Below are 65,990 nucleotides of genomic sequence, written 5' to 3' on the forward strand. Positions count from 1 at the left end.
AAGTTTTAAATTGGAAATTGTATCAGCTGAACTTTTTAACTCCCCCAATCATATATATTTAGATGCTCATTTTCTGCAAAATATTCAACTATTTCATATATTGGTTCTTATTTCCTACTTGCGCGCTAGGATTACACTACATCCGATAAAACGACTATTATTTTTTGTCTGCCGCAAATAAGAGATGAATTCACTTAACCCTTGTATCCTTCGAACAGCTTTTCAGCGTATTTATAAAGCTCAGTGGCAAACTTCCACCTAGTTACGTTGCGTTATATAAAATATAAAGAGAGTTCCATCACTTTATATGTCCATTTGTTTCAACGTTGACATGAATTTAGAAAAAAGTGAACAATGACAAAGAATGTTTGTAGGCATCTTAGAAAGATGGTGTGTTTGTAATGTTTTCATTAAAGAAACAATCAATGCACGAATTGATATGTTGTAGATTTAACGATGTGTAAAAACAACATGTCTGACGAACTACTGTATAATCTATACGTCATGTCGTGTTTAAATTGTCGTTAGGACGTTAACGAAAGCATCTTTTTAGCATTTCATGGTCGATCAACTCTGTTTATTGGTAATAAAAAAGCGAGTTATCATTGTTTTGTGTGATGCCCGTAAAGCCGTATATTTTGTATAATCTATGAAGTAATTATCACGCGAAATGAGAAGTCATTTTTTATTCATTTTGTCAAATGTGTTATTAGTGTGTTTTAATTGGCGTGATAATAGACATGAATGCTACGATGCGTTCATGCTTTCAGATGGGTCGTAAATTCAACGTGACCAAACATATACATTGTGTAATTCGTGAGCGGCATTATATTTCAGTGAAGCAAATTCGAAATCATGTTATTCTGTAAAGTTTAAACGCGTAAATATGCAATTTCTGCATGAGGGGGTGAGATCTGAAATCTAGACCTTCTGAAACGCTGTTTCCTGCATTTTGAGAGACACAATTTGCTGACACAAAAGGTTTCAGCTTGATTTTGGGGGGGTGCCGCAACTGTAATAAATATAGCATATACAATTTTATTTTAGGATTTGTGATTCTGAAACTGTGTATGATAACTTTCATATCGATTTCACATACAATGATTGTACATTTTGCAATATTATTATATGTTATTCTCGCTTGTTTTAGTAACTCACCCTGCACTTTAAACCCAAAGAATAAACCTGAGTAAACTAGGGCAGTTGTTTAGTAACTGTAGTTGTGCCTGATATATTACGATAATAGCAGAATTTGATATTATCGGAAAGTCGTACAATGCTGGACTCAGAAAAGGAGCCACATGAACATGTTTATAGGGAAGTGTGTGTGAAACTGAACTCTTCATCACATGGCTATCCCTGAGTAGCTGCTTCCCTGAATCAAAGAACAAATATTATTATTAGATTGAAAACAATGCCACACATGTGTCATATCACGTGCTCTATATATATCCGCCCCCATGACGTCATTTTTAGGCAATCACAGATTAATGTTTGAATATCCCAATTTGTTCTTACATCTTGACCAAATTTTACATACAGGAAATTTTGAGCAATCATGATAAGCTCACTCGTAAATGAGATGAACTCGCAAGTGTTTCAGAACGACGTGTTTAATTTATATGTTACCTATGTACCTCACGTAATTGGTCATCAAACAATATACTAAAGACCCGGCATAGGCTTTGATCTGCTTGTTTTTGTTGATAATCTCTTCACTTAATACAATTCGCAAATGAGGACACGAAATGCGCATTGTCTAATGTGTTCACAATTCACAGTTATAAACTAATGACCAGTTTATGTATGCCTGTTAAAACCAAAACGTTTAATGCAGGATGTCTACCAAAAAAAATACTACAGAATTTTCAATAAATAAATAAATAAAACAGTGGGTATATGCTTTTACATTTAACCCCTGACAATAAATAAATAAACTTCGACAGTATAGCTAACCGATTCTGAGAAATACAACAATAATTTTAATAATACATTTGTAAATAATGATTTGTCCATTTGAATAACACATAGGACAAGCCCATGGATTTGTGACAATTATTTGTATTTTAACGATAATAACACATCGTCAAAAAGAGGAGCACAATTTAGCATAAAATATGAATACCTTTGGGTAATGTATTTTTTGAGAATGATTTACATGTAGCACGTAATTGGGATGTAAACCTTGTTGGTTATGGAATGATATTGTATTCGTATGTACAATGTTACATTGACATTACCTCTAGTCCAATTACTCTCGTTATTGCCATTACAAAGCAAAACATAAATGCAGTGTTTATAACAGAATACACTGACATGGGTTATTACACGACTATTAGATTTCCACTCAGTCTATTCATTCTAATCTAATTAACTACAAGTATTCAACAGCATACGCATTTCCGATGTAAATTGAGACAATTAATATAAATTATAAATATAAATTAACAGTCCTTGAAGTTTTAACGTAAACGATTTTGATTCAGATTAACTGCCGGGTTTAGTAGCACGCGTGTACTTCCACACACATGTATCAGCGTATCACGCCACGCCTACAGAAACCGTCGTTTTGTTCTTGCGAATTATTTTGTCATTTGTGTTTGTTTTGTGTTTTTACACTTGTATATTTTTTAAATATATCTATATTTGAAAATGTTAATTTCACTCTACATTGTATGGTAGTTTTAAATTAATAAATCCTAATTATCAGTAGTGACAACACTGCCATACCTCAATTAAATATTACTCCCAATAATTACTTCTATGTGGTTCTTCATTCGTTTTGATCTAAATCATTAATTTATGGAAATATGTAATGTAAAGCATCATCAACGATCGATGCCTTAAAAGCAGATATGATCCAACTATATAGTGATATTATATCTACGAGTTTTTCTATTTTGACATTTACAAAACAGAAAAAGATAGGATATTGAATTTCGTGATATTTTATTGAATTTTTTGACATTTTATTGACATTTAAGATAACAGTTTTCATAAACATGTTTGTTGTTATTAAACCATCATCTATAACGTAACCAGGCCCAGTTATCGTAATAAATGCAAACTATCTCTGATAATGCGTGGGTAGTATATGAAAAATGAAATTGTTATCAGTCTACATTAGATTGGCCTGTGAGTAAATGCGCATGCGCTAAAATAACAGTTTTACGTGATGACGCCGTGGCTAGCAACTGCTAGTTTGTTTAAAATTTTTCGTGTGACATTATTAGCATGTCGTAGTTTACATAAGCTTGGCCACTTCAATTAAATTCAAGCGGCGAGATGCATATGCGGTATATAATTGATCTGAGTCAAGGATATAAAAAATATATTTATTTGTGAAGGTATATTTACTACAATGGCTTGATTGTTTGCAAAATTAACACTGTGTTGCCATTTTCGCCGGAGTGCACAATTTTACCGATTGTGAATAATTAAAATTACTACATCGCCCATCTACGTCGGAGGTGGCGAATTACAGCTCTAGCTATTTACCACACCTTGAGTACCCATGATACTTAGGAATGGGATAAAGTTGAACTTGATAACTGTATATCATCTAACTGAGGAAGAGTATAGGGAAAGGTTTTGTCAGGAGACGCCCACCAAGTATGGAACTGAAAAACAAAATGTAACTAGGTTAAATGGATAGTTGAATAGATCGATGGGGCTGTATGGCAGTGATAGAGGCAGTGATAGACCTGATGTTAAAGGAACAATAATTCAATATATGTCATCTCGATTTGGAAGCATTGAATCAGGGTTTCCATAAGTCAGTACTTGAGTTTCCAGAAACAAAACAAAACAAAACAAAACAAAACAAGAGAATAACAGATCAGGCAGTTAATGGGGCCCTTGTTGATGTGTACAAAAGGATTGGTGTACCTCAATTTATTCAGTTCGCATGTGACGCTATGGCTAAGATGAATGAACTGTTCTCCATGAAATAGCACACAAGTTCTTTTCACCCCAGGTAAATGGTCCAGTCAAGAAATTTGATGGGATTTAGAAGATTAAGTTCAAACACAAATACCCAAACACTAGAATCGATATATGGCAACTGTACTATTAGCATATCAGGATCCTCTTATCCCTCTAAGCTAATTTAGTTTGCTTGCCATTCCAACTGATATGAGGTTGGATGGTCAGAAGACTGATAACAATTTTGAGAAAATTATAGACCTCGGAAATCTCACACCCAGAAATTTGAGACAGCATTTAGAGAAAGCACGTGATATAATGCAGAAACAAATAGCCATACCAGAAGCATCTTGATAAGAACACCTAGAACACTCAGGTACCAGGTACTATTATTACTCTCTACACCTAGTAATATGCAGTATATAGTATCAGAAAAGTGGAAGATTAAAGTTATAATACCAAGTTAAGGAATTAGAAAGAAAGTGTGGAAAGGGTCTGTGGTTTGGCAATCAATAGGAGTCATAAGATAGGGGATAAGTATATGAGTCAAAGTACCGACTAAATTTGTAAATAACTGTTGGGGTAGAATTTTCTTCACCCCAAGGTACCATATCATTTTAGCAATATGCGAAAATGTAATGTAATAATATAATCACTAGTATAATGGGATCCATCGTAGTAGGGGATTAAGAAGTGTTTTATTATATATAATGAAGACTGTACGATGTGCTGTAATGGGTACTTATTGGGAAGTCATTTTATTAATCAAAACTATACCTGAAAATTTGGAATTACTAAGCAAACAGACAAAAAAAAAAACATTCATTATCAAACCCATTACGTCTAGTTGATGCTATCAGCCTCCCAGTGTGTATTGTAGCATAGGGACTTGTTACTATATCAACTGTATTGTTACAAGTGGCTGATTTTCAATTTTAACCAAATGTACATACATGTGCTTGGTGAAGTGTGTATTTGTGTCTTCATGCTACTGCCAAAGTATTGAGAAACTAACATTTTGAGTGTACTTATGGAAATCTTTATAACAAAAGCATGACCATGTATACCTTAGACAGAAATCATGGAAGTGAAGAACACCCAGCACCGTGACATTACAATAGTATACTGACATTGTGATTCTGAGATTCTGAACATAACATAACATAACATAACATAACATAACATAACATAACATAACATAACATAACATAACATAACATAACATAACATAACATAACATAACATAACATAACATAACATAACATAACATAACATAACATAACATAACATAACATGAAAGTGTTCTACCAAAATCTAAATATACTGTGGAAACCTATTGCCCACACTTTGAGATCAAATCTTTATATATAACAAGATTAGTGTCAGTTATCAAGTCGAAACGCATTATTGAATACAGGAAAAAGTGGATTAGTACCCGGTGTATTGTAAAATCGGATCGTCATATGGGATTACCTTAATCTGCTTAAACAATGTGCAAAGTAATGCATTGTCTGAGGCGCCTCGAATCAGTCAGCTTCAATTGATGTGTTACCAAGCCAGCAACACTTTGGACTTGACCGCTGGACTATAATGTCAAAAAAATTAAATTATACAATAAATGGTAGCCCCTTTTAGAATAACTGAAATATTAAACTAGTGTCATGAATTTGTTTTTGCGAATCTGTTAACCGACTCAATTAGCTGATTATTAGCGAATTGCTGTGTTATGTCTGTCATCGTTTAGGCCTATTTGAAGTTTTGGACGGAACTTGGCTCAGTGGTATCCGTAGTTATTAATGTAGTGAACGATTAATCAAAAGATATGACGTATTCAGTAATTAGTGTGATTGGCTTTATGATTGAAGGTTACGCCCTAGAGTCTTTTTACTGTATTGTAATTGGTTAGAGTTTTGAAAATGAATAAAGAGAGTTTGAGTTGGTCTTGGGGAGCACAGCACGATAGACGCAGTCGAGGGCAGTCCTGGAGAGACTTGGGGCGAGCCTTGACACAGTCTTGGGCGAGTCTTGGGTCAGCCTTGCGATAGTCTTGGGGATTTTTCCCCCAGGGCGCTGTGTCTTATAGAGTGCTCGATTGACCGACTAAGACGAGAGTTGAAACGTATTTCGTTGTGTGTGTCTTATTTGACTGCAAAGCTTAACAGGCTTTCCCGATCCCGTACCTCAAGGGGACGAGATATAGAGACGACTCGGAGACGAGATTCCCCCCTGACAAGTGTGGAGAACCCCGATGAGAAGAGATTTTCCCTCTGACACTAACATAAGCTTTCTTGGATACAAATTGAGTTAGGCACATTGACTGCATTAACTTAAAATGGAAATAGAAAGTAAAACGAACTATGTTTTATCTTTTTTTTTTTTGGTAAAAAGGAGAAAACTTGTTACGTTTATGTCAGTTGTGCGAGCCTTAGATTGGGAATGAACCCAGTGTGTTATCTTTTTTCGTAGTTGTGGAAAAAATCTCATTTCATTCTAAAAATTGTCAGAGCCAAGTTTGCACATTCGAAAAACATGAATCAATGCCAACATGATTTCTAACATTATTATCACACCTCAACCGAACTATATACGCGTTTTCTGTATAAGAGCTTTCTCTACTTATCAATATTTGCCCGGAAACATTTGTAACAATTTATTCTAGAATTCTAACATTGTCCATATTTGGACATAGCATTACGTCACTGTTGTGCTCTATTATACTATCGCGTTCAATCAAACCCGGATCTCCAAAATGTTTTTACGTTAAAGGGCGGTGGTCGTCGCGCCGCGTCCTGTTCGATATGGGACTCATAGTGACGTATACAACGCGTGTAAAATACATTGTTTATTTACATGAAATTCGAACACGCGCTGCGAGACGACAACCAGTTTTGTGATTGGTTGTTGACAAATGCTGAACAGGTCACGCCTCCAACGGCGTCGTGCGTTCGGACTAACCGTTAGGAATTCCTAAATGGAGTCAATTTGTGTAGTTTTCTTGATTTATTCTGCAGATATCGGTAAAATGTAGGTAAGGCTTTGGCGAAATTCGAAGGAGCAACTAATGTTCTTCAACCTGGTATTTTTTTTAGATTTTATTTTTCATTTGTTTCGTCTGTTTTTTCGAGTTTAAAAAATGTGAGCTGGCTGAAGCCTTCATCCCTTGTCTATTTCTTACACTAGATACCAGCCGATACCCCCCCCCCCCCCGCTCATAGAGACTGCGTATTACAGTTGATTATAGTTCCTGGGCTCCCTGTGAAACAACCTAAAGTCGGCACCGTTAATAAAAAAAATAGTCATTGATATAAAAATGAGACCCGTGTTGTTGACGCTGATATTCAAACCTGTGTTTTTCGTTAAAACACATTTTACCATCTACACACTTACTGTTCGCACTACGATTGAAAATTATATTAATTCCCGAACACAGGACCATGTTTTTGTTTTGCGAGTCCCAAACATTTTATTTTTAGATTGTTCACCTAAAATTTTGCCACCCCCATGATTTCAAGTGGTCGACCCTTTACTCGTTAATTACAAGAGAATACCAGATAAGATTTGAAACCCTAGTTATCGAACACAGGAACTGTGTTTAAAAATTCCACACGTGTTAGCAGTTAAACAGCGAGATACACCCGTTGCATCAAGGTAGAATTCATTTCAAATTTAATTCTTTCTTCAGTGATGCTTTATGGGCAGTCGAATGAGGATTGGGAAATAATAAATCAAAAGAAATCCGAAACTTTCTCACCCGCCTATGGAAATTCAGAAACAAGAAAATAATTTACATGTAATAATTCTTTTATTGTTATAAATGGTATTAGTAGGTTCCACTTTTTTAAGTGTTTTAGCATTTTGTTGTTTGTATTTGCAATAAAGTGTTCAATAAAGGTAGCAAACCATTAAAGTTGGGTTTCATGTCATTCATTCATTTTACAGTGATAGATATGTTTTCGTGTTAGCAAACCTATACAATGTACTATCAGTGATTCATCTACTTGGCTAATTCTTGTTGGCTTTCGCAATTACCAAAGCTTCAAAAAATAAATACTAGATCAAAATAAAATAAAATAAAATAAAATAAATATACAAAAACAAAAACAAAATTAGGATCTTATTTTAATCAGATTGGAATCAGTGGCTGATTTAGTGGGGCACAGAGGGCGCGCTTTTTCTAAATCCGCTGTTACTCATACGATACTCATACATATATCCCCCAAAATACAGGGCTAATCTGCACTGGCTCGGAAGGTTGTAAATGATTAGCTAGTTTGAATTTGCATAACAATACTGACAATGAACGTGCATTCAACGCCACAAGTTTTTTTGTTTTTTTAGCCAATCAGAATTCATCTTCCGAGCCAGTGCAGATCAGCCGAAAATACAACGTGACAATGACGTAATTGTAAAAGCTGCCTTCTAACAAAACATCCTGCACCGGTGGTAGTTGTCTGCACATAATGACATAACTGCTTCATTCCAACCCCCAGAAATTGAATGGTCTAACCCGACTCTGGTGACCTTTGAACTCATTTGAACCCTGCCAGCTGCAGAGTAGCGATTTAGATAAAAGCACGCGACTACAAATTGGTAATTGAAGGGTGAGTACAATTTTACACCGATATCTCTAGGTCGGGTGGTTAGTCACAGTCTCTGTGTATATGGACTGTTGTAACGAGTAAGGATCATATGCAGGCAATCACATGTATATGGTGCAACATACGATTCTAATACGATCACTGACTAGTTCAGTAATAGCCATTCTACAGTTCCCGTGGTTAGTATATTTTGTAACCTGGTTATGACTTGGTATAACGTGGATTGATTCAGATTTACCATATTTTAATAATCAAAATGAGCTACTAGTATATGTTGGAGTTTTCGGAGACAAATTTAATACACGTGAACATGTAAAATAGCAATATAACTCATTGTTTTACTGCCAAACTCGTGAATTGAAATCCAAGTGAGAAGGCTCAGACATCCAACTTGAAATTAAATGCCAGTGGTGAGAATCAGGATTCTGCATGCTCGCATTTCTTCAGATCAACCAAGGTGTATATCGTTAGCTTTGAGCAGGTGACCAGGAAGACGAAATAAACAAGTGTACTGTGATTACATGTATGTGTCAGATCACAGTCCCCAGTTGAGGAACTGTGGTCAGATGCACCATATACATGCAGGCATGTTTTTCTGATCTGATCGTCTACTCAAGAGGAGCTACATAACACACTAAGATGGAGTACTTGTGGGTAGTCACCAATGAATTTTGGAATCAACTATAAAAACTAGTATAACTCAACAATTTGTGGTATAACATTTATTTATAAAATGACATTTATGAATGTGATTCATTTTCATAAATCTCCTCATACTCGCATGTTTACCATCAGTGAATCTATGCATGTTTTTTTATGCAGGTTGTACATCACTACAGATGTATTCAATTTGTGTAATTGCTATAGATAACTGCTTTCATAACTTGAAAAGTGCACTGTATTAACTGTATCAGAGGTATATTACTTAGGGTTTGCAAGTAGCGTAACATGATACCAAGATCCTCTCGCATAAGGGATCCCAACACAGAACAATGTGACTGCGCATGCCTAAGGTACATGTAACTAGGATACTGGGAGGTCCAGGTGGATCAAAATAGCTGCTCACGATATGACTGATTACAAGAACTATATTTTCTGTAAATTTTCGATGTATTACATTTTTTCACTATGACATGTTTTATTGTGTTATTACAAACCTTGAACATTGTTATATGTCATGTCAGAAGGTCGTAGCCTCAGTCTCGCTATCTACGAGATGAGACTTGAATGGGATCTTGACATCATGTCACCATACAGAACTATGCATTTTGCAAACCACAAGTAATGTACCTCTGCTGTATACAGTACTGTCCAAGCATTACTTAACATTTAGTTAGCAGGCAATGTATTAATAACATATATTGAAGTGAAGACAGTGTCATTTTGTTTGAGACCAATTTAATATTTTCCAAAAAAAAAAAAAAAAAAAAACTTTTCTAAGAAGGTCCTCACGTCTCAGGTGGTAGCAGTGGATTATACTCTATTGATTTGATTTAGAGAAGTCCTTTGTTCTGTTTGCGGCATTTATTGTTTTTTTCATTTCGTTGGTAAAACTGTGAGCATTGCATTTTCACACACTCTTGAAAATGTAAAAGTTATTTTAGAATTTTAGTTTGTTTTTGAAGCAGAGGAATTGTCACCTGCACATGTGTCAGATGGCCATAGTGTGTCATTGTTTACAAACAAGCGTCTACCCATGAGCATTTGCATTTTGTTATCGACTAAATTCCGGGATGTGCACAGGTAACAACTCTCTCGCTTTAATTTCTTGTAGTGGTACTAGTAGGATTGTCTAGTAGTGTGTTGGCTTCTGTTGAGTGATGTGTCCTAATATGGACAATGATAAATACATGTATAATGAATTGTTACAGTAAACATAATTTGAAATGTTTGAATATTTTCCCTTTATTCTTTCTTGAATCGTTAGATAGTGTATTATAAAAGTATGTCAACACAGTAGTTAAACATGGCTGTTAGACTTGGTATTTGCCGACTGGGTTGCCGTGACCTATTTATGAGAAGACAAGTGTGCTCATGGAAAAGGTAACTTTCACATTTATTGTAATCAGTTACCATGGTTTCACAGTTAGGTTAAACTGGTTTCATATTAGTTTACAATAAGTTACTCTAGTAACTCTAGTAAATGTCTCTATAACCAGGTGGTCATTTTGTTTATATTCATGTCCATGCTGAATCCTTGCTCATATTTTGTCTGACATAGTTGACAGTTTACATACAAGTACTTTACTCTTAGTAAATATTGTAGGTTGTGTTATTTTGTACGGAACCAATTCTCAGAGATGAACAGGACAATATTATTAAAATCTCGTATCATGATCATGCATATTTAGTTACAGGTTCACATCATATATTTTTGAGATTTGAACAAAAGTGGCCGACTGGTGGCCATTTTGTTTATATTCATGTCCATGCCAATTTCTCATCAATATCATCTGATTCAGTTGAAAGTTTGTACACCTGAAATCACAGTATATAAACATATCTAGAACTGTTTCTCAGAGATGAACAAGATGAGTGAGTTACAGGTTCACGTCATATATTTTTGAGATTTTAACAAAAGTGGTCGGCTGGTGGTCATTTTGTTTGTATTCATGTCCATGCTGAATCCTTACTCATATTTTGTCTGACAAAGTTGACAGTTTGTATACAAGTACTTTACTCTTAGGTGGTATTGTAGGTTGTGTTATTTTGTGAGTCAATCAAATTTTTCAAATTGCTGGCTATTGTGTCTAAAATCCTGAAATCGCAGTTTTTTAACATGTCCAGAACTAATTCTCAGAGATGAACAGGCCAGTATTATTCAAAACTAGTATCATGATCATGCATATTGCATTACAGATTCACATCATTTCTTTTTTTAGATTCAAACAAAAATTGTTGACTGGTGGCCATTTTGTGTATATTTATGTCCTTGACGAATCCACACTCATATTGTGTACGACATACATATTACTGTACTTATAGGTACAATGTTTTACCATAAGTTGTGTTTTTTTGTGTGACTTAATCAAATTTGTTAAATTGATTGTGCATGATTTTGTTCAAACTGCAACCTACATGTACATACTGAAATTTGGGTTGCACATTCCATTTTTTAGTGATTCAACTAAATATGCTCTGCCCATCACAGTAAATTGTCAGCAACTACTGATTGCATCACAGCGCTATTCAGCTGAAAGTACACCCACACTCTGTGATCGATCCTTAGTGATTGATGTTGACATTATATACAGAATGGGGACTTCTGCATTGTGTATGCATGTTTTTTAGAACATGTTAAAACTACCGAAAATTTAATTTTTCTTTGGCAATGTAAAAAGTAACATGGGGTCAGCACTAACATCGATCTCAAATACAACATCGTTTGGCAAGTTTGAAGCTTATTGTTCTTCTCCTTTGAGTCCCCCAGAATATCTTTTCTTTCATAGTAGCCGTTGTCTCAGTCTACAATTAAAATCACTTGAAGACGACAGTTTTCCTAGCACAGACAAAGCCATCATGTTATTAATTAAAATATTAATAGATATGACATTATTACTTTAAAACCTTTAGCTGCTAGTCAGTTCTTTTAGTGCTAGTTATATAAATGTATGAATTCCATATCTTCTTACGTACATCATAGCCATGTTAACAGTACATATCTACATGATATCACTCTACAAGTGTTGTTTTCTTTTATTCCAGGCTCAATATCTATTTTATCATTTTGTCAATATTTCTGGTAATCCAAGTCGTTACAGCTAGCACATGCCCAGTGTACAATATATTGTATTATTTACCAATTGATAGATATTGTACAGCGTCACAAGAAAATAATCCTCTGCTGCAACAGGATGGTCTACCTAAGTTTACTCAGATATGTGCTGAGCAAGTCGTACCTGCCATTCAAAAACTAACTGCAGATTTTGATAGAAATCGTCAAGAAGTTGAGGAAAAGCTTCAAGGTGAATTATTAAGTTTTATAATTCTTTCTTAAAATGCTCTGCAGTGTTCTGAGTAAGACATTTTTCATTCAATTTAGTCGGGTGACTGTCCAATTGTTTTGTCGGTCTTCTCTGCAATAATCTAAATGTAAACATTAATAAATGTGAACTCATCCTGATGTCATGAGAAATAGGAAGATCACACTTGTCTCTCTGGCAACAATAAGTTGATACAGCATGTGTGGAGTAATTATAATAGTCATCTATATTTGTATGTCTTAACCAATCAGAACTGTGCATTATATTTTTCTGCTCCCTAAAATATTGTGCATTCATTCTATATTTGCAATTCACATAACCTAATATGCAGAGATGCTATGCAAAACCTCAAAATTACGGCACGTTGTAACTTGTACATGTAACAATACTTAGACAGATCGATGTATAATAATATGATTCATAATAACTATTTCAACTTTCATCAACTACAATTTGTGAATTGAAATTCATTATTAGTACACAGCAATGTTCGGTGACTTTAAAATACTGTTATTTATGTTTTACAGTGTTCGGAGCAGACGCAGAGATAACATGGGAGGATGTATTCAATCCACTTGAGATTGGCGGGTCTAAACTGTCCTATGCTTGGAGTGTTGTCAACCATCTTATGAGTGTAAAAAACAGTGATGAATTGAGGAGTGCTTACCAACAAATACAACCACTGGTTATAGAGACTTCAACTAAACTAGCACAAAGCAGAGTTATATACGATGCTATTAAGGTAGGTCAACACTACATTCATTTTAGATGATTCAGTATACAACAAATGTTATTTTCTGTTTATATGAACTTCTATTGGACATCCACTGTTAATAGAGCAAATACGCATTTGCTTGACTTTGAGTGTATCTCCGATAGAAGTACATGTGTAGCAATAGTTCCATTGTATTGTATGCCAAAAATGTAACTTATTTAAACCATAGACACAGCTTACATAAGCACAGAGGCTACTAATATGCTAAATGTAAAATAAGGCTCAGGAAAATGTACACAACTACTGATGGTTTTAGAGTTCATGTCAGAATTTTTTATTTTCATGATAAAACAAAATAAAAGCACAATTTTAAAGAACAAAACAATCAGAAATTGTTTCTCTTTTTCTAAGCATAACGCATATCATAGATTTAAGCAACAGATTAAATGAGACAAATTGTCCGTGCACATGGCAGTGACTCTTAGTTAGTGTGATTTTGTTCCAAACGAATCAAGTAATCCTGACATTTCTAACAGTGAAAACTAAACAGCCTTTTGTACTATTTATTTATCAATGTTGTGTATTCATGTTATAGCGATTAAACCAAAGTAAAAGAAAATTAGATGAAGCCCAGTATAGAATTATCAACTCAAGTTTATTAGCAGCTCAACTTGGTGGGGTGGAACTTACTGGAGAAAAGAAAGAACAATTTAACAACAACAGACTTCAAATGGCTAAGTTAAGCATGGACTTCAGGTAAGGAGCATACTATTTTGGGGGGGGGGTAAGACAGGTCACATGTTCATGAGATGGATGTACAGGGTACATAGAGTTGGGAAAATTCTTTGAAAGTCTTTGGATTTTTTCAAGTCTGGAAAGTCTTTGAGTTGTCTCTAAACTACAGGAAAAATTTTTGAAATGTCTTTAAATTTCTTCACAGTTATTAATTCATTTTTGAAAGGCCTGTTTTCTCCAGGAAACTACACTATCCTCAGAACTTTGATGAGCTTTGGTGATGATGTTGGTTTCAATTAAGGGTCAAAATGTCTTGGGAGAAATGCAAGAAAGTTTGGGAAAAGGTCTGGAAAAGTCTTGGAAATCATTTGACTCTTGGTGCTATGGACCCTGAATGTATTTTCCATCAGAGTCTGGTTCTCATATTTTCTTGTTGGGACAATTCCGCTGGTTATTTATTATAGTTGTATTGTCGGCAAAATTTTGTTTCAGTCCTTTGACATGTTAGAGTGAAGTGATTTTCACCTGCGCACACAGAAATTGAGTCTGAGCGGCAATAACAACACATGTTAAAACTGCAAAGGCTCATGGGTAGATGCTTCTTGTAAACAATAACATCCTATGGACATCTGCAACATGCACAGGTGACGATTAATTGATTCCACTGCTTTAATTGTTATGTGTACTGTAATAAATACACAGCTACGATATCTGCCTTGACAACAGCTGAACATTACCAAGCCCTTTCTATAGCTATGGTTGTAATTAAGTTTTCAGTATTTAAGGATGTCATTTAGTTATAGAATTGCATGTAGGGCAATTAACTATGATCAAGATGGTCTACATTACAAAATCAATATTTGATGTGAAGCACTTTCTTCCAAGTCTGAATTATACATGTACATCAGACTATTGAGTTGTTTCCTGGATGAGCAATTAGAACCCTCCTATTGGATTTATATGATGACTCTTATGTTACTACTGTGCCTATGTGAACATTATGTGCTGCCTAGATTAGTTATGTTTAGTTCCCACAAAAAGTTGAATTTGTGCAGCATTGCATGACGAGATTTATTGTAGTGAAGACATTTACATAACTCAGTCGATACAGCATAATGCATCAGGTTTCAACCAGTATAATTGCAGTGCAATGCAGTGACCTTAAGATTTGATTTTGGGTACACTTTAACCAATACTCAAATAACAATACAACTTTAACGCAGTGTTTTGATTTGTTTTTCAGTAACAATTTACTTGATTCTATCAAATCTTTCAATATTATACTAACTGATAAGAAGGATGTTGATGGGTTGCCATCATCACTACTACAGTTAATGGCATTAAATGCACAGCAAGATAAAACTAAGTAAGTGGAAAGTGATATTTTTAAATGCAGAAAATATTTTTTTTGTTAATTTAAAATAATCTCTATAATTTTATTCTATAATTTTGTTCATGTATCAACTCTTAGCGTATGCGCAATATTTTGCCAATGTTTTAAGGTTATATTACATATTAATCGAAAAAAATGTAATTTAGCAAAAATCAAATAAAAAATCATCAATATCAGTATGTAGTTATTTGTTATAGTTAAGGTGTCTACTTTAAGAAATAGAAAACATAATTCATCTACCGTATTTGTTCTATTAGTAGCACGTGCACTTAAGTGTGTATTTATGGGCAAAATAACTAATATTTTAATGATATCATACAACACATGTAATGCTAATATTAAATCAGTATTTATAACAGTAACATTTTATTTTTCCACTTTTATTACTGCCGTTTTATATAATTCTCCACAAACTAAGAACATTGTACTTTAAACTTCTTCCAAGTAATCATTCATTGAAACAATTAAAGTCCCTATTTAGCATATGCACGTATTCTTTCGCTATGTACAATAACAATCCTCGCACATGCATATTATGTTGTTTTTTCTTCATTGAATGAATACAGCAATAGCAAAATTTTAGTTCACAATAAATCATAATATAATTTGGTGCTCAACTAATTTTATTGAAATTATTTTTTTGTTTTTAATTAAATAAAAATTGTTTGATTTGATTTTATTTTGATCGATTATTTATTTATTGATAGTTTTTGAAGTTTTGGCGATTCCCAAAACAGCAAAAAAATACAAAATAATTATAAAAAAAATATTAAAAATAAAATAAAAGCATATAAAATAAAAACACACAACACACCTTGTAAAATAAAACAGATTGGTTCTCAAGATGCCACATTAAAAAACAATTATATAAAAAAAAATGTTTCTCTGTCTAGTGTCTTTACAGTTTTAATTTATGCTAAATTGATATGTACATAACATTCCTATGAAATTTATTGATATGTGTTCTAGTGTTAATGCTGATACTGGTCCATGGAAATTAACTCTAGATATACCTTGCTATGAACCATTTATGAAACACAGTAAACAACGAGAATTAAGACAACGATTGTACATGGCGTTTATCACTAAAGCTTCATATGGACAGTATGATAACAGTGATATGATTGAAAATATCAGAAATTTGAGGTCAGTATCTCTAAATATTTAATTTTCACTTTTACAAAAGTTACAAATATTTATTTTTAAATTTCAGGATTTTATGACGTTTATGAAGACTTGGGGTCTTCAGAGAAATTTTTCTTGCTACAATGAAATTTAATACGATTTCCACTGATTTGTGAAATTTATAAAAATTTACTCTTACTCTGTATCTTGTATGCGGTATACCTGTCAATTCATTTGATGTGATTTTTAGGGCAATGTATTACTAGTTTTGCTATGGTTGTTGGTTACTATTACAGGCAGGAGAATGCCAAGATTCTGGGATTTAAAAACTTTGCAGATAAATCACTGAAATCTAAAATGGCGCAAGATGTGACTGAAGTTATGACGTTAATCCGGAATTTGAAACTGAAAAGTAAAAGTGCTGCAACTCAGTAAGTCAAATCAATATTAATATCGTGACGAGGTCTGAAACTTGGGACTATGAGTTTGGGTTCCATCTCTCCATTCGTCCAGAGAAATTTCTTGATCACATTCAAACTCAAAGTTTTTGTCAACACTGTAGGTTTATGTATATTTTAGCTAGTCTGTAATTTCTCAAATTTAAAATGTAGCTAATTTAAAAGAAATTATCAAAATGTGATAGCTGGCACTATAGCTAAATTAAGATTCTATTAATTTATGCATTTAATCAAATTTGATAAAATGATGTGTATTTCAATGTGTTTTACAGTATATATACGCATTAGCTCACTGTGCTATCAAATATTATATATTAAATATAGTCCACATTCTATTTATATCTATTTTAGGGAACTCCATGATCTAAAAGAGTTTGCAAACAGTAATGGTTTCCATGGTGATTTATCTCATTGGGATTTACCATACTGGTCTGAGAGACGAAGAGAACAGTTATTCAAGTGAATATATCATGTTCACAGTGTCATTTGCGCATAATTAGTTCACAGTGTCATTTGTGCATAATTAGTTCACTGTGTCATTTGCGCATAATTAGTGACAACAATGAATAAACTCTGTACAGTCTGTTGTATGCCCGTCATCCAATCTTGTGTCCAGGCATTTCATAGCTCTCAATTTTCTTCTTCGGTGTTTTAAAAAACCGAAAGAGAAAAATTATTTTTGAAATATATCAGATTCTGTATTTTCTATTATTGAAATTTTCTGCAAATCTACAAGTTGATATTTATATTACAGTAACTTGGTGTTAATTGAACACATATATTGTCATTTGTTTGAATTCCCAGTGCCTATTTGTCTTGAAGCCTTAATAATGAAATATTTGCATAATATACATGATTAATACAATATTATGTGATTTAAAATAAACAAAATGTTTATTGCAGCTTTAGTGAGGAAGAATTAAGGCCATATTTTCCACTGGGTAGAGTTCTACAGGGATTGTTCAGCTTGACATCATTTTTGTTTGGTGTTAAAATTAAGGTAAGATTAAGTATCTTGACTTAGAATAATCCACACATATTAATCCGCTGATTTAGAGTGATCCCTTAATGTGTATTCATAACTGTTTTCTCAAAAGGATTAATATTTAGTAAACACATTCCAGACCTCATTAGTTTTGGCTCAGTCCTTCTATCATAGAGAGACTGTCATTTTAGATATAAATATATGCATATTAATAAGCTAAATTGCAAACTATTAATTAATTTTTTTTTTTTTGAGTCATGACTTCTTAACTATAAACTTACTGATTATGTGTACAGTGTAGTTGAATGTTTGATAATATTTTACAATCTGCATATTTTTAAATACCGTAGTATTTAAAAATACCATAGTATGTAATATTTAAAAAAAAGAATTGTATCATTTTAATAGCAAGTGTGTCTTAAAGGGCAGTACTAGTGAGTGTCCAAATGCTGCATTGTATATGAAATAAATTTCATTATTATACATCTGTCACCGTAACGCCATAGGTTACAGTAATTTTGCGGTATTTTACAGGGTATTTTCATCCTACTGTATTAGAAAACGCAAATTTCAAATATGGAATGATTACGCGCGTAAGTGTCCTCTAATAATAAAAACAAACATAGCTGCCACCAGGGTTTGACTGGACTTCACACAAAGAAGTTTGCTGATTCTGTTCTAAATTTTTTGGATTTCGGTATTCCCATGATGTATCCTTGAAAGGAAAAGACGTATATTAAGGTTATTACGAGTATACCTCAAAGTATGCACTCAGACAGTACGCCGTTGCATCGACCTCTGCTGCTCGTCGGTCGATACTGCCGCTGTACTGTCTTCGTGCATACTTTGAGGTATCTTCGTAATAATCTTATAGTATTTAAATGTATGACGCATGGCGACTTAAAGTTGATCAACACTTGTTTAAATTTTGCCTCATAAGTTTTTACAATTCTGTTTAATCTTGTTCCAATTTTTGTAAGTGAAATTTTAGCCTCCAATATTTAAAACAAAATTTAAATGTATTTCATGACAAAAATATGTAACTGTTTTTGGAATTAACTTGTTATCAATATTTTCGGTGTATACAAGAATGGATTCATAGTGAGCATGCAGCAGTGGAGACAACATGTGAACATATATGCCAATCTACTAAAACTGAAAAAGTTCAGAAATTTTGTTTTAGCTTATTTTGATTCCAATTTAAATGCAATACTAGAAACATAAAAAATTCAATATGAATGCAACTTATAAGACTAATTATGAAAAAGTTTAGTTAACATCTGAATTGCTGGAACTGAGGACACATATTTAGTAAGATCTTTTGTTGTACAGCCCAGATAATATGGTAGTTGGTTGGGCATACTAGAGTATGTCTGTTATAAAATATTCATCAACAACAGCAAATAGCCTTAGTATCTGTTTACATGCTCTTTCTCAATACACACAATATAGTTTCACGTTTCTCACAACAGTACTTTTGTGTCTTGTGTCTTCAGCCTGCTGATGGTAAAGTTGAGATTTGGCATGAAGATGTAAGATTCTTTGATATTTTAAATGAACAAGGTATGTATAAATATAGCAGTAACATACTTTAATGAACATCATATGGATGTGTCACAAATGTAGTTGCAAGTTGAACAATGTGTTTGATATCATATGGGATACAGTCATTCATAATGTATAAGACATGACATTGATGGTGAGGAGGCTTTCATAGGTGTTCGGGACTGTACTTTAAAGACATACAGTTTTACCCATGGAGGTTTTTTTTTATTTCAGGAGATCATATTGCCTCATTTTATTTGGACCCATTTACAAGACCTGCAGAGAAAAGAGGAGGTGCCTGGATGGATACACAATTAGGTATGCATGGAGTGCCTGGATGGGTTTACAGTTAGGTATACATGGGGTGCCTGGATGGGTTTACAGTTAGGTATACATGGGGTGCCTGGATGGGTTTTCAGTTAGGTATACATGGGGTGCCTGGATTATACAGAGTTAGGTATGCATGGAGTGCCTGGATGGGTTAACAGTTAGGTATACATGGGGCGCTTGGATGGGTTTACAGTTAGGTATGCATGGAGTGCTTGGATGGGTTTACAGTTAGGTATACATGGGGTGCCTGGATGGGTTTACCAGTTAGGTATGCATGGAGTGCCTAGATGGGTTTACAGTTAGGTATGCATGGAGTGCCTGGATGGGTTTACAGTTAGGTATGCATGAAGTGCCTGGATGGGTTTACAATTAGTTATGCATGGAGTGCCTGGATGAGTTTACAGTTAGGTATACATGGGGTGCCTGGATGAGTTTACAGTTAGGTATACATGGGGTGCCTGGATGGGTATGCATTGGGTGCCTGGATGGGTTAACAGTTAGGTATACATGGGGTGCCTGGATGGGTTTACAGTTAGGTATACATGGGGTGCCTGGATGGGTTTACAGTTAGGTATGCATAGAGGTGCCTGGATAAGTACACAGTTAGACATGAAGGGGTGCCTGGATAAGTACACAGTTGGGCATTCAGAGGGTGTCTGGATGAGTACATGGTTAGGTATGCAGAGGTGCCTGGATAAGTACACAGTTGGGCATTCAGAGGGTGTCTGGATGAGTACATGGTTAGGTATGCAGAGGTGCCTGGATAAGTACACAGTTAGGCATGCAGGGGGTGCCTGAGTGACATAACATAGTTAAGTATGGTATGCAGGGTTGTATATTGTTAAGATTTGTAGGGGATTGAAATTCAAATTAAACATACCCCTTCCATTCAAAAAGTGTCTGCTGTCCATTTTTAGATATATATACTCGTCTACACAAATAAGGAAATTACTGTAAAATACTTTATTTTAGCTGGAATAAATTTTCACTGAAAAGACTTTTTGAATGTTTTGTATGAAATTTATGTTCACTGATTTTTGACTGAATGTGAAATATAGGAACAAAAATATATTCGCTGGATTTTATTTTCACTGAATCATTATCTTACAGTATATCATTCTCAGTTCGTCATGTATAAATTACATTAGCAGGGGTTAAAAAAAAATGTTTACATCACTTGCACTCAGTATTTAATTTTTGATCATTCAACTCTTGCAGTATACTGTACGAGCTAAAATGTATTTATCGGTGACAGGTGGCAATATTTTTAAACTCTATTCAAAAAATATTTTGGACTAATGAATTTTAGTTCTGCAAGTGTGAGATTGCGGAGTACTAAAATTCTGATTTTATTAATATAAGTGAATCAATGATATCGTTTGGATTTCTCTACCTGAATACTTTACTTATATATATTCTATTTTTTACTCTATTATGAAAACTTTCAGCAGTGTGTACCGGTAGGGAGTGCTCCTATGATTTAACACATTTCCTACTAAGGAAAATAGGAAAAAGCAGGAGATTTTTATTATAATATGCAAGCTTTTGTGCATTCTGTTTTGTAGGAAAAAGTGAACTTTTAAAGACAAAACCAGTGGCCTATCTGGTGTGTAACCAGAGACCACCTATAGAGGGCGTACCATCTTTGATGACATTTAGAGAAGTAGAAACTCTGTTTCATGAGGTGAGAGCTTTCATTAGACTCTTGTTGTGCAATGTCTGAACTATGAACTAATGTTGTCAGGCTGCCTGTGTGTCTGTCTGTCTATGCACATATCTTGTTACATGGATAGCTTGCAAAATCTGATTGGGTTTTGGCACCAACACATGCATACTAATTAGCTCAATTTGCATATTTGTTCACACAATTCAGATGCAAGATGATTGCAAAGTTCTTAAGAAGTATGTTCCCATTTTTATGCTAACTTTCTGCAACGTAGGGACAGCTGATGCAAATATCTACAATACCCTTGCATTAATTGACTGCAGTCTGATGTTACACTTTTCAACTTTGCTGTGTAAGTGTGGTGAAACCTGTGGATAAACACGAGTAGCAAATTTACTTCACTTGCTGGTCAAATTTACAAATAAGAACGCATAATTTAATTGTTCACTTTGTTTAAGAATGTCTTGCTATGAAATAAACAAGATTTCGACAAGAATACTATTATTAGTAACATGCCCAGTGTTTGAAAATAATCTGACACGGTTTTTCATCCTCCTGCAAAGTATCTGCTACTTGACTTCCAGGTTACTGCATTGTATCATAAAGGCATGCTTTACATACACATATAGATAATACTGTTAAGGATACATTATTTATATAATATTACAAATGTACATGGACTTGTTTTGCAATCTGATTAAAGATGGACGTTTATTAGCTGTTTTAGTGTTCAAAATATGCTGATCAAAATCAAACATTTCTGCTCTTCCTAATCCGAATTCATATTGATAGATTCATTCAATCTTGATATATACATAGAACTTAAAATGAATGCACATTATTATATAAAATGAATTTGATTAAAAAGTGGCTGACACCAACGTGAAGCATTTCTACAATTTTGAAACTGGATCACAGACATGCTTGGCTGGTATATCCATGGTTGATTTGCTAGTCGTAATAACTTCCACATGTCTGGATGTGAATTACACTTATCATGTTCACACATACACAATTCTGTATTCTGTTAACCACTTAAGTTTTGCGATTTAATGACTAAAAGTCACTGACACTCAATGTCATGGGACAGCAGACAAATTTTCACCTTTACACAATTTCAAGATTTTTACTGACTTCTGAAATTCACTTTGTCTTTTTAAAGCAGTTTAAAGTTATAATTTTACAATGAAAATTCATTTAACCTGTATTTGTTATAAGGTTATTAAGAGGATACCTCAAAGTATGCATGAAGACAGTGCAGCAGAGGTCGATGTGACGGCGTACTGTCTGAGTGCATACTTTGAGGTATACTCGTAATAACCTTATTATTATACATATTTTCCTGCCAAGGATACATCATGGGAATGCCGAAATTCAAAAAGTTTAGAACAGAATCAGGGAACTTCTTTGTGTGGAGTCCGGTCAAACCCTGGTGGCAGCCATGTTTCTTAATCATTCCATATTTGGAAATCGCATTTCCTTATATGGTAGGATGAAAATACCTCGCAAAATACCACAAAACTACGGCATGCTGTAACTTATAGCGTTACAGTGACAGATGTATAATAATATGTTTTATTATGATATCATTTTTATTTTTTTGTCAGTTTGGTCATGGTTTACAGCATATGTTGACTACTATTTCATATGCTGATGCTGCTGGTATTAACAATATAGAATGGGATGCAGTAGAGTTGCCATCACAACTCATGGAAAACTGGGTTTATGATAAAAATACCATGGCAACCATAAGTGGCCACTATCAAACTGGTGAAACGTTACCTAAACATCTCTTTGATCAGTTAATTAAAGGTAGGGAAATAGCTTGGTATTAAATTACACTATTTTTTATGGAATAGTTCATTCGAATGAGTGAAGGATTTTTTTTTTTATTACTGTAAAATGACTAATTTTCGCTGGGTTTATGTTTCGCAGATTTACCATTTCAGGCATATTCAGAGGGTTTTGAATTCACAGTTTTATCATTTAGATAATGCTAATGCTAAATTTTAAATACTGGGTTTTAATTTAGTGAATTTTCCAGTCAGCAAAAAATGCAAAATTAAAACCCAGTGAATAATTAACTCCTTTACAGTAGTAATGATGTTTTGATGCTAAAATTAAGTTTAGTAAATGTATTATTCTGCTCAATGTCATTGTCACCTTCAACTCATACTAAATTCTACCTGCAGTTACTTATGATATTCTGGGTTATCTTTGTCTGTATGTAATTATGTAAGTAAGAGATGTATACCAGCCACCACTAACGGTTTACGTTTTGTGATTTACAATTTACGATTTTAAATTATATTGCAATCCTATATAGTAAATAATTTTTCAATTACACAATTTTGGTTCACAAATCACCAATTAGTGGCATCCCTGTATACCAGTCTATTAGGTATGAGACATGTCAAAGTCTTACACACATACTGCAACAATTACATGTCAAACCCTTCACGATTTGGTACAAATTCTAATGGTGTTGTGAAACATATACTGAACCATGTATTAATTTTATGTACTGTAAAGGGGGTAATTATTCACTGGGTTTTAATTTAGCTTATTTCGCTGACTGGAAAAACGCCCTAAATTAAAACACAGTGAATATGTAAAATTTAGCATAGAACACATTATCTAAATGACGAAACCGTAAATTTAAAACCCACTGAATATGCTCGAAATGGTAAATCAGTGAAATTTAAACCCAGTGAAAATTAGTCATTTTACAGTAACTAAAGTATTAATGATACAGTACATTTGTTTATAATTTCAGCTCGTAAATACAATGCTGGTCTAAGCATGTTGAGGCAGCTCTACTTCAGTGCTTTGGATATGGAACTACATACAAGGTATGTGACTATATATATATTCCATTTGCCTGCTGTGTATTAATGTGGGTGTCTGGCTATTCTTTTATTTTTCACATTTCTCAGTTTACGGGTGTGTAACAAACAACTGAATAAATGGGCCATTTTGGGAATATTTTCAAATGTTTTTTTCATTGCTTTTCATTTGCCCCGAAAAATATCCAAAATTCTTTATGAACAAACATCAACAAAAAGAAGTGTTAATTGACCATATTTGGAAAATAGTGGGTAGTTTCAATGTTTTCATGTGAGATACTAATGCTCCCACATGTGTTGCCTTAGAGGTTGTTGCACAATATTCTCCTTAACATCACATCATATTCACAAGTGACTTTGTTGATGAGTAATGAACCATCAAGTCAAAGTGGCATGTCATCGTAAGGTTGTCATGTAATAACCTCAGTTTCACTAATGTAGATGTGCTAGGAGATAATCAAGATAATTTCGCTTCAGATTTTGACATTTCCTTTGCAGCTAAATTTAACCGAAGGCATAAATAGTTACCTGTAAGAATATTCAGTAAAATTATTTTTTGTATTTGCATAGTTGTCAAATATGTACTGTAAAACAATACATGAATGCTCTATGTATAATAATTATTGATATGGAGCAACTATTTGAGTGTTATATATTTTATAAAGTTATAATGTAACCCATATCAAATCTAACAACTGTGATGATTTAATCATTCACCTTAACTTTTAAGTGGCATAATTCTGCTTGCTTTTATGTATTTAAAATAAATTTGTTTTTGATAATTTTGGAACAGACGAACATAATTTCCTATTGAATACAAGTCTTGATCCAAATTCTAGTGCTCACAGGATTGATCTTTACATCGTTAGATTTCTGTTCATCATTTCAGCACTGACCCATGGATGGATGTCATGAAGAGAGTATCAGAAGAATATACTATAATGAAACCACTGCCAGTAAGTCACTAAAATACAGTACATGTGGCACATTCCTATAACCAACACAACCCTCTCCTCTTTATTTCACCTGTAAAGTCACACCCATATCTTTACAAGCAACTGATTGCACACACAAAATAAATCTTATAATGTAAATTTATTGTATATTGTCTTTAAGAAATATACACATTGCTGTACATGTAATATAATTACTGACTTAGGTTAGAAAGGTGGGGAGTTTTTTAATAATGTGTTGCCAGATTCTGGAAGCAGATGATGATGATTTACCTGCCTGATTTTCCTGACACATGGTTGGGAGAATGTATTTGAGTAATTGTAGGTGGCAAAGTTTCAACTCCAGTGTGCATCATTACAATATAAACAATATTTTACATTTTAGGAAGACCGGTTTCCTTGTTCTTTTCAACATATATTTGCTGGTGGTTATTCAGCTGGTTATTATTCATATAAATGGGCTGAGGTGAGAATTCTATATACCCAGACACCCTTGAAAGATTCCATAGTCACATTTGTTCGTCGATGAGTTTGATTGCCATGACATACTCTCTCCACTTGTGATACTGTAAAACATGTTGAAAAGCATGACGTAATAGCGAAATGTTGATTTAGCGAATTTCTCTTGTCTTAGTTGATTTCTTGTTTTCACCTGCCAAAACAAATGCGCAGTTATCACCTCCATAAAAACAAAGAAAAACTGTTAAGTGTAATAAGGAAGCGCTCCAGATTATTACATTTTCTGTCTTGTTTACAAAGTGTTTGTGTGTGTGGAGAAAAAGACGTTGATTAGACGCCATTTTGAATTTATAAGTCATTAGCAACATTTCAAATTTGCGAATTAGTTCACCCGTTAAATTTGCTAAAAAGACATGTTTACAGTAGTTTAGCTATAGTACTGGCTATAAATAAAAGCTATGTTCATTGGCATGTAGCCAGGAAATAAGCAAACTATTTGATTTGCTGGGAAATGTTTGTTGTTAATTACAGTTTGAGGTGATCAAAACAATCTAGTCTGTGGTTATGTTATTATTTTTATTACAGGTAATGTCAGCTGACGCCTTTGAGGCATTCCAAGAAGTTGGTTTGACCAACAGGGACAAAGTTGCCATCGTTGGAAAAAGGTAATTTTCCTATTAGTTTATTTCAGACACTTCTGACCTTCTGATTTACATCTTTTTTGATTTTCTTCTCTTCATTCTTTTTTTTTATTTTCATCTCTTGATTCTCTGATTCTTTCTTCTGAAATTATTTCTCCTGATTTTCTTCCCTTCTTATTTTCTTCCTGTCTTTTCCATTTCTTTGTTTCTATTCTGGTTCTCTTCTGACTTTTATCTGCTCTGATTCACTTTTCTTCTTCTTCTTCTTCTGATGTACTTTTATGATTCTATTCTGATTTTCATCGCTTATGATTATCATCTCTTCCGATTGGCTTCTCTTGATTCTCATTTATGAATATCATCTTCTCTGATTCTCTTTTCTTCTGATTTTATTCTCTTCTGATTTTATTCTCTTCTGATTATATTCTCTTCTGATTCTCTTCACTTTTTTTCTGATTCTCATCACTTCTGATTCTTACCTCTTCTGATTCTCTTTTCTTCTGATTTTATTTCCTTCTGATTCTATCTCTTCTGATTCTCTCTCCTTGTGATTCTCCTTTCTTCTGATTTTATTCTCTTCTGATTCTCTTCTCTTCTGATTCTTGGCTATTTTCATTGTCTCTTCTGATTCTCTTCTGTTCTGATTATCTTCTCTTCTGATTCTCTTCTCTTCTGATTCTCTTCTCTTCTGATTCTCTTTTCTTCTGATTCTCTTTTCTTCTGATTCTCTTTTCTTCTGATTCTCTTCTCTTCTGATTCTCGTCTGTTTGATTCTCTTCTGATTCTCTTCTCTTTTGATTCTTTTCTGATTCTCTTCTGATTCTTACCTCTTCTGATTCTTGTCTCTTCTGATTCTCTTCTGATTTTACTCCCTTCTGATTCTTGTCTGTTTTTATTCTTGTCTCTTCTGCTTCTCTTTTCTTCTGACTTTATTCTCTTCAGATTCTCCTCCCTTCAGATTCTCTTCTCTTCTGATTCTCTTCTTTTCGAATTCTAATTCTCTTCCTATCAGATTCTCTTCTCTTCTGATTCTCTTTTCTAATTCTCTTCACTTCTGATTCTCTTCTCTTCTGATTCTCATCTCTTCTGATTCTTGTTTCTTTTGATTCTTGTCTGTTTTTATTCTTGTCACTTTCTTCAGATTCTCTTCTCTTCTCTTCACCTCTGTTCTTATGATTCTTACTTCTGATTCTCATCTTTTCAGATTCTCATCTTTTCAGATTCTCTTCTCTCCTGGTCCCTTCTCTTCTCTCCCGATTCTCTTCTTTTCTGATTCGTATCTCTTCTGATTCTTATCTCTTCTAATTCTTGTCACTTCTGATTCCCTTCTGATTCTCCTTTTTTCTGATTTTATTCTCTTCTGATTCTCGTTTCTTCTGATTTTATTCTCTTCTGATTCTCTTCTCTCGTGATTCTCTTTTCTTCTGATTCTCTTCTGATTCTCATCTCTTCTGATTCTCTTCTCTTCTGATTCTCATCTCTTCTGATTCTCATCTCTTCTGATTCTCATCTCTTCTGATGCTCTTCTCTTCTGATTCTCATCCTTTCTGATTCTCATCCTTTCTGATTCTCATCTCTTCTGATTCTCATCTCTTCCGATTCTCTTCTCTTCCAATTCTCTTCTCTTCTGATTCTCATCTCTTCTGATTCTCATCTCTTCTGATTCTCTTCTCTTCTGATTCTCTTCTCTTCTGATTCTCTTCTCTTCTGATTCTCTTCTCTTCTGATTCTCTTCTCTTCTGATTCTCGATTCTCATCCTTTCTGATTCTCATCTCTTCTGATTTTCATCTTTTCTGATTCTCTTCTCTTCTGAGCCTCTTCTCTTCTGAGCCTCTTGACTTTTCATTCTTGTCTCTGTGATTGATTTTCATCTCTTCATACTTTTTTCTGACTCTTCATTTGCAACCAATAATTGCAACCAATTGTGTTCAGTAATATCCTGGAAATAGGTTTGATTGAAATAAGTTTCTGTTTCCATTTTTGTAGATTCAAAGACACAGTATTGGCAATGGGTGGTGGGATGCATCCTAAAAAAGTTTTTCAAAATTTCCGTGGACGAGACCCTTCACCAGATGCTCTACTAAAATTGTATGGTCTTAGTTAGCACCACCACCATCAGTCTCCATCACTGTTGAACAGAATAAACTTACATATTTTATACTGCCTTGATTTGTCTCTAGATTTGTGAGTAATTGTTCAATTGAAAACTAAAATGTTATTAGGCTATATCACAGAATGCTTACAAACTTCATTAATCAAGAAATAATTGCCACCATCACATGTCGTATAAGCCCCTTATAAGCATTGACCAAAATATTGAGTGCCTGGTCCCAATAATTTGAAATAAATGTATATTTTCAACACAATAATTGAAGTGTATTAAATTATTTTTGAATAAAACAATGTACACATTGCTGTCGTATCAAATATGGCACAGTGTGATGACTGCAGTACTTTAAGGGAGTATGAAGTGATTATCATCAATCAAAACTTTATTTGTCTTCATTATTACATAATGTATTTTGTAAGTTCTTATTTAGTGCAGGTAATAGTAATAATCACCATACAACAGTATGTTTACATTCACAAGAAGGATTTGTGAAATAGTATCTTGGAATGTAACGTTTTCTGCACATTTTGGACAAATAATATCTTCTATTTTATGGGTGTTACAGTGGACACAATCTCTGTTCTGTCATTTCTAATTTGTCTATCAGATTCAATACGCAATGTATGTGCGGAAATTCTGAGCTTGTCTTAAATGTTATCTATCAATTAATTTGGTATAAGTTTCCAGTTTTAGAACATATTTAAATTTTGACATGTTATGATTCTAAATGATAGTTTAGCATTGTGGCAATCTAAATATTGATAAAGTTAGACGGAAAACAGTGACTGGAAAGTCAGCAATAATGTGCAATTATGATCCATCTTGTATACAAAATGGCTACATAACTGAATTACTCTAGTAAAGTGCATTTATCAAATCCACATGCTCAAATCAATAGTATCGACATTGAAAGCAGTTTCCTTTATATGAACCTTGTAATACAGTACATAGATTTACATTATTCTCTAGAGACGGAATGAATGAATTTGTTAATGGTCCAATAACCACATTGCTAAATTGATACAAAACTGAAACTGTCGAAATAAAGAACCACTCTGACAGGTGAAGAGTTGTGTAATGGTTATCTTGTGCTCCTTTTTTGTATAAATGATCGGATTAATAGTTTATTCTCATGAGTTATTTACAGTCGAACATCGCTCTATTGAATGAATGAACCCGTTATAAATAGAATGAAGAAATTCATTAATGGTTTGATGTCCCGATCAATAATTATCGAATACAAGCAACTCCTTTGCATCGGGATGATGATGGCCACTATTATATTATTTGTCATCAAGAGATGTAAATATTGATAAGATGGAATCGTCTGGTTTCAATGGTTCAAATATACATTGTTATTTTTGTTTCATTGAATTAACAAACGATTTGTCAAAAAATTGTAATGTTGTTATGTTGTAAGTGAAATCGTGACAGATTTTCAATTCAGTAAATTCAAGTGGCGTACAGAGAACCTGTGCTCACATTTCAGAATAATAATAATACGAGAAACAACTCTGTTCAGCTCGCGTGATGCACGGGTGAATGCAAGTTTTGTGGACACGAGCATTTTGGTCGGATCAAAATACAGAATATACAGTACGGTGCTACTTACATACTTGCATTTTGATGTATTGTGTTGTGGGTAAGTCACTCTGACTGCTTGCATTGGTAAATATCCAGTAATATTCACATGAAGGACGCTTTTGACGGCCGAATCTACAGCGCATTTGCTCTGCGTTGATGCTTCGAACGTATAGAACACTAGCGATTGTGGCGCCACCGACGCGGTACAATGGCCGTGACGCAGTGGCGTCGTCAAGCGATTGTCATCCGGCATTCGATGCGTTTGTTATCGCAAACGAGGGGTCGTAACGCCACTAAAATGGGTTCATTTAGATCCAAACTATGTATAAATATTTGAATAACTGTATTGTGTGATGACACCAGTACTCGTGTACCCAGGGCACACGGCCTGAGTGTCGTATTTGTTGGCTTTTGCCACCGAGTAGGAACTTGTGTAAAACCAAATATCTCAGATAAACGCCAGGGTTTGCAATATCGCGTTGGCAGCACAATTTGTAAACTGCCGCGCTAATTTGGATGGACGAATGAAGCGCACGATAAAGAGTCCAACAACCCAGACATTTAATGAAACACTTTTGTAATTAAATGACTACAAGTATTTTGAGCAATTCAACATCTCGGACATGGGTACAAAAGCGCCCTCAAACAACTATTTGCAGTCACACATCGTACCATTCACGAGTGAATTAAAAAGTGAGTGAAATAATGAATGAATGAATGAATGAATTCGTCAAACGTTTAATGACCACATGACCCATTAAAAGAAAGATAAAAGAAAGAAAGGAATTCACAGTCATTAATGGTTTGATGAAACTATCAATAAATTCAAATAATGTATTTACTGTAATTAATTGAAATCCACCACTTTATCGAATACAAGTAAATTCCTTGTATCGGGATGACGATGGCCGAATATTATTTGTCAACAACTGACGTAAATATTGAAAAAATGGAATTGCGTGGTTTGAAGAATTTTAAATTTACATTGTTATTTTGGATACATTGGTAATACCCAATGATTTGTCAAGAAATTGTCTTAACTAATAAACGAATTGTCAAGTAATTTTCTAAATGATAATAAAAATCACCGTTCTCATGGCGTTATGTTGTACGTGAAATCGTGACAGATTTTTAATTCAGTAAATTCAAGTGGCGTACGGAGAACCTGTGCTCACATTTCAGAATAATAATAATACGAGAAACAACTCTGTTCAGCTCGCGTGGTGCACGGGTGAATGCAAGTTTCGCCAACACTATCAATTTGGTCGGATCAAAATACAGAATATACAGTACGGTGCTACTTACATACTTGTCATTTTTGATGTATCGTGTCGTGGGTAAACCACTCTGACTGCTTGCATTGGTAAATATCCAATAATATTCACATGAAGAACGTTTTTTACGACCGAATCTACAGCGCATCCGCACTGTGTTGATGTTTCGAACACATAGAACATCATTGACTGTCTTAGTGACGCTAATCGCGGTACAATGGCTGTGACGCAGTGGCGTCGTCAAGCGAACGTCATCCGACATTCGATGCGTTTGTTATCGTAAACGAGGTACCGTAACGCCACTGAAATGGGGTCATTGAGATCCAAAACCATGTATAAATTGTTGAATAACTGTATTGTGTGATGACACCAGTACTCGTGTACCCAGGGCACACGGCCAGTGTCGTAATTGTTGGATTTTGCCACAGAGTACGTAAAACCAAATATCTCAGATAATAGCAAGGGCTGGCAATATCGGGTTGCCAGCACAAATTGTAAACTGCCGCGCTGATTTGGACGGGACGAATGAAGCGCGCGACAAAGAGTCCCACAAACCAGACACTTAATGAAATATTTTTGTAATTAAATGACTACAAGTATTTTGAGCAATTCAACATCTCGGACATGGGTACAAAAGCGCCCTCAAACTGTCGAGATAAAATATATTGCGATAGGAGAAGTGTTATATAACTTTGCCTTATAATAATCTTGTGTTTATTTTTGCCCAAATGATTGGATAAATTATTTATTCGCAGTCACGCATCGTACCATTCATGAATTAACTAATTTGTAAAGTAATAAATGAATTAATGAATTTATCATGTTTGAATGAATAAATCCGTCAAATGTTTAATAAAATAAGAAATAGAGAATTCACAGCCATTAATGGTTTGATGAAGCGATCAATGAATTAAAATAATGTATTTATTGTAATTAATTTAAATCCACCACTTTATCGAATACAAGTAAATTCATTGTATCGGGATGATGATGGCCGAATATTATTTGTAATCTACTAACGTAAATATTGATAAGATGGAATTGCTTGGTTTAAAGAATTTGAAATTTACATTGTTATTTTGGATACATTGATAATGCCAAACGATTTGTCAAGAAATTGTCTAACTAGTAAACGAATTTTCAAGTAATATTCTAAATGATAATACTATTCTGCGCAGTCATGATGATATTCCGTTCTTGACACCGAGGCTGCTATAAAATGCAGTGAATTCAAGTGGCGTACAGAGAACCTGTGCTCACATTTCAAAATAATAATACGAGAAACAAATCTGTTCAGCTCGCGTGGTGCACGGGTGAATGCAAGTTTTGCGAACTCGATCATTTTGATCGGATCAAAATACAGAATATATAGTACGGTGCTACTTACATACTTGTCATTTTGATGTATCGTGTTGTGGGTAAACCACTCTGAGTGCTTGCATTGGTAAATATCCAGTAATATTCACATAAAGAACAGATTTTTACGACCGAATCGACAATGCATTTGTACTGTGTTGATTCAGTTTCATTCAATATATTCATGCCACTCTTGATTCAAGATCAACACCTGGTCCCTTCAAGCAAATACGGGAATCCAGCTGGTGATTCTAATAATTACGCGACAGTGGAGGAATTTTGGGACCATGTTCTGAGAGCTTACTGCGAACTCCCCGGCGCTGCGTACGCATGGAGATACTTGAAATTAAACCAAGCCAACAGAACCGAATCCTTAAATTGTATTATAAAACAGGGATTGTGCAACGTAGAGAAGTATATGTGCTACCATTGGATCCTTCCTTTGTAGTTGGAAAAAAGAACTGTGACAAGCTTTGTTTACTGTGACTGTGGTAGTCATTATACTCTTGAACAAAGACAAAAGAAGTAATACAAACAAAGGAGAAACACTTATAATAATATCATGGCTGGAGTGACTAAACATAAAAGAGAGGTCAAAAGCTTATTTATGGCTGATGATAATGGAAAATTACAATATCAAAATGATGGTGACACAACAGCTGCAACAAATGATTCGGATATTGAAGTAGACTATTTAGATACAGATGTTGAAATGACTGATGAAAATGTTGCGAAATCATGAGTTGAAGCATTGGTTGAAAAACACTTTGATAAGGTAGTTACTGTCAACTGGGGTAGAAGCTTTAAATCTCCTGTAAGAATAAAATGTGATGGAAAAGTAAAAATATCAGCAGAGGCATTCAAAAAGTCGTGGATTAATGTATTATCAGCAATGGAAACTAAAACAATGGCTGGAAAGGACCATCAGCAATTTAAAATAACATCTGGAAAGAAACAGCTCAATGTTAATGTTTACCATAATGGTACTATCATGTTTCAAGGACACTGCATGGCCTGGCTTACAATAATCTTGACCAATTACTATCCACTGTTAAAACCAAATTGTGCTGTTGTAACACCAATGAGGACAAAATCGATGCAACACCATGAACCAATCAATCATAAAGAAGATAAAATTCAACCAACAGTTACACCCAGTAGATTTCAAAAAACTCATGTTAAACAACAAAAGAAACTGAATACAGTAAAAACTCCAACAAGAATACCACTACGTTTAAAGCAGAATACCCCTTCAAGCACACCGTCATCACTTTCATCACCATACAGTAAAAGTAATAAAGAATTAGCAACAACACTCACAAAGATGTTCACACCAATTCAACAAATTGAGCAGAAGTACTGTGACATTGTTAAGAATAATTATAATATTAAAGCAATAACAGAAAAGCTGGATCAGGTTGAGGCAAACCTTAATCAACAGAATCTTCAAATGCAGAAGTTATTGAAAATATCTGAAAGACGAGAAAAAAACATGGAGACCATAACAACATCACAGTCTACTAAAGAAATAAGTGAGAAATTAAAGAACATGGATACATCAATACACAAACTGCAGGACACAATAAAACAGAACCAAAATAAATTGGATAAAATCATAACATCAAATGAGAATTATGAAGGACAAATTCACACCCTACAAAATGACAAGAAAGTGTTACAACAAACACTGTCAGATAGAGAAACTAAGATAGAAGCACTAATCAAAGAGAATGACAAACTGGAAGAAAAATTGGTTGATGTGCAGCAATTGCAACAAAATACCAGTCTACAACAGAAAATGTCAACAAACCCATTTTCCACACTACTGAACAATACCAGTTCAAACTCCACCTCATCATTAGAGCATAGACAAGACCACCAATACCAGTGGGAATCACCAAGAAAGAAGAGTAAACCAACAACCACTCAAACTCTGATAGTAGGTGACTCTATATTGAAAGATATTGAACCATCCAAAGTATACAGAAACACTCAAGTAAGAACATTACGAGGTAGTAAAATAGTGGAAGTAGAACAATATTTATCTCATGTAAAGTATACAGATATAGAACATATCATAATTCATGTAGGCACAAATGATATTGATAGTGGCTCATCAGTTGACACATGTATGAATGCTTACCACTCTTTAATACAAAAGGCCAAAGAATGTTTTCCTAAATCCACAATATATATTTCATCTATTATACACAGACGCAATAATCAATATTTCTTGAAAGCTTCCAGACATGTTAACACTTTGTTGAAAGATCTATGTGAGAAGGAAGGCCTTATATTTCTACAGCATTATATGGTACCAGACAGGCACCTTTATGATAATGTTTATTTGAATAGACTAGGAACAGCTATGTTAGTTAGAAATATTAAAGATAAACTAGGACCAAAATTAGGGATTAATAGAAGGAAAGGAATGGGTCACAATTTAAGTAATAACAGATATCGAGGTAAACAAGGTGAAATGCATAATGATCAAAATTTACAAAATTATTATTCACCACATAACCCATTCATGTACTGGGAATCACAAGGCCATGGGTCCAAACCGAACAGTATTTAATGGTTTACAAAAAGAAACTAAAACAGAATACAATAAAAACAGCTATATACAGGGTTTAAACAAAGACAAAATACAGGATCAATCATCTTACAGACCATGATATCATTGGTTTAGAAGAAACATGGTTAACCAATGAAAATAAAAACGTTAACATTGACAAATACTGGGACCATTCAATAGTACGTAAAAAGCAAAAACGGGGCGGGCTGACAATTCTAATTCGTAATTCAATAAGGAGTGGTATACAAATAAATGATACTGAGCACGAAGATATGATTTGGTGTAAATTACAAAAACGTTTTTTCAATACGCCCACAGATATATACATATGTTTTGTATTCCAATACTAACTCAGACACATTTTTTGAACGGTTAGAAAAAATAATTAGTGAGATGGATTCAAAGTATTCTATTTTAATAATGGGAGATATAAATGCAAGAACTGGTTTACTCCATGATTTCATCCAAAGTGACAGTTCAAGACATGTACCACTACCTCAAAATTATATGATAGATACTAATTTGAACCGCTGTAACATAGATAAAAACAAAAACAGCTATGGAAAACTATTATGTGATCTTTGTAAATATTGTAACTTGAGAATTCTAAATGGTCGCATAGCAGGTGATATTTGTGGAAACTACACACGTTATCACTGGAATGGTAACAGCGTGGTAGACTATGGCTTAGCAACAACTGATCTTCTCAACAAATTTGAATATTTCAAAGTCCACAATTTTACATGTTATTCAGATCATTGCCAAATTTCAACATTATTTAATGTGCACACTACACAACACGTACATGAACACACTAAATTAGAGCCAATGCCTGGGAAGTGGAAATGGGATAAATTACCAGTTTTTAAATACCATAATAGATTGGCATCAAAAGATATACAGAATACAATTGAAGAGTTTAATAACACAATTTTAAGTCATAATGATGTAAATATAGCATCCCAGAAATTTAATCAGCTACTAGAAAGTTCAGCTTCAGGTATTTTTAATAAAAACAATCCCAATAAAAATATTCACAAAAACAAACAAAAAAAGAATCCCCGATGGTTTGATAAACAACGCAACCAGAGTAAACGTGATCTAATGGCTTGTGCAGAGTTGATAAATAAATTTCCATTTGATATGAAACTAAGACAAACATTTTATTCTAAAAAGAAAAGATTTACGAAACTTATAAAACAAAAGAAAAACAAAATCCAAGAAAATTATCTTAATAAACTCAGAACTCTTCAACAAGGAAATTCAAAAGAATTTTGGAAAATTATTAAACATATGAAAAATACAGATCAAAATAGTGATAATCCAATTTCAGCAACTAAATGGATGAAATATTATGCAACACTAAACAATAAAAAAGATGATAATAGTTTCCAGGAAAATATAATGAAAAAATTATGAGAGCATGAAGAGAAAATGATAGTAAATGAGCACTTAGATAAGGTTATTAGTGAAAAAGAAGTTAGTGGAGCACTGAAAATGATAAAATCCAAAAAAGCACCAGGCTTGGATGGTTTCTGTTTAGAACTATTAAAATATAGCTCAAACTATCTAATTATTCACTTACCAAATTGTTTAACTTAGTTTTGAGTAGTTTTCCCAGATATTTGAAATTTAAGTTGCATTACTCATCTTTATAAAAAAGGAGACAAATTAGACCCTCAAAATTACAGGGGAATATCAGTTTCAAGTTGTATTGGTAAAGTCTTCTGTTCCATCATAAATAAACGCATAAACTGTTTTATTGAAGAAAATAAAATACTCAAAAACAACCAGGCCGGCTTCAGAAAAAAACACAGAACAACTGATCAAATTTTTGTATTAAAAACTCTAATTAAAAAACACATTAAAAATAAACAAAAACTCTATGTTTGTTTTGTAGATTTTGCCAAAGCATTCAACACGGTATGGAGAGTAGGGCTATTCTATAAACTATTAAAAAATAACATTTATGGCAAGATTTACAAAATAATAAAAAACATGTATTCAAAAACAAAAGCTTGCATTAATATAAATAATTATATAACCAAATAATTCACTATTAATAGAGGAGTAAAACAGGGATGTATAATTAGCCCAACTCTTTTCAACATTTTTATTAATGATTTAAAGGATAGTTTGGATAATGCTAATACTGAACCACCACTCCTGAATAATAATACGGTTAACTCTATTTTATATGCAGATGATTTAGCCCTTATTTCCACTACCCAGGCTGGTCTACAGACATCATTAAATACACTAAATAAATATTGCAATAAGTGGAAATTGAGTGTGAACCTTTCAAAAACTCAAGTTGTTATCTTCGGTTCATCAACATTGAGAAAAAAATACCAATTCAATTTTGGAAATGATAACATTCAAATAACAAACAGTTATACATATCTAGGAATCACAATAAAATCAAATGGGAGTTTTGCTGATGCCTTGTCAAATTTAGCAGGTAAAGCTGGAAAATCAATTTACATCATGAACAAAGTGCTTTTAGGAAATCTAGACATAAAACTAAAAATGAAACTATTTAACATTTACATAAAACCAATTTTGCTTTATGGCTCAGAATTATGGGCCCTAGACTTACAGGACATTCAGGACAATGCTAAATGGGACAAAACATCAATTGAAAAAATCAATAATAAATTCACGACCGAATCTACAGCGCATCCGCACTGTGTTGATGTTTCGAACACATAGAATGTCTTAGTAACGCTACTGACGCAGTACAATGGATGTGAAGCAGTGGCGTCGTCAAGCGAACGTCATCCGACATTCGATGCGTTTGTTATCGCAAACGAGCGATTGTAACGCCACTGAAATAGGCTCATTTAAATCCAAAACTATGTATAAATTGTTGAATAACTGTATTGTGTGATGACACCAGTAATCGTGTACCCAGGGCACACGGCCAGTGTCGTAATTGTTGGATTTTGCCACCGAGTATGTAAAACCAAATATCTCAGATAAACGCCAGGGTTTGCAATATCGGGTTGGCAGCACAAATTGTAAACAGCCGCGCTGATTTGGACGGGACGAATGAAGAGCACGATAAAGAGTCACACAATCCAGACATTTAATGAAACACTTTTGTCATTAAATGACTACAAGTATTTCGAGCAATTCAACATCTCGGACATGGGTACAAAAGCGCCCTCAAACTGTCGAAATAAAATACATTGCGATAGTAGAAGTTCTATGCAGCTTAGCCTTATAATAATCATTTGTTTATTTTTGAAAAATGAATGGATTAATTGTTTTTCCTCATAAGTTATTTGCAGTCACACATCGTACCATTTACGAATGATTAAATCCGTTAAATGTTTAATAACCACATGGCTCATTGAATGAAAGAAAGACGAAAAAAGGAATTCACAGCCATTAATGGTTTGATTACTCTATCAATGAATTCAAATAATGTATTTATTGTAATTAACTGAAATCCACCACTTTATCGAATACAAGTAAATTCCTTGTATCGGGATGATGATGGCCGAATATTATTTGTCATCAACTGATGTAAATATTGATAAGATGGAATTGCGTGGTTTGAAGAATTTGAAATTTACATTGTTATTTTGAATACATTGATAATGCCAAACGACTTGTCAAGAAATTGTCTATCTAATAAACGAATTGTCAAGTAATTTTCTAAATGATAATAATATTCAGCAATATCGTGATGTTATTCTGTATTTGACACCGAGACTGCTATAAAATGTAGTGAATTCAAGAGGCGTATAGATAATATGTGCTCACATTTCAAAATAATAATGCGAGAAACAACTCTGTTCAGCTCGCGTGGTGCACGGATGAATGCAAGTTTTGCGGACACGATCATTTTGGTCGGATCAAAATACAGAATATACAGTACAGTGCTACTTACATACTTGTCATGTTGATGTATCGTGTTGTGGGTAAACCACTTTGACTGCTTGCATTGATAAATATCCAGTAATATTCACATGAAGGACGTTTTTTTACGACCGAATCGACAGCGCATCCGCACTGTGTTGATGTTTCGAACACATAGAACACCAGTGAATGTCTTAGTAACGCTACTGACGCAGTACAATGGCTGTGACGCAGTGGCGTCGTCAAGCGAAAGTAATCCGACATTCGATGCGTTTGTTATCGTAAACGAGGCATCGTAACGCCACTGAAATGGGTTCATTTAAATCCACAACTATGTATAAATTGTTGAATAACTGTATTGTGTGATGACACCAGTACTCGTGTACCCAGGGCACACGGCCAGTGTTGTAATTGTTGGATTTTGCCACAGAGTATGTAAAACCAAATATCTCAGATAAACGCCAGGGTTTGCAATATCGTGTTGGCAGCACAAATGGTAAACTGCCGCACTGATTTGGACGGGACGAATAAAGTGCACACTTTTGTAATTAAATGACTACAAGTATTTCGAGCAATTCAACATCTCGGACATGGGTACAAAAGCGCCCTCAAACTGTCTAAATACAATGCAATTTCGATAGGAGAAGTGCTATATAACTTTGCCTTATAAAAATCATGTATTTATTTTTGCACAAATGATTGGATTAATTGTTTATTCTCACAAGTTATTTGCAGTCACACATCGTACCATTCACGAGTGAATTAAAGAATGAATGAAATAATGTTTGAATGAATGAATGAAATAATGTTTGAATGAATGAATCCGTCAAACGTTTAATGACCACATGGCCCATTGAAAGAAATAAAAAAGAAATTAAGGAATTCACAGTTATTAATGGTTTGATGACTCTATCAATGAATTCAAATAATGTATTTATTGTAATTAATTGAAATCCACCACTTTATCGAATGCAAGTAACTCTCTTGCATCGGGATGATGGTGGCAGAATATTATTTGTCAACAATTGACGTAAATATTGATAAGATGGAATTGCCTGGTTTCAAGAATTTAAAATTTACATTGTTATTTTGGATACATTGATAATGCCCAACGATTTGTCAAGAAATTGTCTAACTAGTAAACGAATTTTCAAGTCATTTTCTAAATGATAATACTATTCTGAGAAGTCATGATGTTATTCTGTTCTTGACACCGAGGCTGCTATAAAATGCAGTCAATTCAAGTGGCGTACAGAGAACCTGTGCTCACATTTCAAAATAATAATACGAGAAACAACTCTGTTCAGATCGCGTGGTGCACGGGTGAATGCAAGTTTTGCAGACACGGTCACTTTGGTAGGATCAAATACAGAATATACAGTGCCGTGCTACTTACATGCTTGTCATTTTGATGTATCGTGTTGTGGGTAAACCACTCTGACTGCTTGCATTGATAAATATCCAGTAATATTCACATGAAGAACGTTTTTTACGACCGAATCCACAGCGCATCCGCACTGCGTTGATGCTTCGAACATATAGAACTCTAGCGATTGTGGCGCCACCGACGCGGTACAATGGCCGTGACGCTGTGGCGTCGTCAAGCGAACGTCATCCGACATTCGATGCGTTTGTTATCGCAAACGAGCGATTGTAACGCCACTGAAATGGGCTCATTTAAATCCACAACTATGTATAAATTGTTGAATAACTGTATTGTGTGTTGACACCAGTACTCGTGTACCCAGAGCACAAGGCCAGTGTCGTAATTGTTGGATTTTGCCACCGAGTATGTAAAACCAAATATCTCAGATAAACGCCAGGGTTTGCAATATCGGGTTGGCAGCACTAATTGTAAACTGCCGCGCTGATTTGGACGGGACGAATGAAGCGCACGATACAGAGTCCCACAACCCAGACATTTAATGAAACAGTTTTGTAATTAAATGACTACAAGTATTTCGAGCAATTCAACATCACAGACATGGGTACAACAGCGCCCTCAAACTGTCGAAATACAATACAGTTTCGATAGAAGTGTTCTATAACTTTGCCTTATAAAAATCATGTATTTATTTTGCACAAATGATTGGATTAATTGTTTATTCTCACAAGTTATTTGCAGTCACATATCGTACCATTTACGAGTGAATGAAATAATGAATGAATGAATGAATGAATGAATGCTAATTAGCTTCACACATCGCTGCACTGAGCTCCTCAAAATAGCTGAAAATTCACCTCTTTGAGAGTTAAGTTTACTTTTTTGCTTATCTACGTTGTTTCATTAATACTTTGTGCATACGGTCATTACTTTTCTATTCAGTTTAGGCATAAAACTGCCGTGTTTTTGGTTGATTTTATTTTTCGTTGTCTGGAGTCTTGCAGGCAATATCCTCTATTGTTGGGGCAAAGAGTATTGTAGCTGCCTCTCGTGTCAATCGTAGTGTTATTGTTTTTGTTGATTGTGTTACCTCAGTCGAGCTGGTTTGCGCTGAGGGTCTTTCTATTGGGTGTTCATTTATTTTTGTTGAACCTTTAGTTAAACCTTCTACGAAAGTTATACTTTCTGGTGTACCACCTTACGTTCCGAACTCTTTATTGGAAAGGGAACTATCTAATTATGGTCGAGTGGTTTCGAGTATTCGTTACGTTCCTTTGGGCTGCAGAAATCCTGAATTAAGGCATGTCAAATCGTTCCGTCGACAGGTGTACATGATATGTGATGAGAATTCGCTTGACGGGGTTATTAATATCACACACGATCAGCGCACCGTCCGAATTTACCTGTCGACGGACGAAATCGTGTGCCATAAATGTCATAAAAAGGGGCATATCCAGCGTAATTGCCGTGAAAACGTTGAAACGGTTCAAGCAGAGAACACACTTGACACATCTACACATACTCCTACAACTGACTTTATGACTAGCACTGCCGTTAATGACACAATAACTGAGACTACTGAAAATAATGAAAACGCAACTGAAAATGATGTTGAAACAGATAGTATTTTGATAACTGATAATGTTGATAAAAATAATATGGAAACTGATGTGACTGGCGTGTGTGATGACGACTCAACTTCGATTGAACCTAGCACAGATGCTATTCAACTTGATGCCACGCGTACAGGTCTTTGTAATGTTAATGAGATTGTCAGCACTGAAATAACTACAATAACAGGTCGTTCACCAAATAACGATGAGGAGATGGTACGAACCCATCCCTCAACAACTACGCTTCCCGGGGCATCCTCTTCTTCCGTCGATGCTTCGGTCATCGATCCGTTTGACTCAAAGCATCAACATCCTACTTTTCCATTTGATTATATGGAGGATCTCGAGTCAGTTGCACCGGACGTTTCGGATATGTCTAGCCTACTACAGGACGAAGATTCAAGCGAAACATCAAAGTCTCTTCTGGCGCATGATAAAATACAAAAATTCGTGGATGACTCTTATACTTCTAAACATCTGATCGCTCTAACCAATAGTTTTTGTCCGGACCTGCGCGTACTTGTACGCTCTCTAAGTCATTTCCGGAAAAATAATGACTTCCCTCCAAAGGAAAAAATTCGCATCAGGCGTTTGACTTGTAGAATCGCGTCAAGTATCGGCATCTCTAGAATGCCCAGAATTACGAACAAACGCAGCGATAAATTATTAGACGCAAAACGAGGTATTTGCACTACTGCTGGTAGTAAAATACCTAAGTTGAATTAAACTACTAACCACTAATAATGAATAAAGTTATTAATAAATCAAATAGTTGCGCCTATGTTTTTCTCTATGCACTTGTTCTGTTTCTTGTATCCTTACTCATGGCGAGCTTCTCAGGAATTACTTGGAATTTACATGGTTGTCGTGATTCTTTCAAGAGATATCAAGTGTTTGAATTTATTAAACAAAACCACTTCACTGATTTTTGTTTCCTCCAGTAAACGCATTCCGTACCTTCTGATGAAGTAAGGTGGCGAGTGGTATGGAAAGCACCTATGTATTTTTCACATGAAAGTTTACGTTCTGCTGGTGTTGCCATACTTTTTAAACCAAATAAAAATGTTAAAATTTTAAATCTAAATAATGTTGTTCCTGGGCGTTTTTTGCACATACATGCCATGGTTGATAGCGTTCCGGTGCATTTAATTAACAGTGTATGCTCCGACAAACGGGTTTGAACGTCTTGAATTCTTTAAAGCTTTAAAAACGTTTTTGAACAGCTTAAATAACGACCCACTTGTCATTGGGGGCGACTTCAATTGTACCCTATGCCCTGAGAATGATAGAGCTGAAAGCCCTGAACCACACTTTTTATCTGCAAACTTCCTCTCCAATATTTTACGTCGGTTTAAACTTGTTGATGCATGGCGTCAGTGCAACACATTAGCCAAACAGTTTACTTGGAGAAGAAATGAATGCAAATCCCGTATAGACACATTCTATGTATCCAAATCTATTGTGTCTAGAATTAAAAGTAGTTCTATCTGTCCACATTATAATTTCTCCGATCATTGCCTTGTTACACTTTGTCTTTCAATAAAGTCTATAAGAAATCATAACCCTGTATGGTGTTTTAATTCTAGTCTTCTTGACGATCAAGTTTTCTGTGAAACAATTAATGATTACTGGCTCACATGGCGTAAAAAGAAGTCGCATTTCAATAACATCCAGCTGTGGTGGGATATTGGAAAACTGAAGATTAAAGATCTCACTAAACAGTACACTTTCAAGTTAAGTAATAATTATAAACAAACTAAAAATGTATTACAACATGACATCAACAACATTGAACAGCAAATGCAATCCAATCCTGATCTCGTCAACCAGCTCAATGAAAAGAAAGCTCTACTTGAAAATTTAGTACAGTCCGAAACAAGGGGGGCAGCGATACGCTCCAGGCACAAAGTACTTAATGGAAATGATGCTCCAACTTCGCTCTTTTTTAACTTTGAAAAACAGAGGGGCAGTAAAAAAATCGATGTCGCAACTACAAAGGCATGATGGTACAATCGTTGATGCACCACATGAGATGCAACAACTAACTAGAGATTTTTACTCTCACTTGTTTTCACCGGACCCTGTGTCTATGGATTGTCAACACAAATTACTTTCTAATCTTCCTCAACTTGATGATGATTTAAAAGAGAAGTGCGACATGGATCTAAGTTTTGAAGAGCTTACTGCGTCTGTAAAATCAATTTCTTCAGGTACATCTCCAGGTATCGATGGCCTTCCTGGCGAATTTTACAAACATTTTTGGCCAACCTTGGGTTCTGACCTACATGAAGTCTTTCTAGCCTCGATCAAGGATGGAGAGCTCCGGCTTTCGTGCAGACGAGCTGTCATCACTCTGCTACCTAAAAATGGAAATAATAATTTGTTAAAGAATGTGCGTCCAGTCAGTCTATTATGCTCTGATTATAAGATATTGACCAAGGCTCTGTCCTTCAGACTCAAGGCAGTACTCAGTAACATAATTCACATTGATCAGAGTTACTGTATACCTGGTCGACAGATATTTGACAACATTAACTTGGTACGTGACGTCATCACGTATGCAAATGATAACAACACAGCTCTTGGTATCGTATCTTTAGATCTAGAAAAAGCGTTTGACAGTGTACACCACGATTATCTGATTAACACTCTCAAAGCATTTGGATTTGGTGATAATTTCACTAAATATATCAAACTTTTGTACTCAGGAACCCAATCTCTTGTTCGAGTGAACAGCAATCTTACTGCCCCTCTGCAATTCGCCCGCGGCATACGTCAAGGCTGTTCACTCTCTGGTCAGCTGTATTCTATTTGTATTGAGCCGTTGCTACACAAAGTACGAACTGAGAGTGGTATGCAGGGTATTCAAGTATGTGATTCAACGAGGAAGAAAACCCATCTCACTGCGTATGCTGATGACGTCAGTTTCTTTTTAACAAATAACACCGATTTCTATAGATTGCAAGAATGGTTGACCATATATGAACAAGCCAGCAATTCACGGATCAACTACGCAAAGTCCCAGGGATTATGGGTGGGACAATGGAAAACAAGAACTGATATGCCCTTGAATATCAACTGGAACAATGTGGGTCTTAAAGTTCTTGGCACATTTCTTGGGAATACACCTATGTGGCTTGATAAAAATTGGACTGATGTTAGTGACAAAATACAGTCCAAGCTTGAATCGTGGACTAGGTATGCGCCCTCTATTTCTTACAGAGGACGGACATTGGTTGTTAATCAGTTGATAGTGTCCAAATTGTTACATAGGCTAGTTTGTTTATGTCCTCCCAGTACTCTAATTAGTCATATCCAGAAACTCTTTGTTGATTTCTTTTGGCAGGGTCGCCATTGGCTCCCTGCAGAGTCTATTTATCTACCGCCTTCACAGGGTGGTCAAGGCTTAGTTCATTTACCATCAAGAATTGCCTCCTTTCGTTTGCAATACATTCAACGTTATTTTTACTCTAATTTGAAGCATCCTAGTTTTTATTTCACCAGTTACTTTCTTAAACGTTTTAATAATTTGAAATATGACAAACAGTTGTTTGTTACAAATGTACCACTTTCTTTTCATAATATTCCAGTTTACTATTGTGATCTTATGAAGGTTTGGTCCTCCATCTCAACTATTAGAAAAGGGCAACCGACCATCTATTACTCTGTTTGTCGGGAACCGCTCTTGTACAACAGTCGGATTCTGCACCCTTTGCATGGTGTGCCACTCACCCTCACACATTTTCGTGATGCGGGCATTACGACAATTGGAGATCTTGTCGCTGGGACTGCGTGGCTGGGACGTGACATCTTGTATAACAAAGTGCCGATATGTTCTAGAAGGCTTTTGAATGTTGCACTTGATGTGGTGCACAGAGCTATCCCACCCCAATTTAAAGAAATTATTGAAAATTGCAGTGACAACACTACACAAGTCACCAACTCGAATTATTCACTCGAATTATTGTACGAGGATGAAGACAATGACATACTTTTAAATTGTCCACTTTATAAGTTACAAAAAGGAGTTATCTATAAATTTCTTATTTCTAAACTTTATTTTTCAAAGCACACTACATATTTTTACAACGTATGGACAGATATTCTCTCGTTGGAAAAGGAACATCAGCCTTTTTTTCGCGACTGTTACTTGAAACCAATAACAAAAAAAGATGGCGACTTACAGTGGCGGTTACTACATGGCGCCTATCCCACTGGTAGCTTTTTGAAAAATGCCCGTATCCAAGAAACCAGCACTTGTCGTTTCTGTGAAGAAAAGGATGATTTGCTCCATATTTTTCTTGAATGTAGCCGACTAAATCGACTCTTGTCATTTTCAAATCTGTTATTTGTACATTACTCAATGTAGACAGTGTACCAATCTCTTATTACGTTCTGGGTCCGCCAAGACGTCAAGCAATAACACAAACGCACCGTATTCTGTGTTACCTTTGTGTCTCGGTGAAAACTGCAATTCACATTACAAGATACAAGAAAATTAACGATGATTCGGATGTCTGTGCAGCAAAATGTTTCACTACTCGCCTAAAACACAGAATTAAGAGAGAATACGATTACCACATGCTTACCAAGTCACTGGATGTCTTCGAATTTCAATGGTGCATGAATGGTGCTGTGGCAATACTGGATGGAGAGATACTACGCTTCCCAGATGTACTGGATACTGGCTGAGAAAACAAGAGAGACAATCTGCTGTTAATAATATCGTTACATCATACTCGTATTTAACGTTTTTATATTATTGTGATTTTACAAATAAGCTTTTTATTGTATATAATGTAACCAATAATTTTATAATTCGTCACGGTATGTATTATATCGTCACATGTATGCATTGACTTGCATTGTGACATACACTCATAATATTTTATAAGTGAACATTGATACATGATTGATACTGTAATCGGAATTTGAGATTTTGACATAATTAGTCAATGTTATATTTTTCTATACTCGAAGAATAAAAATCAGAAATGAATGAATGAATGAATGAATGTTTGAATGAATGAATCCGTCAAACGTTTAATGACCACATGGCCCATTGAAAGAAAGAAAAAGAAATAAAGGAATTCACAGTCATTAATGGTTTGATGACGCGATCAATGAATTCAAATAAATGTATTGTAATTAACTGAAATCCACCACTTTATCGAATACAAGTAAATTCCTTGTATCGGGATGATGATGGCCGTATAGAAAATATGTGCTCACATTTCAAAATAATAATACGAGAAACAACTCTGTTCAGCTCGCGTGGTGCACGGGTGAATGCAAGATTTGCGGACACGATCATTTTGGTTGGATCAAAATACAGAATATACAGTACGGTGCTACTTACATACTTGGCATTTTGATGTATCGTGTTGTGGGTAAACCACTCTGACTGCTTACATTGATAAATATCCAGTGATATTCACATGAAAAACGTTTTTTACGACCGAATCGACAATGTATTTGTACTGCGTTGATGCTTCGAACACATAGAACTCTAGCGATTAATATTGTGGCGCCACCGACGCGGTACAATGGCCGTGACGCAGTGGCGTCGTCAAGCGAACGTCATCCGACATTCGGTGCATTTGTTATCCTAAACGAGGTACCGTAACGCCACTGAAATGGGTTCATTGAGATCCAAAACTATGTATAAATTGTTGAATGACCGTATTCTTTTCTTTTATTTTACCACGCCTAATGGCGATATTATTCAGTGTCTGCTTAGCTATTTTCAAAAATTTCCTTTCTTTCGGCCTGTGTGTGATAAAAAGTTTTGAATATGATATCTTAGACCCAAATATATTTGTTGGCACGGATCGAATCCATCCAAATTTATTTATTAATGGTGCTGATCTTATAAAACACGGCATTAGCTAGTAAAAGTCAGCTAGTGGAATAAACATACTTTGTAATTATTGAAACTTGATTATCTCATAACTGAATGACGTCACTTATCGCTCGCGCAATAATGACTAACTAATAAAAAATAATGTTTCTCCAACAAATTCGAGTCTTTCTAATAAATAATTGAAGATTTGGATTTCTCCCCATTAAAGGTGAGAAATGAGCCCACTCGGAGAAAATCCAGTTCGCCGCTCTAAATTCTCACCAAAAGAAACATTTCTCGCACCACATGGCGAGAATAAAAAAATCTTACCGATACGGGTGTCATTTGTTCGTTCTAGTCTCGTATTTTTCACTAACTGAGATTGCTTGGTCGTCATATGTGGCCAGGGTGGAGTCCATATATGCAGATCAATTTTCCCTGACAACACAACTTTAACAACTTTCCAGGCTGTATTTACTTATTAATATACAACTCTTGGGGCAGCGTGATCGAGTTTTGAATGAGAAACATTTTTCGCCACTGCATGGCGAGAATAAAAAAAGAGTACTTGATTGCTTGAGCGTAATGTGTCCAGGGTGGAGTCCATAATATAATATTACCATGTGCTTAAAAATGTATTATCGGTGAGGGCCTGTCTGAGTTACGACCAGACATGTCACGATTACGGACCTGACTTATTTAATGTACCTATTGTGTTTTTTTAGTAACCATGACCTGAGTCACGGCTTCACGAGGACGCCACCAACGGCGAACTAAGTCGATGCTTTTATCTGTCGTTATTTCAACACTAGGGGCGCACATACACCATCTTTTCAAAATGGCGATGGCGTCAACTACTGGTACAAATCCCTCGCAGCTTTTACCGCTTGGTAAATATAGTTATAAGTCGTTAGTCGTCATTTTGTGTGTGTAACTTATCTGGCGTTACAATGTATGCATGAAATCTCTATAGTTCTGGGATGTAGTATTCGCATGTTACATGAGAGAGTGAAAAAGTCGTGCCGTGGCCGGGTGACTCGGTGTTTCAATGACTTTATTTGAAAAGTGATGAATAATCTTGCAAACAAGTAAGAACAAGGAATTTGCAATTAACTTATGCATCTATCAATATTTTATGTATATTCTCTTTGTTAATTACGAGGGAGGGGGGGGGGACAGGCTTTTAGCCAGCCACCAGTCTTGCCATTTTAGACAGACGGCACTGCACATTTTGGACAGATACAACATTTCATTTGACAAAATGATCTACAAATCTGTCCAATTTCGATAGAAAACTGCCAGGGAATTACAAAATAACCACAAATAAGCAACAAAAAATCAAATTTTGAACTGTTATTTCTATTTTGCTTTTAGACAGGTACTTTCTATTTTTTGGTTATAACGGGGGGGGGGGGCGACTGCAAAAAATATCTCCTCACTAGTAGTTTTGAATGCTATGGTGTTTCTAAAAAAGTATGTTGGGAATTCAACAGTACCCAAAAATAAATTGAAAGTATAGCATTTATTGAGGGAATTACAAACATTTGTAGTTACAGGGGTTTTTCTAGAAAAAAACTGCAAGACTGGAGGGAGCACTTCAATGGGGGAGATCGGGTTCTCCCTACCAGGGTGTGACGTTTCTGATAAGTCCAAGTTAAAATGGAGCATCCTATGACTTCCTTGGGGCCAAAATTACTATCAGACAAGTCACAGTTGATCCCTGGTCAATCAGAATTTTATGGTTGCCAGAGGATCTGCTCCCCAGGGTGCATGGCCATAGCATGAGGGCGCTGCACCCCTGTTCCCTTGTTTAAAAAAATCACTGAGCTCGTCACAGTATATAATGGGGTGGTTTGGGGTGTCTTTAACCATCTGTTGGCTCTATAAACATCATTGTAAATATATTTGTTGTCACTTTTAGAAAAAAATTTTTTTTACAAGTATATGTCTAAACTGTAAGTCCTAATGGTTTCTATATTTGTAACATGGGACTCACAATTGTTCATTTGCCATTGTCAAAAATTAATCTGAATCTTTTGTTCAATACAGTTTAGTCACAGATAATATTGTTCACTCAATGTTTTACAATCATCTGGTGTTAGAATACATTCATATTTTTCGTACTGAATATGTTGGTAGTTTTCACTGTGTTTTTACTTTCTGATTTGAATTACACAACAACTGTCTTTGATAACTCACACAGCGTGTGATAAATATATAATCCCACAATCTCAACATTGACAGGATCTATTGATTACAGCCATAGTAATCTCGTATGGCTCAAACTAATACAAAACTGATTGTAATCAATCATGTATACTAATATCAGAGAATAATATATACATTCAAGCCTGGTGATTTAACAATAATGAATCCCCCCAGCCCCATGTTTACCCTTCTCTAAAACCAATATATTTCCCTGTGGAGGATTCTTTATTGGTATTATAAATCACCACCATCAGAATTAAACAAATTTCGTTAAATTTGGAGACTATTTATTGAAATAAATATCTTCTTCTTAGAGGTCTACATTATTACGTGATAATGCAAAGCTATGACATCATAAATATTTCTAATTCTGATAATGGTGATTTATGAAATGCAATAATATTAGTGCGGGGTTCTTTATTTCAATTTTATTACCCTGGACTGAAAATTTTAATGTGCGTCCAGTGATCGCATTATTTTTTGTGTTACAGTGGCTTATTGTCACTGTAAAACTTGTCCTAATATTTTTCAAAAATCACTATCTTTCGAACAATTCCATAGAGTAGAAAAAAACTAGAATGTTAAAAAAAAATTACACTTTTTAGCGCAAATTTATTTATTGTGCCATCACACATTGTCTTGAATCACTGCCCTGTTATCCTCTGATAATTGGTCAACAGGTGGCACTGATTACATATGAAAATTTGTGCTTACAACTGGCTTTTAATCTGTGTCGAAAACGTGCACAGAATGGTCGTTTTGTGCACGTTTTCGACACGGCTTACCAGCCACCTCAAGTGCCAAATCCATGAAATAAACAACCAATGTCAATAGAGTAGCCTAGGTGTTAAAAATAGATTAAGTACTGGCAAACCAAGTTCTGCATAGGTATGTCTCTAAACGCATGCTTTTTGATTGATATAGTCATTATTTTTGAACTCAGAAGCCCTCAAAACCTAATATTACATGCGAGAACAAAACAAATCCACTGAGATTTCACGTTTTCCCCGTAAAAGGGATGCTGGCTGTTCCCTCTCATGACTCCCTCCCCGCGTATACTAGTACTGGTACTACCAACTCTAACCATGTCCTCATTTGGTGACGCATGTTAAGCTATAAATGGGCATCAATACTCATTTCGCCCAATATTTCGCTTTTATAACATTTTAATCAACAGCATATCGCTTAATTTCCGACCGGAAAAACAACCATGTTTTTATCCCTTTTTTTTCACTGACCGCTTGTTCAAACACTGAACACTGGCACATGAATTGTCGAAATGGTTGTTTTAGTTTTAGGATTCAATGAGTATTAACCATTATTTAATTTGGAATGACACTTCCAAACCATCATACTTTGTTTCGTTCGCGAACGCAACTTGAACTATGACCTCTTGTTATGTGAACGTTCCACAACAAGCTGATAGAGCGAGACTGTGTTCTGTTTGAATCCAGGGCTGCTACCTCATTTTAACAATATGATTATTGAGACATTTACGTGATACAGGCAATGCTAACTCCTTAGGACAGAGAGCAGAGACAAGAGGAACATATTGATGCCATGGCCATGTATTTAAAATGCGAGCGTGCAGATGGGCGATATTTCTGGGTTCGCGCGGTTGAAAAATTAAGTGGAAATTATTCAACATGCGGTTGCAAAAGCGTGTAAAAATAATGATCGAAAAGCAGAAGCGAACAGGAGGTTGGGTGAAATTAGTGCTGTACATTCAGGTCCTTTGGAAAAAATACGATCGGCCGAGATCTATATCATTCTGAAGCACGCCAGAGACAGACAAAATGCAGTTTTAAATATTTAAATATTTGTTCGATCGAAACAGACTCGTTTTACAAGTTTTAACGGCTACGTTCTGCTGAAGATATAAGACTTCACTTTCGGAGTTATTACCGAAGATAATGTACGACAGCAAAAAAACAACAACATTTGGTTATGTGAAATGGATTAGCATTCATGTAGGTCCAATCAGTACTGTTGTATCGTCTATTTCGTCAACCGAACGTTACTACCCGGACTTGCTTGTCGATTATTATTGCAAATGTCATTTCTTTCTCTCTGGTCAATGAATCCAGAATCAATTAGGTATAAGTACGTTATTTTAGAATGATTTTCATTTGATAGTTAATCTGATTTATCATATAGCATTATAAACAGGAAGTCCTCGGCATGGGTCAGAAAACTAGTATACCCCAGACCACTCGTTTTGATGAATAGTCTGGGTGTGGCTTGTGGGTAAGAATAGAAAATGGATTTCGGTGAGGTTGTGATTATTTGGATTTTTGACAACGAATTTTTACTATTGAAATGAAATTATCACGTCTAGGGGTGAATTGTTCATAGGTGAAGTGATGTTAAAAACATAAGTAGTTCATCGTCTTGCGTACACCGCAACAACAAAGGTTTATTTTTCAACACAGATCTCCAGTCAAGAGGGTGGCGTTTGGACGTAACCCCTGAGTTAAACCATAGACAATATAGTAGGAAGCAACTCCAGCGATTCTATTGTAGCAGGGTAGGCTGAAAAAAAGTTAAGCTGCTTTAAAATAACCATTAACATAAACTAAATGTTTATTTTGATTTTTCGTTTTCGCATGTTTTTAGGCGGCGAGAGTCGTGAACTCTTGCGAAATGCGTAATTTCGTTGACGAGAGTTGCCTACGGTATTCTAAATGGCCGTTGCTGATCACGAGTTCCCGTGTGTAGATGATTTGCTCGATGTTTTTTTTTTTTATTTTGATGACGGTGAAGAAGATCCAAACGCAGTAGACACAGCAATTCATGTTAACAACTCTGTGTGTGTGATTCAGAGCCCGGGCATCAACATCGAAAATAGTGAAGATTTGCGTTTTCTTGATCATCAAATGAAAGAAACCCTTTGAAACGCTATCAAAAAACCAAAAATAGTGAAAATAAAATAATAAAAAAAATCGTGCCTCATTTATACACAAGTATTTGAGTTATTGTGTTGAAATTTTTAATAAAAACAGGGTATAATGTAGGTAGACGTGCATTCAAGATGTAGTCAAGATGGCGACAGACGTGAAAATGGAAGACGGAATGAAAGTCTATTAAAAAAAAATGCGAGACAGAGAACAACAAAAAACAAGCGTAGTCGATGAAAATAACAAAATTTGAAAATTCATGCATCATGAAAACAATAATATTCGTGTATTTTGTCGAATACGAGGTACAAACTTACACAAGCATTCTGTTTGAAAGAGTGTGAATAGGTAGTCAAGATGATGACAGACATGAAAACGAGCGATTTCAAAGTCTGTTTGAAAAAAAAATGTGTGGCAGAGGACAATAAAAAACGAGCATAGTCGGTGAAAAATAACATAATAAGAAGATTCATGCATCATGAGAACAAAAATATTCAAATATTTTGTCGAAGACAGGGTACAAACTTAATATAGCATGTACGGAAACATTACTGCCGTCTGAAACTAACTTTTAATTTTATTCAATTAAACAGGAACATATATATTAAAAGTAATATTTACTAGAGAACCATGTTCACGAGAACATCTGATAACTATTGTGTGTTCGAAAGATGCGTATTGCGGAAAGAAAACGACTCGTTTGGGAAAAGATACTTGTAGTTCGATACAAAAGTAGTGACATCGCATCAAAGTAAATATGACGTCATTGTTTATTTGCTCGTTATAATATTCCAGCCCAGCTTGCGTTGGGCATACAACGTTTGACTTTGATGTTACTATACTACTATACTGTCTATGGTTAAACAGGGCCTAAATTGATAGGGAGTAAAACACGGAAGGGGAAGAGCTGTCCATGCATTGACCAATCACACAAGAGCTCACAAACACCAAAGAAATATTTGTTGTTGTACTTAACGAAGGGGTTTGGCACTAAAAATAATGGAACGTTTATAGGCTTAACGTTGGATTTAGATCGTGTTATAATCCAAATCCCCTAGAAAGAGTTGTAAGCACCAATTTTCATATGTAACCAATGATAACCAGCTGTTGCAATGTATGATATTAAAATAAAATGTATAGAACAAGTTTGCCCATTTGTATCCATGACTTTTTTGAAGGTTACTACAACATCTATATTATCTATAATTATTTGATAATTTCTTGTTCATTTTAGAATTAGTAGATAAATGTATCGGATCCAGGATTCACATTGTGATGAAGAGTGACAAAGAAATCGTTGGAACACTACTCGGTTTTGATGACTTCGTCAGTATCCTTTTGTTCAAATCAAAGTAAATCAATTTACCTATTTCCTGTGGTAGCACTGTCCATTCATTAATGAGCGGGCAAACATTTTTAATTGCCATTTTCTAAGTTTAGTAATTTTCATTTATGTCTTTGATACAATCAATCATCAATGGTTGATATAACTTTTGGTTGTTAATTAAATATCATAATATACATGTATATACATGTTGGTCTATACAGGTATATAGCCTGCCTGTATATCACCTACTTTGATATTTTAAATATGACTATATCACTCAAATGCAGTGTATGGCCGAAATTCACTTACACACTTGTTGTGAATGGTAGCTGTGGGATTTCATTTATTGCCCTTGTTATTATGTTGCTGTTACTTTAAGTGCTAAAAATCCTTTTAAAGGGTGTCAGTTACATGTATATTTTCGTGTCAAAATATTTTAATTTCTTAATTGTAACTTAGATATGGTCTTAGAAGATGTTGTTGAATTGTAAGTAAAACTTTTTTTAACTTTGTCGAGCGGAGCTCATTATATGAGTGATTGGTGTACTTCGCTTAGATTTGTCCATTTCATGATGATATTTTTAATTCTCTAACTGATAAATATTATTGTCATTTTGGTAAAAAGTGATATTTTTGACTTCTTGCTAAAAACCGCATGTTTGAATGCTTGTATATTATAAAAAAAGGTAATACAGACAGACCTCTCTAAGATTTGTTCATGTCATGATGATATCTTCAATTCTCATTTCTAGCACTTTATCGATAAGCAAAATTGCAAAAAATGGGGGGGGGGCAGGTTTTAAACTTATGTGCATCTTGTTGAGATGGTGGTGGACATTTTGTTTAATAAATGCGGTTTCCAAGCTGTGTCTCTTACATTCCTTGACCAGTCACAATCAAACTATATTTGTGCATCATGCATCTTGATGTGGATATGCATATTAATTGTGCGACCATCATATTCAAATTCATTAAAATCAAGCAGTCTTGTAGTTTTGTTTGGGAGGGGGAGAGGGGGTAAAGTTTGTGCTGTACATGCTTGTCTTCTAGCTTGTCCTGTTATTTTGAACATTTAAATAATATCTGGTCAAGTCTTGCAAAAGTACAAGATCAGGGTAGATACTTATACATACACCATGGGAATCATTATTGGTCATTCAATAGGTGTATACAGATACTATGAAATACTTTGAAATATTGCTAAATACCATTTCAGTGAACTCATTGAATTAATTATCAACCAGGGAAATTTTCAAAGTAGACAGCTAGATTCTGAAAGTAGGAGGCCAAGATATGACACTGTCCCATAGGATGAAAGTTTTAAAAACATTTAGTAGCTGGTTTATCAAACCCAGTAGTCTGATATTCAGCTGACCCAAACCTTCTAATGAACTACATTTGCTACATTGTGAATTTGCAAAATTACAGATTAGTTAAAATATTGTGCTTTACAGTAATGTACCCTTTATTTTTGTTAGTGAAAACACACCAGAAGGGAGACGAGTGACAAAGCTAGAACAAATTTTGCTGAATGGTAACAATATTACTATGGTAAGAAACCATGTAACACTAATTTTGATTATATTAAAACTCTCTGGTGGCTTGTGAGAATGCCTTACCAGAAAATATAGCTAAATTTACACATGTCTTTACTACATGTATCAACACAACAAACCCATTACTTTTATTTTTATAAATTTCAGTGGCAATTGAAGTCAATCAACGAGTGCAGTACACACACACACACAATTGTATCATTTTAAAATGTTACGTTATTCCATTGATCTTGTTTCAATTTGAATTGTGAAATTTATAAATATTTATAAAAATGAAAGGAATGGGTTTGTTGTGTCAGAAGTAATGATAAGTTTACTGTATTCTCGGGGGCAGACATTCAGGCATTTTTAGACTCCCCAGTTGTTCAGACTCCCGTGAATAGTGTAAAAAAGATAACCCCTGCATGTGTAACATACATAAATTTAGTTGTTCAGGATTACTTCAAAGTTGAGTTTGTGTTGTTTTCTCGAATTTTCACCGGCTCGACCGGCGTTCCACAGCAGCGCGCACAGAGCCCATAGAAATACATGGTACAGTGGTGCGCGTCTTAGCAACGTAGAATGTCTTGTGACGTAGCTCTGCCCCCAAGAATTTCAAATATTCTCTCATAAAATAAGCCTAAATTTGTTTTCTACACCCCAGTTTCTCTAACGCTACCAATAATTATGTGAAGTGTGAATACTTCAATCTTCTATGCATTTCTTGGTACAGGTACCACTAAGTCTGTGAAGGTTATTTCATAGACATACCTAGTAATACAGTCAACAGGATTTCAAGTGTCCTATCACTTTCCCTTCAATCACACATTCATATTCTGACCATCCTCGCATACAGCTATAAAAACTGTGGTGAAGATGACTAATTTCTTATTTGTTTTATTTTATTCCAGTTAATTCCAGGAAGTGAAGGCCCAGAAATATAGGACTATCACAGTGAAGATATTTATATTTTGTAGTCATTTGTTATTTAGTAGAATATTTGAAACTGATTTGTATGGAAACTATCCATACACATATAAACACTAAAGTTCCACAATGCATTGTGTTTTTTCAGTTTATTTGGAGTTGACAGAACTCCCAAGTTTTTGTCATAAATAGTACATTTTAATCATGTGTTGTAAATCTATTCTTGTTTAAACAAAAAAAAATGATTTTATACAATAAAAACTTGTATCCGTAAATAAAACAAATAACACATCAAATCCTGATTTTTGGAATGATTGATGAATTTGTGATATTGTAGGATTAAATAAATTTGAACACAATAAACATTTCCAATATGGAAATAGTTCAATTGGCAATTCACCAACTCAGTGAACATAAGTATTGCAATTGAGTTGCAGTTGAGTTTGGATACTGGTAAATCTCAATCTCTTTGTACATTGTAGAGACAGTCTTCTGTAAGGCATGAAGTGTTGTGTTGGCCAGGTTCTATTTAAGCAATTACCTTGAAATCCTCTGGGGCGGAGCTACGTCACAAGATGTTCTACGTTGCTAAGATGGGCCCCACTCTACCACATATTTCTATGTGCGAAGAGCCGTTTGAAAATTCGAGAAAACAACAACTCAACTTTGAAGTAATCCTGAACAATCAAATTTATATGCGTTACACATCTTGTTACACTGTAGAGGGGAGTCTTAACGACCATCCCAATGTACTGTTTTCTGAGAGTTTTCGGCTTTTGTTACCACCGTGATGGTTACCATGCGGTGAAAATGCCCGGATGTCCGCCCCCATAGATAGTAATGAATTCCTAAAGTAAAATTATTTAAACATCTGTATTTGGTGTGCTATGAACACGTTGACTAGCTTACTGTGAACTGCTTAAGTTTTGCCATTTGAAGATTTTGTATTGATTTATATCATCAATAACAATACATTTACATCCAGGAAAAGACGATAACACTAGTAGTGTAGATAATAATAATAGTGCTGTATAAGTTTTCCACCACTCGTTTCCTCTTTTCATCACACATTCACCAAAATATGCCTGTTTATAATCTGCACTTTCCTTCGGGCAATTTTTTTAGTAACAACTGAAAATTTGCTTAAATATTGCCTGTTGACTCCAAAAATAGGGTTCATTTCCAGAATTATTGAAGAATATAAAAAAGTGCAGAAAAATTTGGGTGAGAAAGTCTGGTGGTGAAAAGGTTAACCAGGTTTTCAAGGCACTATCTTGCATAGTATATATAATTTATGCGTTACATGCTATGCCTAATAATCTTACACAGACAAATGTATTGCAGACTGCCATTGTCCATCTTGGGAACATTTACAGTAATGAACAAGTTATCTAAGCAATGCCTTCACAAAACAGGAAAACCTGTGATGACCTTTGACTTCATTCAGTTTAGCAGAACTGTAAAAAAGCACGACTACTCCGAAATACTTAGGTGGCCATTGAACAAATGGCATGTCAGAACCTAGGCTATTACACAACACAGATGAGGGAGTAGTCTTGCACCGAGTGATGACCACCACTCGTACTTTTTGGATTTTGTAGGCTATACCTTCATTATATGGCCAACAGACAATTTTCCAGAGATTACAAAATATTATGAAAAATGGTCAATTGTGGCAATTATACACTTGGTTTCTACATTTTGTATTTTGAGATTATTTTCTCCTATCTCAAGATTTTGCTCAGTGACACTGGTATTAAAGAGTCGTGTACTCTTATTGACATGAATCCTAATATTGTGTAAACATTTCAAAAATGTTTCATAATTTAGGTAGTTTCTAAGTTTTCCATTTTATACTATGGAAGATTATCTCCCATAATGCACTGCGTATATGTGCAGTAACATGCTCAGTCGTGCAACATTTGAATTCAGCTCAAACTGTCTTAATATGGTCTGATTTAATACTGTTCAGACTCAAAACGGGCACTTACAGTTTTAACTTTATGCACCCATCTGAACCTGTATCTAATACCAGATACCAGGACAGCGGGGGCGGGGGTAAATGGTGATCACATTTTCCACTTGCAACATACAAGAGCCCATGCTTTAAATTAGGTTGGGCTAGTATTTGATATTTATTCTTTAAAACATAGCAATAAAATACATATAACCTATATTGAAAAAAATTGTAAACAAAAAGTTCTGGACACAAGAAAAAATGTTGCTCACCGCTTAAGGTAGCGGGACTATTATTTGCATACTTGTTTTCATATTCTAATTGTGACCAAATGACTACAAATAGACCCAGGAAAGTATATATTTTTGGAATCGCCAGACTTCAAGCTTTTCAAAGGTGTGTTTGCCATGTCCGTATCTGCATTCTACGGTGCGTTACTTAATCAAAAGTAAAAAATTACTTTTTTTGTAAAAAAAATAATTACGCATTTATGCTGGTGATTAGAAGTTTTTTTTCACTTTTCCTAGTTGTTCAATAGTCTGGTAAATTGAATGTTTCTGGTCAGTTTTATTCAAGCAACGCGTTTTAAAAAGTAGTGTCCTGAATTTTAATTTCTGTTTTAGTCGCATTGCCCCCAACTCAAACCGCAACACATTGGTAAATAATGCATGAAATACAGTAGTTTGTCTGGACACATTCAAGTTCCTCTCATTGTTACCTTAAAGCTGTGAAAATTTGGTGTTAATCCGACGACAATAAGTATACGTTATTTTTGATTAAAGACCTTGTATTTTGAAAAACAAAAACTCTTAGAAAACCTCGATGAAGTCACAGCAAAGATTTTCAAGCTTGTTTATCTGCACAAGCGACTTGTTTTCCCATCAAAGTCTGTTTTAACATGTGTAGGGGCATCCAAATGTGTAAGGCTATTGGAAACCAACAAAATAAAGGAATATGATAGCTATAGTTCAATAAAATCGGCAGATGAAAACACCAAAATCAATGATTTTTTTCAGTGGCTGTGTGACCTTGTGTCTGACACATTCATATGCAAATGACTAATCTGTGAAATAAACAGGGGCGGAGACAAACCACTCAAATGTTTGGAAAAACGAATTGTGTGTCAGATAGCTACTGATAACACATCCTAACATTGCTTTGTCTTGAGTTTATCTTTGAAACTTATAGGCACACAGATTAAACCTGTTTTGTTGATTTTAGAAAATACGACTGAAGCTACATTGCTTCCCTTCAGAAAATCTATATTTTAACCAACTTACATGACATTCTAGGTTACGTTGACTTTATCAGATGAAAGTTTATAGTGCATTTCACCAAATAATAAATAAATGTGAAAATCGTAATTTTCAACACAAATAATAGTCTCGCTACCTTAAGGTAGCGGGACTATTATTGCATACTTGTTGTCATCTTCTAATTGTGACTAAATGACTACAAATAGACCCGGGAAAGTATATATTTTTAGAATCGCCAGACTTCAAGCTTTTCACAAGTGTATTTTGCATGCCCGTATCTGCATTCCACGACGCGTTACTCAATCAAAGGTAAAAAATTACTTTTTCTGTAAAAAAAAATAATTACGCATTTATGCTGGCGATAAGAAGTATTTTTTTCACTTTTCCTAGTTGTTCAATAGTCTGGTAAATTGAATGTGTCTGGTCAGTTTTATTCAAGCAACGCGTTTTAAAAAAAATAGTGTGCTGAATTTCAATTACTGTTTTAGTCACATTGCCCCCAACTCAAACCACAACTCGTTGGTAAATAATCGATGAAATAGTTTGTCTGGACACATTCAAGTTCCTCTCATTGTCACCTTAAAGCTGTGAAAATTTGGTGTATACGTTATTTTTTGTTAAAGACCTTGTATTTTGAAAAACATAAACTCCTAGAAAACGTCCATGAAGTAACAGCAAAGATTTTCAAGCTTGTTTATCGGCACAATCAATTTGTTTTCCCATCAAGGTCTGTTTTACCATGTGTAGGGGCATCCAAATGTGTAAGGCTATTAGAAACCAAAAAATAAAGGAATGGGATAGCTATAATTGGATAAATTCGGCATATGAAAACACCAAAATCAATGATTTTTTTTCAGTGGCTGTGTGACCTTGTGTCTGACACATTCATATGCAAATGACTAATCTGTGAAACAAACAAGGGCGGAGACAAACCACTCGAATGTTTGGAAACACTCATTGTGTGTCAGATAACTAGTGATAACACATCCTAACATTGCTTTGTCTTGAGTTTATCTTTGAAACTTATAGGCACACAGATTAAACCTGTGTTGTTGATTTTGGAAAACACTACTGAGGCTGCCTTGCTTCCCTTCAGAAAATATACATTTTAACCAACTTACATGACATTCTATGTTATGTTGACTTTATCATATGAAAGTGTATAGTGCATTTCATCAATTAATAAATAAATGTGAAAATCGTAATTTTCAACACAAATAATAGTCTCGCTACCTTAAGACGAGATTTCCCAATGTAATTCGTTCCCAACTTACTGAACTTGCACGTTTTTCTGTTTTCGATCTATTTCCAGCTGGTTGAATGGAAACCATTTTAAGGTAGAAGCCTACTCATAAATTAAAATACCTAGAATTTATTGATTTTGCAATAAACTACTTCAAGGCAATATAAGGATGTTGATCTAAAAAAATGTGGGGTTCACCAGCCTTTTTTTCGATAAATTGATGGTTGTATTTTAGTGGAAAGTCGCCATTTTTGCACTATTATAACACTTTTACCACAGGTTCCTATAGCAGTGATATTGTGCAATATCTCAAAATCTGGTAACATTGGCTGAACAAATCATTTATTGTTAATGATGGAGTACTTTTTGTTCTGAATTGTTCCGGGTTTTAAAAAGTGTCAAAAAATGAAATTTTTCTTTAACATTGTGTTCTATGAAATTGTTCTAAAATAGCAAATATTAGGACATGTTACTCAAAAAAGCTTAACAGCAACACACAAAATAATGCTATTTCATTGTACCATGGGACATTAGCTTCATGATTGTACATAATAAACTAATGAACATTGTCATGCGATTTATGACCAATTTTGTCAAAAATTATGACGAGGCTTCTATCTACCTTAACTGCAACAGATCATCAAAATTAAAACATTTCTATCATTATGAACTCAAATCCCAATAATAAAACATAAATTAGAATAAATAAATAGAAATCTGGTACACTTACCAATCTATACGGTTCCTAGAGCTAGACAGCTTGTAGCCTGAAATGGTAAAAAATCTAAAAAACAACTTCAAAACAATCTTTCGAGTAAAATTAATGGAAAGTCCAAAAATATAACCATAAATTTATAACGTTGTTGAAAACAGGAGAGGTAAAAAGCTGATTTTAACATAGGGCTCTATGGAAAATATGTGAGTCCCCCCCCCCCAAACGCCCTCTACAGTTCAATTTTCCATCCCACAATGCTTTGAAAATCCAATATGGAGTTAACACACTTCTTCAATTTAACCACAGCGTGACCTTAAACACACAATGTAATTTAGAATGATGAGTTTTGTTTTAATCGATGAAAAAGGGGCGAGCTAGATTAGGCGTGGTATGGGAAAGTATTGCCCTGATGTGAGGATGCACATTCCATAGCGTTACAAGGCCGGGTAATACAAGGTATAAGACAATGCACTACGATGTCATGATATGATTTTTATGACTGTCTACTAGAATCAATAATTTGGGATCGAATACAGCAGGAAATATGAAATATAGTTTAATTTCAATAAAATAGAATTTAAAATCAACAATTCTAATTGTATTACCAAAATGAGCACTTATAAGTACATGTATACTTAAACAAGTTTGATAGTGTTTGTATTTGTATTGGTAAAAAAGAAATCAAACAGTATTGGTACAGGAATCCAATAACATTTTTTAGGAATACACAAACAATACAATACAATAGTATGTTTATCGCAATACTAAAAAGTTGAATCGTGTCCTGAAACAGAAATATTCTTATAGTATTCTTGTAGAAATTCTAAAAGAATCCCATAGAATTCTTACAGGAATACAGAGATAATCTAATAGTATTCTTATAGAAATTCTAAAAAAATCCCATAGAATTCTTACAGGAATACTGAGGCAATCTTATAGTATTCTTGTAGAAATTCTGAAAAGAATTCCATAACATTTTTACAGGAATACTGAGGTAATCTAATAGTAATCTTATAGAAATTCTAAAAAAATCCCATAGAATTCTTACAAAAATACTGAGGTAATTTTACAGTATTCTTGTAGAAATTCTGAAAAGAATCCCATAGAAATTTTACAGGAATAGTGAGGTAATCTAATAGTATTCTTATAGGGAAAATACAAGAATCAAATAGTATTATTGAAATAAAGAATGATAAATATATTCGCGGAAGATAATCAGGTTGGGATACTAAAGAAGACGCTTTCATCGTGGATTTAAACTTTATCATACTTTAATTTATACAATTTTAACAACTATTTAATGTGAAATTGTTCATATTTACTAAAATGTAGATTCGTCTTCAAAGAATGTATTATTACACAAAAATACAAGATGGTCAATCATGAGTTTAGCAGTGTGTGATATTCAGAGTGCGATGACGAAAATAGCACATAACATTTGCATGATATGCGTGATAAGTGTAAAGGCATCAGTAAATATTTGTTCAATTGCCACGTTTTTCCCCCAAGATTTAGTCATGATATCGAAATATTACGATGTTATTACAAGGATACTGCAAAGTATGCACGAAGACAGTGCAGCGGCAGTATCGACCGTGCGCGTCGGTCGATGCGACTGCGTACTGTCTGAGTGCATACTTTGCAGTATCCTAGTATAACCTTAGAACTCGTTTGCATGTTCGAATATATTTGAACTGCAAGACGCTGTCGGTTAACGAAGTTATGCGTAAGTCACTTGGTTACATTAATCACTTTAATAAGACATTTCACGCCCTGACTCCGAATAAAATGTTCAGTTAATTAGATTAAACTATCCTTTCCAATACCTTCCTAGATGCCAAAGCATTAGTTTGTACAATAAATGACTAACTTTATAAACTTACTAGAACCTTTGTGTTATATGACTGTTAGACGCGGAAAATCGAACCCGTTCAAGCCAGAAATAATAATGAAATATTCACCAGAATACAAGATGAACGGAAATGTTAGGAAACTCCTTTCAGTGAAATTAGTCTTTAATGTTTCTTTCCCAACTATATTCGTTAACAGAACGTTTTTTCTTCCCAGTTTTAGTGTATCACGTGCGCCATTTCACTACAATAACATTACCTTGCAAAACATAGTCCGTGATATAATGGTTCGTTTTTACTGAAGTCTCTCATTAATAAATAGTTTGGATGTCACATACGTGTTTTCCCACTTTTTATAGTTCGGTTTCAAATTGAAACAACTGCGGACGACCGTGCGTAGTGAGATGATTGACCACAAAATTGAAGACTGTCAGATGTGGCAGATGTACTATTGCGTAAAGCGCAAAGACTTATGGGAAGGAGATTGGATCAAACTCTGGGGCAGCCATGCTTGTTTTAAATTTATTATTATTAGAGGAAGCTTATGCGTGTAATCATTCTATATTTCGAATTCGCATTTCCTAATATGGTAGGATGATGAAAATACCCAGTGCAATACTGCAAAACTACGGCACGCTGCAACTTATGGCGTTACGACGACAGATGTATAATAATACCATTTACTATTTCACAACTATTTGCAAGAGGAGATGTATGTTTCATAAAAATATAAGTATTTGTAAATATTCATAACTTGTTATCTTTTTGCATATAATACGGCTAAATCAAATCAAGTAAAACATACATTATAATTTATGCACAAATGGCATCTCATATTACCATAGACAGTAAGCATTTGCATAATTTAGTACGAGGGGATTATTTCCGACTTTTATACATTTGGACCAGGAATTATATAGAAAAATGAGGATATTGCTGTGCGCGTGCAACATGGAACACAAGGTTAGGCTAATTAAATGTTCTGTTAGCAGGCACAATTTGTTTATAAATTTCTCCAGTGTAATGAAAGCGTTGACAGTAAACTGGCGATAATTGCAAATAGACTTAAAGTGATGTGACAAGAGTACAAAGAATGAGTGAATTAGAAAGAAATCTAATAATGTACATTTCCATGGAAAGTCATTCAGCATTTGTGATATTTTTTTGTAAGCCGTGCTATTGCTGAATATCGTCCAAATGTTGGGTTTGGGATTGATATATCGATGACGGCACAAGGGACTTAATTAATATGTCGATGACGGTACGAAAAACTGTATTGATATATCTGATATATTGATTATCATTTGAATAACTAGATTTATATATTAGTGACACTACGAAAGACTGGATTTATATCGATGACGGTAAGAAGGACTTAATTAATATATCGATTATCGTGTGAATAAAGATTGATATATCGATTATTGTATGAAGAACTGGATTTATATATTGAATATCGGTACAAAGGCTGGATTGATATATCGATAACCTAATGACAGACTGAATTGATATATCAACGACAGTACGAAGAACCGGATTTACGGTACGAAGGGTTGGCCTGATATATCGATAACAACAAAGACTAGCTGATACGAATATGTCATGGTACACGTCATACAAGCATTGATATCATGGAAGTCATTTAATGCGGCTTTTAAATATTTCCGCGAAAAAGCAGTTAATTTTAGAGTGATTTGACAGGATGAGGGTTAAGGAATGGTGACGGATGTCCCATTTTTTGTCGTTTGATGTCGGCACTTATGATCTTCGCATGGTAATAACAATAACGAATGTACATCAAGAATTAACGCGCAATAACAGCGCAATATGAAATCATTTCATATATGACTTTTATGTTTCTAATCGGTTCATTGTGCAAAACCTTATGCCCTGTTTAAGTACTATTTGTCATACCACCAGTACAAATATCATTTTTTTGTTAATAAAACACACATATTTTCCTCGTTGAACAGTATGATTGAACGTCACGCAGTATTGCGGCTATTCACACCTAATTCTCCTCAGTATTGAACTGTTGAACGGTGGCGCCGTTAAGTGCACTTCTGCAATATCACGTGACTGGGTGTGACTTATCGACTATAATGCAATC

At 34.6% G+C, this 65,990-nt stretch overlaps 2 protein-coding genes, 2 long non-coding RNA genes and 1 pseudogene across 5 annotated transcripts; 2 read left to right on the top strand and 3 right to left on the bottom strand.

The window, feature by feature from the left end:
- Nucleotides 1-3,314: 3,314 nt before the first annotated feature.
- On the bottom strand, nt 3,315-39,307 carry LOC144349256 (uncharacterized). Its single transcript, XR_013419915.2, has 3 exons — nt 39,158-39,307; nt 5,398-5,509; nt 3,315-3,620 (listed from the first exon to the last, which is right to left on the bottom strand). It is a non-coding gene; the product is annotated as an uncharacterized LOC144349256 (long non-coding RNA).
- LOC100372157 (uncharacterized) lies at nt 8,387-29,545 on the top strand. 2 transcript variants are annotated; one of them, XM_078007905.2, is made up of 19 exons: nt 8,387-8,525; nt 10,450-10,565; nt 12,228-12,487; nt 13,033-13,247; nt 13,816-13,976; nt 15,199-15,321; nt 16,318-16,494; nt 16,770-16,904; nt 17,283-17,390; nt 17,835-17,931; nt 19,413-19,479; nt 19,696-19,779; nt 21,357-21,475; nt 23,065-23,269; nt 24,234-24,309; nt 25,193-25,259; nt 25,642-25,722; nt 26,301-26,380; nt 28,344-29,545. In XM_078007905.2, exons 2-19 carry the CDS (start codon nt 10,489-10,491, stop codon nt 28,459-28,461), a joined length of 2,250 nt encoding a protein of 749 aa, XP_077864031.1. In that variant the 5' UTR covers nt 8,387-8,525; nt 10,450-10,488; the 3' UTR covers nt 28,462-29,545. The 2 variants fall into 2 exon arrangements, with proteins under 2 accessions (XP_077864031.1, XP_085351683.1); XM_085495557.1 differs by having other exon boundaries at nt 12,333-12,487.
- Nucleotides 26,433-28,335, bottom strand: LOC144349254 (uncharacterized; annotated as a pseudogene).
- On the bottom strand, nt 26,914-32,744 carry LOC146728648 (uncharacterized). The gene is made up of 2 exons (XR_014928184.1): nt 32,713-32,744; nt 26,914-28,296 (listed from the first exon to the last, which is right to left on the bottom strand). It is a non-coding gene; the product is annotated as an uncharacterized LOC146728648 (long non-coding RNA).
- Nucleotides 39,308-48,781: 9,474 nt separating the features above from the next.
- Nucleotides 48,782-57,155, top strand: LOC100371711 (U6 snRNA-associated Sm-like protein LSm5). The gene is made up of 5 exons (XM_002733151.3): nt 48,782-48,855; nt 54,305-54,400; nt 54,857-54,884; nt 55,876-55,948; nt 56,844-57,155. Exons 1-5 carry the CDS (start codon nt 48,804-48,806, stop codon nt 56,874-56,876), a joined length of 282 nt encoding a protein of 93 aa, XP_002733197.2. The 5' UTR covers nt 48,782-48,803; the 3' UTR covers nt 56,877-57,155.
- Nucleotides 57,156-65,990: the final 8,835 nt, after the last annotated feature.

This window comes from Saccoglossus kowalevskii, chromosome 22, assembly GCF_978046115.1.
Source record: "Saccoglossus kowalevskii chromosome 22, keSacKowa6.1, whole genome shotgun sequence".
Taxonomy (NCBI): domain Eukaryota; kingdom Metazoa; phylum Hemichordata; class Enteropneusta; family Harrimaniidae; genus Saccoglossus; species Saccoglossus kowalevskii.

Coding starts and splice junctions, on each gene's coding strand:
- LOC100372157 (XM_078007905.2), top strand. CDS start 10,489: ATGGCTGTTAGACTTGGTATTTGCCGACTGGGTTGCCGTGACCTATTT. Junction 10,566..12,227: donor CAAGTGTGCTCATGGAAAAG/GTAACTTTCACA, acceptor CTTTTATTCCAG/GCTCAATATCTATTTTATCA. Junction 26,381..28,343: donor GTTGCCATCGTTGGAAAAAG/GTAATTTTCCTA, acceptor CCATTTTTGTAG/ATTCAAAGACACAGTATTGG.
- LOC100371711 (XM_002733151.3), top strand. CDS start 48,804: ATGGCGATGGCGTCAACTACTGGTACAAATCCCTCGCAGCTTTTACCG. Junction 48,856..54,304: donor CTCGCAGCTTTTACCGCTTG/GTAAATATAGTT, acceptor TGTTCATTTTAG/AATTAGTAGATAAATGTATC. Junction 54,885..55,875: donor TTAGAAGATGTTGTTGAATT/GTAAGTAAAACT, acceptor TATTTTTGTTAG/TGAAAACACACCAGAAGGGA.